We start from the raw sequence: 71,610 nt of genomic DNA, 5'->3' as shown, positions 1-71,610 counted from the left end.
TGTGGCCTTGTGGAAATGGCCACAGTTTTCTCTGAACTCTCTGAACTGCCATGGCAACCGATCAATGCAATTGCATTTTCCTCTGTTTGTCACATGGATTGCTTAATGTGGCCACAACCCAAAGAACCCCTTGAGTGGGCAGTTTTTCCTTCCAACTACATCCCCTGCAGACATTGCAGGTTCTTCTCTGAAGGCACCCTCAGCTTCAAAGTGTGGTTCTTGAGGAGCCCCAAGGGGCTACAGGAGAAATGGGAAACCAAAAATAATCCTAGCATTCCTGGACATTTCCACATGGAAATCTTTGACACCCCAACCCCGATACATTATGGCTATTTAACTAATCAGCAGAAGAGGACTCTGTGATGTCTCACAAGTCTCTTCATTAGTGGTGGTGCCATCAAGTCACAGCTTACTCATGGAGACTTGATCCTCCTTGATCTCAGATTGCAAATGCCTTAGCAGACCAGGTGCTCAGGAGCAGCAGGAGCAGCAGAAGGTCATTGTTTTCTCATCCTGCACATGAGCTCCCAAAGGCACCTGGTGGGCCACTGCGAGTAGCAGAGTGCTGGACTAGAGTGCTGGAGCAGCAGTGGCGTAGGAGGTTAAGAGCCACTGAAGACAAGGACAGCTTCAGAAGATAGAAATTATGGAGTTTGGATTTATATCCCCCCCTTACTCTCCTGCAGGAGACTCAAAGGGGCTTACAATCTCCTTGCCCTTCACCCCTCACAACAAACACCCTGTGAGGTAGGTGGGGCTGAGAGAGCTCCGAGCAGCTGTGACTAGCCCAAGATCACCCAGCTGGCATGTGCGGGAGTGTGCAGGCTAATCTGAATTCCCCAGAGAAGCCTCCACAGCTCAGGCGGCAGAGCTGGGAATCAATCCCGGTTCCTCCAGATTAGATACATGAGCTCTTCACCTCCTATGCCACTGAAGACAAGGACAGCTTCAGAAGATAGAAATTATGGCATCAACTCCCTCTCTTCCACAAACCTCTCTCCCGAATGTTCCTTCCCAAATTGGGCAACCCTACTCGGCACCCCTTGACCCCACCCTTGTATTGTGAGATTCCACCGCTAGTCAGAAGTCTGTGAGACTAGAAAGTGGGTCAACCACCAGGAACCTGTTCCCCATGAAGAGGAGGATAAAAATGGAATCAGCAACTAGAGACGGCGGATGATAGAAGAATCTGGGAGAGGAGCAAAAAAAGAAATCAGGCTGATGGATAGTCTTGTGTGAGTGGCAAATCTTCATTCTTTTCCTCAGTAGAGTAGACTTGTCCAAATTCCCCCCTTTGCCAGCCTGAATTATAGATTTCCCCCCAAGTATGATAATACCACCTTGTCACAGAGAGGAAATTTAGCATTGTAATAACACTCCGTAATAAAACTGTTCTTTGGTCGGCGTCGGCTCCCCCCCACAGCCGTTTCGTGTTCACTGGAGGCAATTTCTGACAGGTACGGACTGAGGACTTCCAGTTGCTCAAAAGGACGTCTCCTGCCACCGTCGTACATGGCTTATTAGGTTTTATAAAGATGATTAGTGAGTGATTTGTGAGCCAGACGTATTTTACGGCTTGTGCCGATGATCGAGAAGCCACCTTCCTTCCTTTTCCCTTCCTCGTCCCTTCCCTCCCTACAAACTCAAGCAGTAAATTCAATTCCACTCAAGCAACAAAAATATTACTTAATAATTCTTTTATTATCCCGCAGCTTCTCAAAGATAATGGGGAGTGTGTTGTTTCCTTAGGGCTGATGCCAAAGTTCTAGACACAAGAACTGTCATCACCATTGAGGGAGACAGCAAACGGAGGCAAAAAGAAATGTATACAAACAGGATGTTGTTGAACCCCCCACTAAAGGTGGTTAAAATAATCGTATACTTCTCATTATGCAATTGTTATTCGCGTTCTGCCTATTGAGCTTTTATACCAATTTCCTTCTATTTGATAGCGTTAAGAAACTGGTTGTTTGTGGATATTCCCTAGGATCACCTGACCTTTGTAAGTTCTGGAAGAAGCCTTGGAGACTGCAGTACAAGATGGGTGAGCAAATTAAGAACATAAGCACATAAGAACAAGCCAGCTGGATCAGACCAGAGTCCATCTAGTCCAGCTCTCTGCTACTCGCAGTGGCCCACCAGGTGCCTTTGGGAGCTCACAGGCAGGATGTGAAAGCAATGGCCTTCTGCAGCTGTTGCTCCCGAGCACCTGGACTGTTAAGGCATTTGCAGTCTCAGATCAAAGAGGATCAAGATTGGTAGCCATAAATCGACTTCTCCTCCATAAATCTGTCCAAGCCCCTTTTAAAGCTATCCAGGTGAGTGGCCATCACCACCTCCTGTGGCAGCATATTCCAAACACCAATCACACATTGTGTGAAGAAGTGTTTCCTTTTATTAGTCCTAATTCTCTCCCCCCCCCCCAGCATTTTCAATGTATGCCCCCTGGTTCTAGTATTGTGAGAAAGGGATAAACATTTCTCTCTGTCAACATTTTCTACCCCATGCATAATTTTATAGACTTCAATCATATCCCCCCTCAGATGTCTCCTCTCCAAACTAAAGAGTCCCAAACGCTGCAGCCTCTCCTCATAAGGAAGGTGCTCTAGTCCCTCAATCATCCTCGTTCCCCTTCTCTGCACTTTTTCTATCTCTTCAATATCCTTTTTGAGATGTGGTGACCAGAACTGAACACAGGACTCCAAGTGCGGTCGCACCACGGCTTTATATAAGGGCTGAAAATCTTTGCAGTTTTATTCTCAATTCCTTTCCTAATTATCCCCAGCATAGAGTTTGCCTTTTTCACAGCTGCCATGCATTTAACCATCTTGAGCAATTCCTCATTCTGGTAATATCTATATGTGGAACAAGAAATACTAACCTCTCAAGAGTTTCATCTAACAGTGACAGCGTGAAGCTGCTGATCACATGGTAATGACACTTCAAGAGAGACTTTAAATTAATTCATTTTTATTTATTGTTCAAACACATTATTATACCGCCCGCCCCTTAAGGGCTCTGGGCGGTGTACAGCTCAATATCTCAGATAAAACATCATAAAATCCTAAAACCATTACAAACACCTACATTTAAAACCAGTTTCAATATGGCAACTCTATATAGACCCCTTCAATATAGATAATGGCACCCACATCAGCAGTTGAAACTGTAGCATAGAGTAAGGTGACCAGATAGTCACCTTTGCAAACTGGGACAGGTGGGTGGGTGGCCGTGCACAGCCTTCTGGGGTGCTCTGAAACGGCAGCGTCCCAGAAGGCCGTGCGCTCCTGTGGCCGCGCGGGAGGCTGCCGCACTGCCTTGTGCCCCAGAAGGCAGTGCGGCAGCCTTCCAAAACCCGGGACATTTGAAAAAACCCGCGGGACAAGTTGTTTCAAGGCGGGACTGTCTGGTCAGCCTAGCATAGAGTTTTAGAAGAATGCTAGAATGTCACTCAGTGCAATGCCACTTCCAGGTTACACTGGAACTGACAGAATGGTGTCAGCATGATGCGGAGTGACTGTCTAGGGAATTGTATCTATGTAATTGAGATCCATTCCTATCTCAATGCAGAGGCGTAGCTAGAGAAAATGGAGCCTGGGGCAGACTCCAAGTTTTCCATCCCCTGCCCCATGGGCCCCCATACTGCCCCCTGTGCCCACCTCCCCACCATCCCCATGCTTGGCCCCCTGTGCCCCCCACGCTTCACTTACCTGGCATTTTGCTTGGAGGACCAGGAGGGGAGGAGAGGAGAAGAGATTTGCTCTTTTTCGTGCCACTCCCCACCCCACCCCCTTATAGCTACGCTGGGGCAGGGACGGCAATGGTCTCTGCGGGGCCTGGTGGGGTGGGGTGAGGGGGAAGGGGAGGGGGAGGGGTCTGGGAGTCATTTTCTGCCCCCACGTGACCCACCAGCGCCTGCCCCCTTATAGCTATGTGTCTGCCTCAATGTAATTGCTTAAAGCTACAATTCAGTGCTGCTAAAAGATATATGTAACCAGCCTGCTTTATGCTACCACTGCCATCTGGGGCATTCCTTCCTTGATCTTTACTTTATGGTTTCACACGCTTTGTAGATAATTAGGCTTCCCTGACACCCTAGTCCCATGAGAGACAGAGGTATGTCTGTTATCTCGTGGGGTCAGGAACCCAGGTGGCTTTCTCTCACTATCTGTCACCGACCTTGGGGCGCCTCGGCTCTGGGGACTGTTTTTCATAAATTCTTGGGAAAGCAGGAGGGGGGACTTGCGATGGGATAAAGAGGGTGGCAAAAGCCAGGTTTGTCAGAACAGGCTCTGCCAAGCTTTGGTGCTCCGATGCCTCATCAATAAACGCTACTGATCAGCAACACAGAGTCCGTTTATTGGCTTAAGGTTTGAGATGTAACGCTGACTCTCCGACTCCCTTCATGCTTCCTCCACCAGCCAGCTGAGTGGTTGTGATAAAATCATTTCATTCTATGTTATGCTGTGTAATTCTTTACCACACGAAGAAGAGAGGTGCTCTGGGGAAGAGGTAAATGGGTGCCATGAAATCCATTGTTCGGCCCCACATCACTAAGGAGTTGTATCTGCACTGGCAACTACAGTGGGTGAGGGCCACTGGGCTATTTGTTTTCCTGGCCTATTTAGTTTCCTAAAATAGTAAGACTTTCCATTACATTACTTTGCTAGTTCTAGAATTCATGCAGTGCAGACCAAATATATATATATAGGAGCAACAGTGGCATAGGAGGTTAAGAGCTCGTGTATCTAATTTGGAGGAACCGAGTTTGATTCTCCGCTCTGCTGCCTGAGCTGTGGAGGCTTATCTGGGGAATTCAGATTAGCCTGTACACTCCCCCACACGCCAGCTGGGTGACCTTGGGCTAGTCACAGCTTCTCGGAACTCTCTCAGCCCCACCTACCTCACAGGGTGTTTGTTGTGAGGGGGAAAGGGCAAGGAGATTGTCAGCCCCTTTGAGTCTCCTGCAGGAGAGAAAGGGGGGATATAAATCCAAACTCTTCTCTCTCTCTCTCTCTCTCTCTCTCTCTCTCTATATATATATATATATATATATATATATATATATATATATATATATATATATATATATATATATATATGTCTGTGTGTGTGTGTGTGTGTGTGTAATAGGTGTGTATATATTATATATATATAATAGGTTGCTCTAAAGAAGGTTATTTGGGAGATTTGCCAAGATTGTAGTGTTGTGAAATAAAAATAGATAAATAATAAATTGAGACTGCATTCCAAACGGTGAGATGATCCAACGTTTTCTGGTTTTAAAAGTTTTATGGTGCGAATTTTGAATGTTTTTTTAATGCTTTGAAATATACCGCCACATAAAAATGTAATGGTTGACTTAACCTACAAAAAGTTTTCCAATCACTTAGTTCCTGGTGGTAGGTAGAATTTGTCTCTCAGTAGAAGATTAATTTAGGTTTTTTCCCCTTCCCCTTTTATTTTTCAAAGTCCAGGGTGCTTTGACATTATGGGATATGTTTCTAGAGCTTTGCGCAGAACAGATACCAAGGCTAAATAAACAGAGATGTTGATTTATGTCTGTGTATCTTCTGGACTGTATTTGGATAACTCGGCTAGTGTACCTGGACACAGATGCAAAGAGAAATGCTGTAGAATGGCTGTCTTTTTAACATCTTTTGCTCTGGCACATGGAAATGGATACAATCATTCACAGTCCTGTCCTATGTAGAGATACACCAGTCAAAGACCATTGAGTTCAAGGGTACCCTCTATTTAGGATGGGACTGTGAATGTGAGATTTGTTGTCCCCTTGCATATGATGTTTGGAGAACTGAAAAGAATGTGAGACCAATGTATTGTTGAAGGTGTTTATGGCCAGATTTCTTCTCTCATTTCCATTTTACTGTGCACTTTTTCCCTGGGAAAACCAACCGGTTAGTGGATGCCCTTTCCTGCCTGCCAAACGGGGCGGAAACCTCTTTATGCGTCATGCCACGCACTGTTTTATCTCCAACGCAGTTAGGATTGGCGGTCACCAGGTCTCAAAGCTGACTCAACTCCGCCTTCGACCCAGCTGCTTGCTACACCCTCTGCCCACCTTGACGTTGTTACACCTTTTTTGCAAGAGCTCCATGACGCAGGGTGTAGTCCCGTCCCAGAGGAGGATGCTGATCCGCTGTTGGTTGTGAAGGAGGGGGTGTGGTGGAGAGGGGACTGTTGGTATGTTCCGCCCTCTTTGCATAAGAGAGTGCTGCTCGCAGGCCATGATGCTAAGCAAGCGGGGCATTTTTTATTTTTAAAAACCTTGCATTTACTACGCCGCCAATTTTGGTGGCATTCCATGCGCAAAGACATTGAGGGATATGTGAAAGGGTGTCCTACGTGTGCAGAAGCCAAATCCAATTCTGGCAAGCCCCATGGTTTATTGCAACCTATCCCTCCTGCTTCCTACCCATGGCAGGTTATCTCCATGGACTTTATCACGGACTTACCCGAGAGTCATGGCAATACGGTACTATGGGTGGTGGTGGATCTGTTTCCCAAGCAAGCCCATTTTATATCCTGTTCCACCATTCCTTTGGCTCCCAAGTTGGCAAAGCTGTTCATTCAGCATGTCTATCATTTGCATTCCGCCCCCACCAAGATAATTTCGGACCGCGGCCCTCAATTCATCTTTAAGTTTTGGAAGGCATTTTTGGGTCTATTGGGGGTTGAACCCGTGGTGGCTGCTCTGTACCACGTGCAGACCGACGGTCAGTTGGAACATATCAACCGAACCTTGGAGCAGTACCTGCGTTGTTATACTAACTACCATCAGAATAATTGGACTGAATTATTGCCTTTTGCAGAGTATGCATACAATAATATCCATCCTGTTTTCCATTCTAGCTTACTCAAGTGGGCTCCAGATTTTGATGCTTGGCACGGCCCTCTGGAATGCCCTCCACCAGTTATGATTGATGGACACAAACATTACGAGATTGATGCTATTCTGGATTCTCATATGCATCAACAACGCCTGCAGTATCTTGTGTCATGGGTGGGGTTTCCTTCGGGCCACAATCAATGGATCAATGCTTTGGATGTACATGCTCCTATCTCTGAACTGCATTTCATAAGGCTTTTCCTTTCAAACTGGGGGGGAGGTGTTTCTTAGGAGAGGCGGAATGTAAGGTTGTGGTGTGTGTGTATGTGTTGTCTGACCTTGAAAAGGTTCCCGCCGGAGGTTTTTGGCTCAATGCCTGGGAAGGGGAATTTCGCTGTTTTGGTTATCTTTCACTTGCTTGCTTGTCTGTGGGAAACCCTGTGTGAAATCCTGCCTTGTTTATACTCTTTCGGCGGGAGCCTGTTTGTTACCCTGTAAAAGCTGTTGATCAAGATCTGGGTTTCAGTTCTCGCATTGCCTGTTTCCGACTAAGAATGCCAGCTTAATAAAGAACTCTTAATGGTTGCTTTTGCCTGGACTTTACTAGTTCGTTACAGTTCTGAGAGACCTGTGACTGGCCCATGGTCACCCAGCAGGCATAATGCGGAGGAATGGGAAAACAAATCCAGTTAATCAGATTAAAGTCCGCCACTCTTAACCACTACACCACACTGGTTCTAAATGGGTTGGCCCTGGTGAGTGCTTGGGTGGGACACCACCATGGTTGCTACACAGAGGAAGGCACTAGCCAATCATATCTGTTCGTATGTTGCCTTGAAAACCTCTACAGGTCTCCATGAGTAAGCTGTGACTTAATGGCACCACCACTAATGAAGAGACTGGTGAGACATCCCAGAGACCTCTTCTGCTGATTTTTCAGAATTAGTTAAATAGCCATAATTTATTGGGGTTGGGGTGTCAAAGATGTCCCTGTGTAAATGTCCAGGAGTGCTAGGATTTTTTTGTCTCCCATTTCTGCTGTAGCCTATTGGGTCTCCTCAAGAACAATTCTTTGAAGTTGGGGGTGCCTTCAGAGAAGAGCCTGCAGTGTCTCCAGAGGATGCAGTTGGAAGGGAAAACTGCCCACTTATGAGGTTCTCTGCATTGGGTTGTGGCCATGTTTAGCAATCCATGTGACAAACAGAAGAAAATGCAATCGCATTGCACGGTTGCCATGGCAAACCATCCAACAGTATTTTCTCTTGTAGAAGAGAGGAGATTTGTGTAGCATATCTTTACAAGGAAGCACGCACACACACACACACACACACACACACACACACACACACACACACACACACACACACACACACACACACACACACACACACACACACACACACACACACACACACAAAGAAGTGAGCAATTTCCAATGAACAGGGTTTCTTTATGGGCAAAATGGCTCATTCAAAAGAAGAGTGAGAAAGCTGCAGACACGTTTGACAGAATAGTTCAACCACTCATGGCCTCCTTCCTGTCAAAACGCCAGCCAGCCCTGTTTCCAACTGCTTAAGCGACACGAACAGATTGGGGGTGTGTCTGTCGCACTGATACTCACAATCCCCCTTGCCAGAAACACAGTGGCTGTCCACCAAACAGCTCGGCTATTTCCTCTCATGATGGCATAAATGTGAATAAAGCTGCTTCACGAAGATGGCGGGAAAAGCATAAGCATTTATTGTCATTGTGCACGCACAACGAAAATTTACAGCAGCATTTTTCGATGCACACAATTTCAGACTCATACCCCATCCTCCCTTTCCCCTTCCTCCACCCATCCCTACACAGCCCAAACACATCAACATGAAGCCGCAGAGTTTAGCATAGCCACAGCTCTAGAGTAGAAGCTGTCTCTAAGCCTCTTTGTCCTAGTTTTGATAGACCTGTATCGTCTGCCGGATGGTAACAGTTCAAAAAGAGAGTGTGCTGGATGAGACGGGTCTCTCAGAATATTTTGGGCCTTCTTTAGGCTTCGGGAGTTATAGAGTTCTTCCAAGGAGGGGAGAGGGCAGCCGATAATCCTCTGTGCAGTAGTGATCACCCTTTGGAGCGCCTTCCTATCCGCCACTGTGCAACTGGAGAACCATACACAGATGCAGTAAGTTAGGAGGGTGCATACGCACAATTGGATGGAAAGCTCATTCCAGGGCCTTTTCTGCATACACAGTTGACCATAGATTTTTCCAGTGGTCAAACCTTGTGCCTTAGAAACGTTTTCTGTGAAATCATTGGGAATACCTCTGTTTTCCTATTGTTTTGGTTTCCCCACCCCCTTGTGTCTTTGTAGGATGCAAAAAAACCCCTTCCCCTTTTTTTCCCTTTCTCCACAGATGTTCTAAAGTTACTGTGCTGATAATCTGGAGAACCGGGCTTGATTCCCCACTCCTCCACCTGAGTGACAGAGGCTTATCCGGTGAAGCAGATGTGTTTCTGCACTCCTACATTCCTCCTGGGTGACCTTGGGATAGTCGCAGTTCTTCAGAGCTCTCTCCACCCCACCTACCTCACAAGATGTCTGTTGTGGGGAGAGGAAGGGAAAGGAGCTTGAGTTTCCTTACATGAGAGAAAGGTGAGGTATAAATCCAAACCTCTTCTTCCATATTTTGAAGTGGCAATTTAAAAATGTCTCTGCCTCCATTTCGACTATTGAGAACTACCAACCCAAACTGGAAGCCCAAACAACTCCTGGAACAGGAACCAATACCTGAAGAAACGTGTAGTCCACCTCCATGAAGAACCACATTTTTCTGCCAATTTGATCTGCAGTAACACACTATTATTATTATTATTATTATTATTATTATTATTATTATTATTATTATTATTATTATTATTATTATTATTATTATTATTATATTTATAAACCGCCCTCCCTTGAAAGGCGAAGGGCGGTGAACAAAACATAGAAATAGAGCACACAATAAAATCAATAATATCAAATTAAATTAATAAACATTAAACAGTGGCTCTATATATGTTAAAACTACCCCATTAAAAGCAGCGTTCAATCAAATAAATAGATGGCGTCCTACTAACAGATCCCCAAAAAGAAAAGGGGAGGAGGGACAGTAGGGTCCACAAATGTTCTGGAAGGGGAAAGGGGGGGGGGTGCTCTCAGCGGCCGGCCTCCCCAAAGGCCCAGTGGAACAGCTCAGTTTTGCAGGCCCTGCAGAACTCGTTAAGGTCCCGCAGGGCCCGCGTAGCTGGAGACAGAGCGTTCCACCAGGCAGGGGCCAGAGCTGTAAAAGCTCTGGCCCGAGTGGAGGCCAGCCGCATCATTGAGGGGCCAGGGATCACCAGCAGATTGGCCTCTGCTGACCACAGAGGTCGATTTGGGACATATGGGGCAAGACGGTCCCGTAGGTATGGAGTGTCTGATTACATGCAGTAACTACTTCTAATACTCTTTTCAGTTTATTTATTTTATTTATTTTATTTATTTATTCGATTTGGTAAACCGCCCTACCCCCAAAGGGCTCAGGGCGGTGCCCTCAGCCTCACAATCACTCTCTGACATAATGTTAGATCAGTAGTTCAATATGAAATTGACAACGCTGATCCAATCAACCATATTAGTTTGTATCTCTGCCTGAGCATTAAGATCACAGGGTTCTATGTGAAATTGGCAAACCTGATCCACTTGGCCATGCTATTTTGTTTCTCTGCCTCACTGTTAAGATCACAGGGTTCTATGTAAAATTGACAACAATGGTCCAATCGGCATGCTAGTTTATGTCTCTGCCTCAATGTTACACAGTCAATTTAATATGACAAAGAGAGAAAAATTCTTTTTGAAAATTGAGGGGGAGGGGAAGGAGAAAATGTCTGAAGGGGAGTTGTGCTACTAAGTAGTGTGTGGATAAGGGCCAGGAGTTTGCACAAAATGGAAGCAAAAAAAAATCTACTAGAGGTTAGAGAATATGTGCATGGTCAACAATGACTATTTCTTTCTTGTCTGCTCACTTTGTGGAAGCTCCCCAGAGTGAAGAGAAGGAAACACACTGCCCTTCAGCTACTGACAAGGATAACAGGAAGCTTAATGGCCTTAACACATCATTTTGCTCCTCTATAGTTTAACACAAGAAGCTCACCGCAGCCAAGAAAACGTGTTCCCCCCTGTATTTTTCTCTCCCATTTGAACAGGGCCACTTGGCTCACTACCTGTATTGCTTAATAAACCCCGTTCAAAGGATAGCCATAATGCTCACCAGGTTTAATGTTATGCCTTCTGCCTTGTTGCATGGCAGATTTAATAAGCAAGAAAAGGCTAAAAGATTGTGCCCATGTAACGACGGCTCAGTTGAATCTCTGGCCCACCAATTACTACACTGTGTCAGATTCAAGGAAATCAGATCCAAGTGTGTGAATCTTACTCCTTTACATTTACCCCATCTCCCCGATTTAATTAGATTACACTACTTGTTGGACAATCCTGATCCTTCTCTCTGTATGATAGTGGCAGACTTTCTTCTGGAAATTACCAAATGCCAGTAGATTTCCTTCGACCTAACATTTATTTCCTGCATTGTATATGCTTTTTAATCTGTTTTTATTATTGTTGTACTGTTGTCTATGCCAATAAAGGCTTGTGTAACCCCTATGTTCAGAATGGGTTGACCCAGAAAGGGGTGGAGACTCAAAGCAGCAGAAGGCTGCAAAAACTGGTGAAGTTGGAGGAAGCGAGGCTACCAGGCTGGGACCTTGATTTAATTCTTTATAAGCTCTTAACACCTTGTTTAAGGTAACTGCAAAGTTGTTGGGAACTAGTGGGAAGGGGAGTTGTTCATTTTGCTATATTTGTAAAATGTTAGAATTTATTGTTTCAGGGCTTACTATGTATGTAATTGATGGGAGTTCATTTAGGGGACCTTCATCATCTTGGATCCCATTCCTGCCAAGCCTCTGAAGTCTTCATAAGCCAACCACCAGCAGGAAGAATTGGACTTGGCATTTATCAGTAGATTGTCAAGATAAGGACTTGAAATGCAACCTAGAAGGACTGTAAATTGTTAAAAGTTAAATGTTAATGTTAAAAGTGTTATTTGTTAAGGAAGTAAACCATTTTGTTTTAAAATTTAGTTCTTTGCAACTCCTTCCAAGTTCTGCCCCACAGAACCCACAGTAAGAGGTTACACAAGCACAGACTCATCCCTTCCTGCCGTCCCTATCTTGATCTGTCTACGTTTGCAGAATCAGCCTTGCCTTCAGATGTCCCATCTACCAGCCTCAGCCCTAGATGAAAAGAGTTGGAAGCCCAAACTATTTTGCTTTAATTTCCAAAACTATTTTGCTTTAATTTCAACCCACTGTCAAAGCTGTGCGAAGATATCACAGTGAAAGGAGCAGCGAGGTAGGGAGAGAGAACCCGGAATCATAGTAAGAGTTTATTGTGTTTAGACAAAAGCCATTACAAGACAAAACAAAGCATAAAACAAGGAAATAAAACGCTCTAAGTAGATCAAAATCCATTGCAAAGTAAAATTTGGCTAGCCACTCTTAACTGAAGTTTCCTTTGCAAGCCCTTTGGCTCTAATCTCCCCAGCCAAAAAGTCACACAGAGCCACGCTATACAATGGAAAGGTTGAGGACACCTGTGTGTCCTTAGGTCTCTCAGCTGATTTGCAAGGGCTTTTACCATGCTCTTCTGTCTGCATGGTGTTTACTGTCATTCATATGCAGGGGCATACCACCTATGGGGACATGGGGTAACCCATACCCAGAGGTGGGATCCAGCAGGTTCTCACAGGTTCCAGTGTAGGGTTATGGTAATTATTTGTATTATTGCTGAGAGTGGGTTAACTCAAAATGGTGAGTGATTTTGCCACGTGATTTTTTTTTTGCCCTTAGATTAAGCCTCACTCTCAGCAGTAGCTAGCAAGTAGAACTTGGAAGCAGTCTAGCAGGAGGTGCACCGGCGTGCGTGGCAGCCTAAGCCTCTCGCTGCATTACGTTTCCCGCCCATGGGACCCGAGCAGTGGCTGCGTCCTTGCCACAGCCCCTCAGGAACAGCCCGCCCGCTATAGGAAATGACCAGCCACACCCATTATTGTTCCGCACCAACCCCATTGGCGCTACGTCAGTTTGAAACCCACCACCATGGGAAACCTGTTACTAACATTTTTGGATCCCACCACTGCCCATATCCCCAGATGCACATAGACCTGGGTGCCAGCACCAGCTCCAGGCGGTAGACCTGGACGCTGGTGTCGGCTCTGAGCAGTAGACCTGGATGCCGGCGCAAGCTCCAGGCAGTAGACCTGAACTCTGGGCGGTAGACCTGGGCACCTGGGCGGTACGGACAATTCAGATTTTGTCCCCCGGGTTCCATTTTTCCTAGATATGCCTCTGTTCATATGCACCTAAACCTAGGTGCAGTCAGTTCATGATAACATGTTAAACTGTCAGTCAGTTTGTGATAACATGTTAAACTGTGTATGGTACTGGAAACAGGATGTCACGTCACAACCGCAAGTTGAGGACATTGATTACAGGGGCATGTTACCCAAACTTGAGATCAAAGCTGGACAATACCCATCGTGGTTGACACAGAATGCAGCAATTCTATCCATTAACCTTTCTTAGGTGTGATGTGCTTTGCGCTGGAAAATAGAAAGCCTGTTCGGTTTTAGATCAAGGGGCCAACCACCACTTCAGTGGGGCCTGACCAGTACTTGGTGTCTCTGTGAGCACAAAAGGCACGTGGCTGTTTCCTTGTGTGCTGAATTTGTGCATGTTAATTGGTCCCTCGCAAAGGTCTGTATGCAGAGCAGGAATTGGTTCTTCCTCATTCTTTCTATTGTGGTACAAGCTAGGCAGGGTTTGAACTGTATACATGTAATGGAAGGGGGCAGAAGTCAACCTGTTGCACCAAAACATAAACAGGCTAACCGGAAAAAAGGGGAGGTTCACGTTCAAAGGCAGTGTGCCTCTCGGGGAGGCGAGGGCGTGGAGATGGAAAAGCGGACCCAATTAGTAACCCCCTCTGGGCACGCACAAATAATTAGTAACCCACTCTCGGGAACTGGTGAGAACCTGCTGGATCCCACCTCTGGGTTGGATCCAGATTACATTTTCCAACAGCGGAATAAAGTTTTCCCCCCTCCTGCTGCCCCCTGATCTCCACAAAATGTTGGAACACGTGTGTGCTTGTCTGCGCCAGGAAGGAGAATCGGTGGGCCGACCTATTCAGTCCTGGATGCGCACCGATGGAGCTTTCTTAATACTGGACAGCCCGAAAGTCCTCAGAACAAAGGGAAAGCATCCAGATGACATCACGCCCAATCTGTGCACACTTGGTTCATTGTGGCAGTGTTACTGATGGGAAAATAAACAGAATATTTTCCTGAAGTCAGGTTGCCTGGCTACACTGGCTCCCCCCCCCGTGCCAGGATACAGAGAACCTGTGTGGTTCAGAAGCCTTCATAAGGTCTCACAAAGAATGTATATGCATGATTGTGCCAATGCTATATGTGATTTCCCTCTTGTCTATGCCTTTCTAGGATGTAATAAAAGCCCCTTTAGAATTGAATGTATGATTTGCCCGCTGCTTAGGATTTTAGTTTAACTAGGTTCCCCAGTTAGCTTAAGGTTTTGTTACTGTTAATTTAGGAGATTCTTATGTGTCTGTATTGTACTATGTTTCCTAAATGTTTAAGTTTAAAATGTTATTTTTAAGATTTGTGTTTGTCAGCAAAAGCAGTAGCTTGTAGAGACTGATATTAAGTGACAAGGAAGTTGACTCTGGAATGCTGCTTAGAATAGCATCAGTGACCCTTTGATAAGAACAAAAGGACCACTCTTTGGACTTTACTATGTCCGAATCTGTTGCCAGCACCCAAGGGGGTCACGCAATAGCCTTGGAAGATGTCACCCTGTTTTCCTATTGGACTGTTTGAAGTTTTACTCTCAGGATCCAGAAGCTCATTGGACTGTTCACATCCTTACTTTCAGGATTCAAGAATTCATTGGATCATTTAAACTTGTCTTTGTCTAACACTCCCAAGGAACCACCTCAGGCAAGAAGGTGTAAGCTTTTCTTCTGGGCTTTGATGTCATCAGCATGTGCAAAGGATTGTTTTTACTCCCTTTGGTGTTCTAGGATATTTTTTCTCTGTATTAGATGGAAGGAGACCACCCCCCCCCTTCCTGGGTTTTGCACCTGTGGGGTGGGACTGGCTCCCACACCCTCTTTCTGGGTTTACTGGGAAATGTATAAAAAGGGGCAATGATGCACAGCCATGTGGGTTCCTTTTGCTGAGCTGTGCCAAGAAATCACTTGCAATAAAATCCTTCCTGCTTTGAAGAAACACCGGCTTCCTGCGCCTCATTAAGTTGCTGAGCTGAAATCACTTATTGTTACCTGGCAATTCGTGGTAACAGCAGGACTGCGTGTTTCGTGGTAAAGCTTTACCACCGGGGACTGAAGTCAGCTGAGTAACAGTCTAGGCTCCCTGGATCCTGTTGCACACAGACACCTGCACATACAGGTACACACCAGATTCTCAAGTCAGTTCTGCAACATAGGGCAAGGAAGCGGCTAACAGTAGCTCTCCTTTCTTGTGGCTTCCCAGAGTGTAAGGGCCTCCAGTCAATAACTGAGACTCGGAATGGTTCAAGAGCTTTACTGAACTGTGTCAAGACTTTAGCTGCAAAAAGCCAGAGCTGGTGCTGAAACTTTTGCAGCAAGTATGTATCTTCAGACATTGCCCATTTAGGGGTTCCCCCCTCCTACCAGTCCCCACAATGGCCTGCATAAGAAAAGGATAGTGTGAAGACAGTATGGTTATGTGTTTGCCCCCAGGCCTGACACAGAGCCAGCTTCCCAGGGCTGTTTGTCCACTTTTAGCTTCCAGCAGCAACTCCTGGCCTTAGGTAAGTGGGTTCCATCAGATTTCATCCCCCTCATAACCTGCCTCCCTCCCGCCTCCCTCCTCCTTTAGTCTGGAGAAAATATAAACCTCAGATTTTGGAAAGTAGGCAGTCACCACGACTAGTCCTTGGAGGGAAGACTACCAAGGAAGTCCAGGGCCGCTACTCAGAGGCAAGCAGTGGCAAACTACCTCTGAATGTCTCTTGCTCTGAATACCCCATCGGGGTCACCATAGGTCAGATATGACTTGACAGGAAACCGCTGGTTTAATATCGAAGCAACCACTAGAGGGGGCAAAACAAATTGTGGAACAAAAGACAACCCCCCCCCCATTAAACAGGAAGTTACAAACAAAGAAAACAATAACGTTCCTTCGCCATCTTTTATAGACTTCCTACAAACCTGGGAAGTGGCCATCTTGCCTACAGCCATGTCACACCATGTCTTGGTCTGGTCGCCTTTAATTCTGGTGGGGCCAGTCATGTTGTGGAGTCACCTCATGGCCTCTCCCCCTCCTGCGTCACATTTTATTGTTTGAAAATTACACACAGCCTAAAGGGTGTTAAGTGAAGTAGCTATAGGGGAAGTGTTAGCGTATCCAATAGCTCAAGAGTGGGCATGTCTTTCTAAGAAAGCACCTGATCAGAAAATTTCTCAGGCACAGTTAAAAAGTTGAAGTGGGCAGTGTCAGAGGAGGAGATTTCATATCTAGGGACAGCAGTATACTCCCCTACTGTACACCTATGTCACTACTGTGACATGTACTTTTAATGTAATCCATTGGATGGACTTGATTATGTAAAATGAGTACTGAACTATAAATAGAGTCATTGTTGTATATTTTAATGGATGTTATTTTTTAAAAAAACAAATTCCACATGAAAAAAGGGTGAATTCTACAACCTGTATAAATTGGAATTTGCTAAATTGGCATGATTTTTCTGCAGCATGTACAGTTTTGCTCAATCTGTTGGTTTTGCTAGTCATGAAAAGGGGGAAGGAGTTATTGAAGGGACTTAAAAGCTGTACACCCACCCACCAGAAATCATAGTAAGCCCTTCCTTTCATGTTGACTCTTTCAGCAAGGACTGTCTGCACTCTTTTGGGCATCTCTTCACAGCTGTAAGAACCAGAAACCAGCCTGATTATTTTAAGACTGAAAGCACAGACTCTCTAAAAACTGAGGCCCCTTCCGCACACGCAAAATAATGCGTTTTCAAACCACTTTCACAACTGTTTGCAAGTGGATTTTGCCATTCCGCACAGCTTCAAAGAGCACTGAAAGCAGTTTGAAAGTGCATTATTCTGCATGTGCGGAATGAGCCTGAATTCTCCACCCAGTAGCACATTTTTCTATACTCATACAGAAAAGCAGCACACGCAGCCCTGAGCGCAGGATTTCAAATACATGACTGGGGCCTTTTTAGCACAGACTGTTTGTTGCAGATCTAACATGTGAGGTCGTTACTGTTTCACACATTTTTTTGCACACACTTGAGCCGAATGTGTCCCGAATTCCCCCATCTGGGTGTACCCTCATTTCAGCTGTTGTTCCCACATTTTCCTGTCGCTCAGCCATAACTTGTGCAACTTTCTAGGGAAAAACCGGTTTCCCCCACAATCACAATGGTGGCTAAGGTCTTGCTTGAAAACAAAACTGGAGTAAATGACAGTCAGGGGTGACACACCCACCGGTGTGGCCGATTTGATCCAGCCAATGGGAATCGCGATTAGTTTGGAGCTTGTTAAGTTCTGCTGCGCACCCCATTGTTCAGCTTTGAAAGTCTCACTTTCGACTCTCCACTCCTCCTCACAGCGTTTGGTTGTGTGATGCGCCTGATAGTTCTCGAAAGCTACCGGAAGGTTCCCATGGCACCATTGGCGATACATTTGCAGCACGGTGATTTCGTTCAGTCGTTTAAGCCCCCCCCCATTAACACGGTAGCTCAACAGCCCATCCACGGAAACGGGATGGTAGACAATTTGGAAGCCCGAAAATCATCAGCTGCCATTTCAGGAAAGGCTCCAGGTAGAAGTGTCATGGCGACCCCCCTGTGGGATGGTAGCGTAACAGCTAATCAGAGTCGCTAGTTGCGTTGCACTGCGATTCACTGGGCGTGCATGCAAAACCGGGGAGTTGCGGAAGCAAGCAGAAGATCGTGATTGACAACCTAGCCATGTGTGAATGCTATCAAGCGACGAAACAGCATCAAAAAGGTCAAGATGTCGATGCGGATTGCTTTAATTCTAGAATAAACCGTGTGTGCGAAAAAGGCCTATGTCCAGCTGTATGCAGGATTGGAGCCAGATTTATTGTTCCATTGTTCCAATCTACAACAGATTTATTGTACTCATTGTTCCAATCTACAACAGGACTGTCTACAAATTCCAGCTAAATGGAAAAACTTTCCGTATCTTACTCTTTGTATAGAGCAGGCTGCAAAATGGAGTTTTCCCCTGGATAGTTCCAAATGTTGACTATCATAATTTACAACAGTGCCATGATGTGCCACACAACACCAAAGGGTCAATGTGCATTTCGGTTGCAGAAAGGTTTGGAAACAACTATGTAACAGGCATAAAGAAATACTTGAAAGCACCGAAGTGAGCATTATGAAGATGAACAAGATTTCTAAACCATTAAACTCTTTTGATAATCGTATAGCCAAAGCCAGACAATTTACTGCTGAGTTGTACTCAGTGGAAAATCTGAACATATTAAAGAATAATCTTAGGCCTACAACATTTTAATGGAAGTGTTCTAACATCTTAAGAGGACCATACAAAAATTCAAAGTGCTACAAAACATTTTGCATGTTATTCCACATGTTTTACTTAGGAAACTTGCTTTCTGGCTCCTCTGTACCGGTTCCGCCCAGAAAGACATCTCTGTCAAACGTGGTCAAAAGCTGCTGTTGTAGTATGTTCCCAGGACCTTCAAGCATGAGATTCCATTCAATTTCACTTTGTATGAAAGGTCAGCTTGCTCTCATCCAGTCCGCAGCTTTGCTTTTCATTGGCTGTTTCAAAAGCCCTTCCTCCCCTCTCCCCTCCCGATTCCTGACAAAGTTATTTCTTTGGTGGAAGAACATTTTGCTCATAGTGACCAGGATTTACAATATTGCCAGCAGGTACATATCTTGCCACCACGAGCTGATAGTCAGGCCATTAAGCCATTGCTGCCTGCCTTTCCGGCCTTCCATCTTCTTTGTGTTCTTTTCCAAACCTTCATTTGCTGTAGAATGTGTCCTAAAAGGAAAACCCAAAACACATCCTATTAGTTTGGGATGAGGTTTGCAAGCTAGACTGAGTGAGTAAAACCAAAAAGGTGCCAAATGGTTTCATTTTCAGCTGTGGGAACTCAAGCAAGGCTAACCTGGAATGCAACCTTCCTACGCAGTGGCGTGGGAGGTTAAGAGCTCATTTATCTAATCGGGAGAACTGGGTTTGATTCCCAGCTCTGCCCCCTGAGCTGTGGAGGCTTATCTGGGGTATTCAGATTAGCCTGTGCACTCCCACACCCGCCAGCTGGGTGACCTTGGGCTAGTCACAGTTCTTCGGAGCTCTCTCAGCCCCACCTACCTCACAGGGTGTTTGTTGTGAGGGGGGAAGGGCAAGGAGATCATAAGCCCCTTTGAGTCTCCTGCAGGAGAGAAAGGGGGGATATAAATTCAAACTACTCCTCCTCCTCCTTCCCTCCCCCACTCCCCCAGACTATCACTTTTTAAAAAATTACTTTCTGAATAATATAAAGGGTTGAGGAATGATTTATTAACTTCAGTTTTAAACCAGCCCATGTGGTTAGAGTGCAAGGCTAAGATCTGGGAGACCCGGGTTTGGAACCCCACTTGCAGTAGAAGTTTGGGCCAGTGATGCCCCCTCAGCCTAATGTAGCTCACAAGGTTGCTTCAAGGATAGAATGGAAAACAGGAGAATGATGGAAACTCCTTTGAATCCCCATTGGGGAAAAAGGTGGGGTATAAATGAAGTAAGCTAGAGTCCTCTCCCACATGTGCAGAATAATGCACTTTCGATCCACTTTCAATCCACTTTGAAGCTGGATTTTACTGGGCGGAATAGCAAAATCCACTTTCAAACAATTGTGGATCGAATGTGCATTATTCTGTATGTGCGGAAGGGGACAGAAAGACAGGCCAAAAGGCCATAACAGAACTGAATATACATAGGAGCAGAACTCAACACAAATGGGGCAAGTCATGACAAACATCAATGGTTAAAAACCACAGATATCCTTGCATAAGCTTTCTGTTGCAGGGCTGGTTCCTCACTATCAGTATATGGGGTCTGCAACCTGCGGCTCTCCAGATGTTCATGGACTACAAATCCCATCAGCCCCAATTGGCCATGCTGGCAGGGGCTGATGGGAATTGAAGTCCATGAACATCTGGAGAGCCGCAGGTTGCAGACCCCTATATGAGACCAGGAGGTAGAAGGGCAGCCCATTGCAGCCAGAGATGTGCACAGTCAAGTTACTCCAAGAACACCAAGCTTCGCTGCGTGTTCTCAGCATTTGCCCAGCTGAGATTGTTTATTACTCACAGCACTTTTAACAAATGTGATTTGTCCTTACAACCCTAATAGGAAACCAAGGCCTACATCACATGTGCATCATGATCGGTGCTCGATTATTTAGTGTGTGTTTTTTTTGCACATTCATTTTTCTTATTGGTTAATAAACATAAATAACAGCATCAGCAGAAAGTATATGATTAGTTACATAATCTGGTTGACATCTAAATAAGTACAGAAAATTGATGCATTCATTGAATAAGTTCATTCTAATATCTAACTATATAAAGGTCGACTTCTCCTTCAAAAGATATCATTTATTTAATAAATATTGTAACATTTCTAGATAATTATTATCCTCTGAACCCATTGTTCAGTTTTTATGTTCAGTCAAACGATCTAATACTGGGGAAAAAAAATTATAAACTAATTCCTTGATAATTCTATTATTAATGTTAAAGATCAGTGACGGCGAACCTTTTCGAGACCGAGTGCCCAAATTGCAACCCAAAACCCACTTATTTATTGCAAAGTGCCAACGCGGCAATTTAACCTGAATAACCCTCTCGAGCAGGGGCCAGCCTGCTGTAGCCTCCAGCAAGTCCCACATGCGCCACTCTGTGCCTCTCTAGCATCTCTGCCACCTCTGCCCACCGCCCCGGGCAGCAGCCACCTGGAGCACAGGCACCAGGCCCGCCAGCCGAGTCCTCCCTGCTCACTGAGGTGCATGCACATCAAGTCCAGGAACCCAGGCCAGCCTAGATGTGTGTATGAGGGGGCAATTCCCCCCCCCACATGACAAACTCTGTGCGCGCGTGCCCACAGAGAGGGCTCTGAGTGCCACCTCTGGCACCCGTGCCATAGGTTCACCACCACTGTTAAAGATAAACCACTTTTCATTAGTAATCAATTGGACAAAAAACAACTTCAATCTTTTCCTTCAAATGTGATATCCAAGGCTGCCAGATCTCTAAGTATGATTCCACTGGGAGAAACCTTGATTGGTGAGAACCCTTGTCTAAAATAAAGAGTTGTTGTACTTTGTTATACCAGTCTTCCACGGAAGGTACCATATCTGTACGCCATAATTTGGCCAAAATTAGACGTGCTACAAGAATGAGATGAAACAGTTTGATTGATGTCCCACTGCTGAATGCGTGAACAAACTTCACTGTGTTCCAAGGGCATGCAAAGCAGCATGTACAAAATCGTGAGCTATACTGGAGGCGTGTAAGAGTCGACCCGAGGTATAAGAATTCCCGAGGCACCCTGGATTTTCCACAAAAAACTGGGAAAACTTTTATTGACTTCGTGGTATAGAATTCGAGGGTGTGGAAATGCAGCAGCCAGCGGACACCAAGGAGCAGACGCCCGCCATATGCGTCCCCTTCTGCCCCAGGGAGAAGGCAGCCAGCCCTCTTTTCCTGCTGGGGCAGAGGAAGGGATTCCTACTCTGTGCCGCTGGCTCCCTAATGGCGTGAGAGCGGCACAAGAGCAGGCGCCCGCCCGCCATTCCCCCCTCTGCCCCAAGGAGGAGAAGGCAGCCGGGCCTTTTCCCTGGGGCAGAGGGAGTTCCCGTTTGGTGCCCGCGTCTGCCCCAAGCGGCGCCTCCCAGACTTACTTTAACAAATGGAGCAGGCGTCAGAAGAGGAGCCTGCTGCCTGTGTTCCTCTTCCAGGCTTCAAAAGCGACTTGATGGGAACCACATTCTGTCCAGGGTCTCCCTGGGAAAAGAGTAGTTCCCAGCAGGTCCGTTTCAACTTGGAAAGGAACGACAGGCAGCAGGCCTCTTCTGAAACCTGCCCATTCGATAAAGTGAAGATGTGCATGAAGTCGTCAGTGGCTGGAATCACTGGACTTCAGCAGTATAAATTCGAGGGGGAGCATTTTTCAGCCCTTAAAAAGGGCTGAAAACTCGAATTCGATCTTATCATGGTATATCACGGGTACTTTTGGTGGTTTCTTTCCCCACTGAGAGCTACACACTGGCTCTTAATTTACAAGGAAATGAGTTATCAAATGGCAACAGGCTATCATGGTGTGGTGGTGAGTGAGTTGGAGTAGGACTGGAGAGACCAGATTCAAACTCCCGCTTAGCCATGAAGGTCACTGGGTCACAAGACCAGTCGCTCTCTCTACTTCACAGGGTGGTTGTGAAGATAAAACGAAAGAGGAGAGACCTAGGTATGCTAGCTGCAGCTTCTTCAAGGAAAAGGTAGAATAAGCATACAACCAACAGGCATATGACTGACAACATTAACTTAAGCAACCTGCTATTTCCTGAGAAATCAAGCTGTTCACAAATCAACCCTTTTAGAAGTTACAGTGTGGAAAGAGGAAGATTTTAAAATTGCATGCTTCCTCCTGCTCCAGTGAGTCACAAGTTCAGCCACCCACCTTCAATTTCCTGTCAGAGTTTCAGCAGCATGGATTCCTTCCTCTGTCCCACCACCATGAAATGCGTAATTAAATGCTTGACTGTGGAAGGATGACGGGAAAATAAACGTTCCTTTCTGTGCTGTCAGTCAGCGAGTAAGCAATCCCGGGCCACACTCACCTGTGTTAGAGGAAAATCCTGGACTCTGAAAGTTGTAATTTTTAATTTCGCTATACCATCTGTCAGCTACTTCTGTTCCTGCAAGATAAAATTGAACACGGGTGTGGAGTTACTAGTGAACTTTGCAGGACACAGGATCTGAGGATCTGAAGTTTCAAAATCTGAATTACAAACAAAACAAAAAGCAAGTTTTGACCATAAAAATTAGAAGAAGGAGGAGGAGGAGGAGGAGGAGGAGGAGGAGGAGGAGGAGGTGTGTGTGGGAGTGTACAGGCTAATATGAATTCCCCAGATAAGTCTCCACAGGCGGCAGAGCTGGGAATCAAACAAGGTTCCTCCAGATTAGATACACGATCTCTTAACCTCCAACGCCACTGCTGCTCCCTAGCTTACCTGACTGATCATAAGAAGCCCACGCTAAATTTTCTCCGAATCTTCCGCTACTAGATTCAGAACTGTGCTTGAGGATCCTCGTGCTGGCAAGTGCTTCTGAATACCTACATTAAAACAATAACAACTCCATTGGGGAACAATAAGCAGAACAGAAAGACCAGACAGCCCTGTGATTCTGCAAAAACACTTTGGAAGAAGATTCTGTCCAGGTGGGCAGTTTATAGCAGGGTGCAGCCTTCCGTAGAAGGGAGAAAAGGAGAGGACCCTTCAATCCAAGAGTGTCACACTGGAGTTCTCCACCATTTTGCATTTGCACAAAGAATGAGAGCAACCACATGCAGTATTTCAACACCAAAGTTTATCTGTCAAGGTTCCTCAAATGCTTCCCAATTTTACAATGTGAGGGAACAACTTCACCAATAGTGTGGCACCCCGTAACTCATCCACAGGTCTCACTTTTTTATATACATAAATCCTCTGAAGTGCTTTTCCAAGATGACCTACACAAAAGGAATAAAGTTACAATATCACCATTCAAGCCATTTCAAAAGACTGGGCTGGATCCAACTGGGTTTTCTACGAGCGTAAAAGGGGTCTAAAACGGTTCTGCTGAGAATCGCAGCGCCCTGCATGATCAAAAGCCATCTAGGATGGGGGCTGTAATATGGAGGGAAATGGCTGAGATGTTGTGAAAAGGCTACTTGGATCCAATCCACTGGCCTCTGCAGCAGCATTGGCTATAGGCCTGGCATTCTTCTTGATAGTCAGTCCTTAAATGGAAGTTGGAACATTCTTAGGGTGACCAGCCGTCCCGATTTTTAGCGGGACACTCTGCAAGCTTATCGCTGATGTGTCCAGCGTCCCTTCCGAGCTTTGACATTGTCCCGGTTGGGAATGTGTTCTCCTCGCGGCGTGTGCGGCCGCCTTGAGGAGCACTACTACCTTTTATGGTGGCGCTCCCGTCAGGAAACAGGGGAAGCACCCCAGAAGGCAGTGCAGCAGCATGCAGGAGGGAGCTGCCTCCCGCGCTGCCGCGGGTGCCTTCTGGAAGCCTCCCTGTTTCCTGACCAGCACCCGCCACATAAAGGCAGTGATGCTCATAAGTGGGCACGCTACTCAGCAGCCCGGAGCACCGATAGTAAAAATCTGGTCACCTTAAACATTCTCCATGCTACAATTACAAAGCCCCCCCCCCCATTTTTCAGCAACAATATGCTCCTTCGAAGTTGGTTTTGTCATTCTCCGTATTAGTTTTTCTAAACCACTTAAGCAAGCACAAGCCTAAACTTAGGGGGACTGTACCCTAGCGTTCTGCTCCACAGTGAGCATGTGGTTCCTGCAGGGCAGAGATTCTGGTACTGATGCCGTAAGAGTTGCATCCCTGGAGATCCTGGGCACCTGGTGGTTTGCGAGAGCGGGGAAACCACAAGGTTTCCCTTTTGCTGCGTGGTCTCCTTCTTTCTGGGTTGCTGCAGTCAAAAGGCAAGACGAAGGTTGCCTGTTTTATTTCTTTAAAGCCCCCCCCCCCTTACGCACTTATTTTACCATCTTATTTCTGTTTCCATCTATGTTACCCTCCTAGGGAGGAGTCTGGCCGTTCCCTCCTTTTGGGGAGGTTTTTAATAAATTGGGTTATGGGACGCCTGTTATTTTTGTACCGACCGCCGTTTTAATGGATTTTAGTACATGTAATGATTGTTATGTGGTCACTATTGTGAACCTCTATGATATATTGTAGACATGTTGATATTGTTGTGCACCGCCCAGAGCCCTCGGGGATGGGGCGGTCTACAAATCCAAACAATCAATCAATCAATCAATCAATAAAGGTAATATTGCTATTGTTTCTATTGTTATTGTTGAGGCTGCTTTTCATTGCTTTTGCATTTGGGGGGGAAAGCCGGCCGTGGATCCCTGAGAGGAGTGGAGGGATCCACACCTGGATTTTCCCTCGAAAATGCAAAAGCAATGAAAAACAGCTTCAGCAATATAGATATATCAATATAATACTGGTATTGCCTTTAAAGGGTAATATCTTGTCTTTTGAGTGGGGGCAGGCACCTGTAATTGTGGCTGTGGGGCAGACAGTGGGGCTCCCCACTGTTAAGGGACATGGGGCTGGGAGCACCACAGAAAGCGCTCCATGCATAAGGGACCTTAGACAAAGACAGCTGTGAATCACCCACTGGCTGCGGTTGCCTCTGGGGGTGGGATGGGTGGAGCCAAGGTGACCGCTTCCGCTTAACTGAGGGCAGAAGCGAAGCCCGGGCCATGTTGGGCAAGGGCTGACGTCACCAGGAGGGGAGGGCGGATTGACCCTTTAAAGGAAAAAGCCCTCCTTTGTTCTGGCCATGTGCTTCGGCCAGCCGGCGATTTGCCCACCCACCTCTCCCTGGGTTTATTCGGTTGTTGCTTGTTTCTGTCATAGCCGTTCGGGCGGTGGCGCATGGGTAATGATCTGGAAGTGCGGCGACGCTGCAAGAGACAACCGGCAAATGGGGATCACCTCTTGGCAGGAGGGTCCGCCCGGCAGAGCCCTTCAGCGGAGCGAAGTCCAATACAGGGCATCCGCCCGTTGGAGCTTCGCTATGAAGCAGACAGGCCAGATCAAGACCCATGCTACGCCTCACGCTTCTGTTTTTGGTTGGCTAATAAAATGACTATGGCCAAAATGTTTATCCCAGCAAAGAGTCCAGTGTGGTTATTAGAGAGGATTCACCCTGGTGGTTCCCACCCTCAGAAGGCAAACCCAAGGCAGGTTGGATGCCCAGCCCCAGTGACTCTCTCAGCCTAATTTACATCACAGGGTTTTTGTGAGAATAAAATAGAGAAGGGAGGGTCATGATGTACCTGAGCTCTCTGGAGGAAGGGCAGGATGAAAATACGAGATCAGCAGAGATCAGCCATCCTCCACTGAGAAATGATCCAGCAAGAAATGGACTTTTGTAATTCTGCTGTTCGTGTAGATTAAACAAGAACCAAGGAACAAGGTTGGCCTAACCCCCAAAAACTTGCCACACAACAAGATTGCACAAGGAAGTGTTAATACCAAACAATGACTAAAGTGCATATACGCAATATTCACAAAATAACATAATCAGGAATGATTGCATGAGTCCATAAAGTTCTCCCGACCGTAATACTATAAATATTTCGTTCACAGTCCAATGGAAAACAGTGCATATGTACAGTATTAGTACTTATTTCCATCATTCAAATTCGTTATATGTTAATAAATTATAGTTTACCAGAACATTCACTAGGTGTTCTTTCTAGGATTCTTAGTAACGTTACTAGGAATCCTAGAAAGAACACCTAGTGAATGATTTGCAACATATGCACTGAAGAGGACGCACATGCACTAAAGAAGATTAGCTTAAAACGCACTTCAAGGCCAAGCAGGCTTTGCTGCCAGTTTTTTTTTCCTTTGAACCCTTGCTGCTCCTTTAGAACTTGTGGCCAATTTTACGACAGGGTTGCTGTTGCTTCGAACCGGTGCTCCTTCCATGTCTTTCCATTTGGACTGTGAGATGAAATATTTATAGTACACGGTCGGAGAGCTTTTGAAGTGGACTCGTAAGCAATCATTCCTGATTATGTTATTTTGTGAATACTGCATATATGCACTTTAGTCATTTTTGGTATTAACACTTCCTTGTGCAATATTGTTGTGTGGCAAGTTTTTGGGGGGTTTGGCCAGCCTTGTTCCTTGGTTCTTGTTTTAGTCTTGCCCTCATTCTTCCTTTCCATGTTCATGTAGATTACCAGAAAGTATGAGGGAGTACTAAAACGTCACTATGAACCTTTAATATCATTTTCTCCTTCTACCCCAAAAATTTTTAAATAAAAAAAAATACAATAAAGCCGTGGTGGCGAACCTTTGGCACTCCAGATGTTATGGACTACAATTCCCATCAGCCCCTGCCAGCATGGCCAATTGGCCATACTGGCAGGGACTGATGGGAATTGTTGTCCATAACATCTGGAGTGCCAAAGGTTCGCCACCACTGCTATAAAGAATGACATTGTGGTATGCTACACGTCTTGTTCCTGAAGATGGCACCAGAAGGCTATTAGGTCGTGGCTCTGAAATATCATCCTATGAGAAGTGTTGTGAAGACCTTAAGTACTAAGAGTACCCAACCTAAATGTACGCAAATAATGGCACATTCCTAAAGAAACAAGGAAAAGTTGTACTTACTGCTGTGCTTCCCTGTTTAATTTTTTGCACAGTTTTAGAGGAGGCACGCCATGCTTCTTTCGGTAGTCATTGTGACCTTTTAAGACTTCGTCTGCAAATTGTTTGGAAGCTAAAACAGCATAAGAAAAGGATAGTATTGAAATGCTGCCAGTTTCTGTTGCAGACACAACTGTTGTAGCGGCCATTTAAAAAATCTATATTCTATTGCAGTCTTGAAAAGAGAAAAACCCATTTTACAAGCTCTTCAGAACAAACACCCCAGTTACACAAACAGAAAGGAGGGGAAGACATTTTAATGTTCAATACCACAATACCATCTTCATCTTCTGAAGATGAGACGCGTCAGAAAAGATGGTTCGTTAGCATTTCTAACTGCGTAGAGCGAATTTCTTAACAGGAAAAACATACTCCGCTCATGATTTTGGCTTCCTTTTATTGCTTTGATACAGATGACATTCCAGCTGGGGCAAGCTGGTCTTCTCCTGCTGGCCGTCATCCTAGGAGAGACAGGGTGCAATCTTCAAATGGACTGTGGGCCTCTGGCTGAAGGTAGAGGCTAGAGCAGGGGTCTGCAACCTGTGGCTCTCCAGATGTTCATGGACTACAATTCCCATCAGCCCCTGCCAGCATGGTCAAGGCTGATGGAAATTGTAGTCCATGAACATCTGGAGAGCCACAGGTTGCAGACCCCTGGGCTAGAGTGTCCTTCCTGTACTTCTAGTGTCCATTCCATCAGACAGTGAGTCTCCCAATGGTTCAGGACTTTCAGTACGCAAAACAAGAGGTAGCTTTGCATCCCATAGCACCTTATTAGAGACCAACAAAATTTTCAGGGTATAAGCTTTTGAGAGCCCAAGCTCCCTTTGTCAGGCTGTTGAATGCTTACACTGTGAATACAGAACTTTGGGAAGATAAAATTAGACAATGTGCTCTAATGACTGAACAAACCTCATAAACAGATGGCCAAAACATAAATTTGATGAGAAATAGGAACTTTATTTCTTATTTGAGGCTGAATCAACTATGTAAAAACAATAACAGGAAGAATATTAATTTGATAACGATCAAGATACAAGAGATTGTCTGGTAACGATGCTGTAGAGCACAGGTGTCAAACTCGTGGCCCTCCAGATGTTATAGACTACAGTTCCCATCATCCCCTGCCAGCATCATGCTGGCAGGGGATGATGGGAACTGTAGTCCATAACATCTGGAGGGCCACGAGTTTGATACCTATGCTGTAGAACCATTGGACAGAAGGTAGTTAATTTTAAGACTGCGTAACGTCCTCTCTGATAATATTAATTTCGTAATTTCAAGATCGAATGTGTTAGAGATAATATTCATACAGTTTTTTTCGGTAGTTGTATTATCTTTTTCTGACTTGCCTTTGTTTGACTTTCTCTTTTTTGTTTAATTGATCACTCTCTTTAATTGATAACTATATTGAGAAAATTAATAAAAATATTATTTTAAAAAAGAAAGCTTAAACTGGAAATACTGTTGGCTTTTAAAGTACTCCTGGACCCAAATCTCGTTTTTCTACTGCAGACCAAAACTCAGCTGACACCATGCAAAACACATACACTACAGGGGATTTCCAATACAGTATGAGTTGCCAAACATTACTACTGATCTTTAAGTACTTCTTCTGATCCAGAAAGCACATTTTAACTACTATAAATCCTGCACATCTTTGGTTTCACCCTGTCAGATCCAAACAATCTCACACCAGACCTTTGACATCTGAAAGCTACTAACAGTGCATCTGCCAATAAACTGCATTTTTAACGCATGTGAAGGAACATACAGTGTACACGTGAAGGAATGTGAAATTCTAAATCTGTTTCCACTGGTATAAAAACATATGAGACAGTGGTGATCACTCTCTCCCCGATCCGCCACCCAAGACACGGGGAGACCCTTCCAACACATGGAAACCATCAGCTTCATAAGACTAGACTGAATCACCAGGTCAACAGTCAAGCGATCCTGACATTTCCGAAAGGCTGCAATTGCCACAGTGCTAGGCAACATGAACTCTCTGTTGCTAACAATAAGAGACAAATTCACTTCCTGTCTCTGCCCCCTCTGGAGGCTGAAAACCATCTCAGCACAGAGGCTGCTTTGTCAGTTTGGTACTGTTAGCATGATGGATTTCTCAGGGTCCAGGAGGAAAAGAAAAGAAAACAGCTGGACTTGGACGCAGCAGAAGTGTTTAAGAACATAAGCTCTGCAGGACAAATGTTATGGGAATTTGAGCTACCTTGGCTAACATGCCTTAAAATGATTTCATTATACTTTTTAAGAAGGTAACCCTAATAACATATTTACTTAGGTGCACATCCCTCCCATTTACCTTTCAAGCAATTAGTTCCAGAACATGTAAAGTGCCTTGAGTTCCTGTGAAATGCAACCTAAGTATTACTAGGTCCCATTAAGTCCACAAGTATCTCGTTTATAAGCCCTGCTACTGAGCTTTGACAGCAAGCAGCTAAAAAAGAAGAAGAAGAAGAAGAAGAAGAGGAGGAGGAGGAGGAGGAGGAGGAGGAGGAGAAGGAGGAGGAGTTTGGATTTATATCTCCCCTTTCTCTCCTATAGGAGACTCAAAGGGGCTTACAATCTCCTTGCCCTTCCCCCCTCACAACAAACACCCTGTGAGGTGGGTGGGGCTGAGAGTCTCGAGAAGCTGTGTGACTAGCCCAAGGTCACCCAGCTGGCGTGTGAACCTGCGGCTCTCCAGATGTTCAGGAACTACAATTCCCATCAGCCTCTGTCAGCATGGCCAATTGGCCATGCTGGTAGGGGCTGATGGGAATTGTAGTTCCTGAACATCTGGAGAGCCGCAGGTTCCCTACCCCTGATCTAGAACAATAATGTGGCCTTCATTACATTCACATAAGCCTAAGGCAATTTTCCAGGAAGAGGGGAATGCATTGTTCGTTCTCCAGGAACATTATGGAAAGAAAAGAATGTACAAACTTTCAGCTAGGTTTTTTGCTTTCCTGCCAATGACTGATCATCTCACTCTCTGGTTCTCTGCTGATGGATTAGATGAAGGACAACTGGTATTAGGGATGTCTGTGTGGTTATCTCTGCAGATTAACTTCACTAATTCTGTACAGACATGATTAGCTATAGCATGCAAAGCCCTCTTAAGCAGGATATGCTTGGTCCAAATAGGGTATTTTCTTTCCAATTAATGAACACGTGCCTCATCGCCATTTCCTTTTGTCCAAAGAGACCTTCCTCCCTGCTGATCGTTTCAAGGTCAGAACAGTGCTTGCTCCTGATCCAGCCTCTGTAAGGAACCAGTAAAGTCCAGGCCAAAAGTAACTTTTCAAGTTCTTTATTGAGCTGACATTCTAAGTCGATCACAAGCAATGCGGGAACTGGCCCCCTCAACATTCAAACAGCTGCTTTTACAAGCTCCCCACCAGTTCCCACCAAAGTTAGACAAACACCTTTAGTTCCCATCCGAAAACCTCCTTGAAACAGTTTCACACAGACAGGCAAAAGAAACAGAAGATACAGATACTAGAAACTGCAGACACTAGAAACACTCCCCAATCCAGGCGTCCCGCCAACCTTGTCAGACGAAAACCTTCCAAGGTTAAGCAGCAACTTTACAGCCCCATTCCATCACTAGTTTAATGGGTCTACTGAGATGTAAGTCCCACTTTATTTAAAGGGGCTTACTCCCAGGAAACTTGTTCTTCGGATTAAATATACGTTACCGGAATTAAAACCAGCGTATCTTGAAAAAGCTGACTTACCACGTATTGCTTTCTCATGCTCTTTCTCTGTTCCTTCTTGAGTCAGGGGCAAGCAGCAATGTATCAAAGGGTTGTGGAGAAATACTGAAAAAAACCCGGTGACTTTTGTGGGTTTTCTGGGCTGTGTAGCCAGGCAGTGTGGCATATCACAGTACGATGTGTTTATCTCCGTGATACCCTAAAGATGCCAGCTGTGGATGCAGGCAAAACATTGGGAGTTTGGATCTGCAGAACCATGGCAATCAATGACATAGGTAAGGGGGGGGCTTTTTCCCAGGTTCACCCCCCATTACATGTCCGAAGCTCCGCCCCCGTTTGTGGGTTTTTTGTATTTTAGTGCTTTTCCAGTTTTGGGGATGTAGGGGCACATCTTTTAGGCTAGCAGCATCCAAAGTTCAGGGATTTTTTGGGAGACTCTCCTGATGATACCACCCAAGTTTGGTGAGGTTTGGTTCAGGGGGTCCAAAGTTATGGGCTCCCAAAGGGGGTGCCCTATCCTCCATTGTTTCCCCCTAAACCAAACTTCACCAAACCTGGGTGGTATCATCAGGAGAGTCTCCTAAAGATACCCAGACATTTTGGTTCTGCTAGCTTAACAATTGCACCCCTGAAAGCAGGCACCGCCCAAATTTCCCCAGATTCTCCTTTTAACTCCACACCCTTCTGCATGGATTTAAAGGGAGAATCTGAGGTCCCCAGTTTAAACATTGAGAGTGATGCTGTTTCAGGGTGGGGGATAATCCGCCCCCAAACAGCATCACTTTCAATTTTGTTTTAACTGGGGACCTCAGATTCTCCCTTTACGGTGGATTTAAAAGAAGAATCTGGGCTCCCTAGTTTAAACACCATTGAAAGTGATGCTGTTTGGGGGTGGATTCCAGGATCACAGCGGGCGCCCATGGGGGGGCGCAAAACTCAGATTTTGCACCAAGCTTCATTTTCCCTAGCTGCTCCTTCCCGGAGGGGAGAGCAGAAGGGACTGCCGACTGCTGGCTAGATGTAAGGTTGCAGTTCAACCTTGAAGAGGCTCCTGCTGTAATTCCTGGCGGGGCACCCAGAATAGTTATCAGTTGCTGCTTGCTTGTCTGTGTGAAACTGTCTGTGTGAGTTTCTGTGTGAGAACCTGAATTGTTTATGCTTTATCTGTTCTTGGTGGGAACTTGTCTGAAGCCCATAAAAGAGACTGCTTGAGTCCTGGGGAGTTAGTTTCCGCATTGCCTGTCTCTGATTAAGAATGCCAGCTCAATAAAGAACTTAGTTGCTTTTGACTGGACTTTACTGGTTCGTTACACTAGGAGCCCAGCCGGAGGGGAGGGGGACGGGGCAGGGGAGTCTGCGGTTCCTGGCCTCAGAGAGCAGGTTTTATGAGCACTGAATCTGGGGGCGGGGCTTGGGGAGGTGTGGCCACACCCCCAGGGGCAGGTGGATGCATGGCCCCACCCCTGAGCCCACCGCATAAAAATATATACCTACCTCACTGATGCAATGAAGCAGATAGGCCACTATTCCGTTCTCTTCCTAAAATTAGCAAAAGCTTGAAATACCTTTCTACATATTGACGCCTTAAAATCTGAAATATGTCTCTGCAGGTTGACATCTTAAAGATTATTGAGCTCAGGCAAATGCAAGCCCGAGGCATTTGTGGGCTCTTTGTTCCTGTTTGTAGTTCCTGTTGATAAACCAAGTAAACATCATTTCTTTGGGGGTGGGGGGGTATTGATCAACGACAGCCTTGCAATATTGCTGCAGTCTTTTTAGGCTAATTGCACGGCTTGCAACTCCCTTTGGTATAAAAACTCTCACAATTATCAGGGAACTAATCTTGAAGTAAATTATTACTCTGGAGTCATTACCTTGTCTTTTTAAATGAGAGGAGATATTTTTTTCTACGAGGGGAAACTCTTTGCCCTGATTATCTGCTTTAAAACTACATTAACATTTAATGCAAATGAGTGGGTTTGAGAGAGGTCCCTATGGAGTGAGGATTTTTTACAATCATTATTTCCCAGGGGGTTGTAGGATTCTTCCTCCCTGGGCTGGTTTTCTGGGGTCCATATGCCCTTCAGGACTTCTATTTTTTTGGGGGGGGGCTCAGGGGGAGCCTCAGGATTTGGGTTGCCAGCAGGGGGTGGGGACCAGAGGTTGCCAGATGCAGATTTGGGAGTGGAGCCAGGGGAGGATGGGGCCCTCCATGGGGTACAAATCCATACAGTTCATCCTCCAAAGCAGCCATTTTATTCAGGGGAACAGATCTCTGTAGTCCATTCATGAGCTGCAGTTTTAAAGATCCCAAGGTCCCTGATTGGAGGCAGAATATGAAGCGGGGGGGTGTCACATTGTGGGACAGGCCTGAAAATTGTGTTTGATATTAAAGACTATAAGGGGCCAGTATAGCCCTATGACCACAGATTCAAGGTGGTTTTCTATCAGTGTAGGTGTAACCTCAGCTTGTGGGTTCTGTGGGGCAGAACGTGGAATGAGTTTGCAACAACAATTTTTAAAAACAAAATGGCTTACTTTCTTAACATATAACATCAACATTTAACATCACACTTCAAGGTCCTGTTCAGGGTGTGTCTGCTGTGTGCTCGCCGTGGTGGGGAGGGAGAAACTCCGATGAAGAGGACACAGTTTCACAACGAACAGGTTTGGATCTGCATGCAAATTTCAAGTGGGGATTCGATCCTTGTGAAACATCCCTAGAGAAGTGTACAACAATAAATCAGACACTTAAAATCAACAACATAAAATGCCCATATGATGGCACCCATCTATATCACCTAAAATCTAAATTCTAAACTACTGTCCGGGGGCGGGGGTAGCTTCGACCCCCTCCCCGGCCTTCCTCCCCGCTCCATGGGTGGGGGCCGACTCCCCACCGGCGGCGGACGACTCCCCAACGATGCGGGAGCCCGCCGGACAAGGGGAACCCCGCCGCAGCACCGACCGCGCGGGGGTTCGCCCCGCTCTTTCCCCGACCGGCAGGACGCGCGGAGGCTCTGCCGGCGGGGATTGCCGCTTTGGTCAGCCGGCCGGGGGCGGAGCAATGGCGAGCCCTGCCCCAACGCAGCTGACGAAGAGCCCCGCCGCGGCGCGGCCGACAAGGAGCCCTCCCGCCACAGCTGCGGCGCGAGGGACGCGCCGGGACCACGAAGACAGCTGAGCCCACTTGGGCTGATGACGGACAGTGCCTGGGAGCGCAGTGGTGGAGGGGAGGGGTTTTCAACCCCGGGAACAGAAGACAAGGAGATAAAAGGGAGGAAATCGGGCATACAGGGGCCGGACGGGAAGGAGGGAAGGAGTGGGAGCTTGTGCTGGTGGGGAGAGGCAGAAAGAGTGGGGAAAGGAGAGGGGAGAAGCCTGGAGGAGGACACTCTAGAGGGGGAAAAGGAGCAGAGGCCAGAGGGAAAGGACAGGGGAACGAGGAGGAGTGGCAGGCAGACAGAACAGCCCAAAGCCAGGGCGGAGAGAATGGCTGCCAAGGCAGGGGCTGGCAGGGAGGCTTCCCTGCTCGTCTTGCCTAGCGTTCTGCGGACCCTGGGTCACCCGTGGGTGGCAGGGGCATCCTGTGGCTAAGACGGCTGTCTCAGTTAGTCCACTCCCCGGAGAATGGGAGTGAGGCCGGTGATTCCAGCAGCCGGGCAGGGGAAGGAGGGTTGGCAACTGGGGTCCCGGAGGGGACCCTGCCCCGGGCGCAGGACAAAGACCAAGAAGGTGAGAAACAGAGGAGAGGCCAACCAGGTTGGAATCCTACTGCTGCCCTCAACCATAGGCGTGGTGGAACAGCTCTGTCTAACAGGTCCTACAGAACTGATAGATCCTGCAGGGCCCTGGTCTCATTGGACTGCACATTCTACCAGGTTGAGGATGACCGGACAGTTTTTGGGCCAGGGATCTCCAGAAAACTGTACCATCTGCACTGGCTGCTGATCGAGTACTGGATCATGTTTAAAGTGTTGATTTTGACCTTTAAAGCCATTCACGGCCTTGGACCTGCATACCTGAGGGGCCGCCTCTCCCCATATTGCCCCATTTGGCCCTTCTGCTCCTCAGAGGAGGACCTATTGGTGATCCCTGGCCCAAAAGCGATCAGGGTGGCCTGTACAAGGGCCAGGGCCTTTACAGCCCTGGCCCCCACCTGGTGGAACAGGCTCCCAAAGGAGATCAGGGCACTGTGGGACTTGTGGAGCTTCCTCAGGGCCTGCAAGATGGACCTGTTCCGCCAGGCATTTGGCCAGCCTGGTTAAGTACATCTACCATTCCACCTGGCCTCCCGTGGGCGCAAGGGTGGGGAGGGGAGAGAAAAACGCCATCGGTATTATATGGTTCTGGTTTTATTGAGTATATATTGAATTGATTTTATACCGTGTTTATAAAATATGTTTTAAAATTGTTGTTCACTGCCCTGAGCCCCTAGGGCAGTGGTGGCGAACCTTTGGCACTCCAGATGTTATGGACTACAATTCCCATCAGCCCCTGCCAGCGCCAATTGGCCGTGCTGGCAGGGGCTGATGGGGATTGTAGTCCATAACATCTGGAGTGCCAAAGGTTCGCCACCACTGCCCTAGGGGGATGGCGGTTGATAAATCCAATAGATAAATAAATAAATTTACAAAAATAAATGTAAATTTGGGTATTACTAGCATCGTACACAATTTCGGTCCTTTCCACACAAACCTTTTCAAATGTTTTGAGGCAGCAAATAAAAGTAATGTAATGGAAGCCATGAATCATTTCAAGGGAGTGAGTGTGGACATACATTGTTGTTAGGGGAGGGGGATTGAAAACATTTCAGAAACGTTTTAGGTGATTTGTAAAGAAAGGGCCATAGATTCACAGCAGTGTAGAAATGTGCTCAGGATAGCTACAGGCCTCCAGGCCATTTTCATTTCCAGAAACAGAAACCACGGGATGGTCATCCCACCTCTGATATAAATTGATCCTTGCGAAAGAACCAATTACAGCTGTCGTTCTTAGGCCCCTTCCGCACATGTAGAATAATGCACTTTCAATCCACTTTCAGTAAAAGTGGATTCCACACCGTAAAATCCAGCTGCAAAGTGCACTGAAAGTCGATTGAAAGTCGATGGAAATGCCTTAGCAGACCAGGTGCTCGGGAGCAACAGCCGCAGAAGGCCATTGCTTTCACATCCTGCACGTGAGCTCCCAAAGGCACCTGATGGGCCACTGCGAGTAGCAGAGAGCTGGACTAGATGGACTCTGGTCTGATCCAGCTGGCTTGTTCTTATGTTCTTATGGGAAGATATGGCCCATTGGGCCACCAGCTCAGATAATTAAGGTCCCCCTAGGCAGAGCAAAACCAAGTTATTCTGGCGTCGCAGAACAGGGCTGCTCCGATCTGCTGCTCCGATTCTGCATGTGTGGAAGGGGCCTTAGGCAACAGAGTTATGTCTTTGACTGGGAGACTCCAGTCAGTACCATCAACCTGTGTGTTATCACAGTCTGTGTGGAACAGAGAGAAAAATGGCAGCAATCCAGGCCACCGCAATGAGGAAAAGCAGCAGCAGTATCCACCGTGGCGTGAGAGCCAGCGGGGGACTCGCAACGGCTTTTAAACCTTCTGCAGGGTATAAGTGATGGGCACTAAAATACTGGAAACTCACTCAGGAGTGCTAAAATATTACTTGGTCATTAGCATAGTAATTATAGCTGAGCTGTTCCCGCCTGGTGCAGTAATTTAAAAAGTTTCAGCATCTCCATTTATAATCAGCTGCTGATAGATACAGGGGTACAACAGGTATTTTAAAAAGTACACAAGGAAAAAGATAGAGAATGACAGCCTCTCGTGGATTGCGGACTGATTTAGCTGAATTGGCACCCTCAAACCTGGCCCTAGGTCCAAGTAGATGTTTTTAAAAAATGTGTTTAATATTTACTTATAACAACATGCACAAAAGTTAAAAATTATTTTCAAATCATGTAACAAATGACACATTGTCGAAGGCTTTCATGGCTGGACTCAAATGGTTCTGGTGGGTTTTCCGGGCCGTGTGGCCGTGGTCTGGTGGATCTTGCTCCTAACGTTTCACCTGCATCTGTGGCTGGCATCTTCAGAGGTGTATCACAGAGAGAAGTTTGTTGTTGTGGGTTTTCCGGGCTGTGTGGCCGTGGTCTGGTGGATCTTGCTCCTAACGTTTCGCCTGCATCTGTGGCCGGCATCTTCAGAGGTGTATCACAGAGAGAAGTCTGTTGTTGTGGGTTTTCCGGGCTGTGTGGCCGTGGTCTGGTGGATCTTGTTCCTAATGTTTTGCCTGCATCTGTGGCCAGCATCTTCAGAGGTGTATCACAGAGAGAAGTCTGTTGTTGTGGGTTTTCTGGGCTGTGTGGCCATGGTCTGGTGGATCATGTTCCTAACGTTTCGCCTGCAAAAGGTTGGGTCAGAAAATGATCGTCAGGAATTATTTCAAGGGGGAGAGTTCAGTGGCGTAGCACCAAGGGAATGGGGGCGTAATGCACCGGGCACGTACCAGTGCAGGGGCGTGGTGTGGCATGGCAGGGCAAGGTGGGGCACAGGGCGCACATTTGCCCCAGGCACAGTTACCCCTCCCTTCAGTTCTGGGTGAGTTTTAGGGGATTTGTGCAGATAGGGCCAATGTCCACATTAAAATTTCCATCAACGTTGAAAGCAAATCTGTCAGGAGAAACTGCTGGCCAATTCTGTTGCCCTCTGCTGCTCTGAGCAGCTGCAGGAGAAAAATTGAAAAGCAACACCAGCAGCCTCACTTGAGGGTAGAACCCAGAAGTGACAGTGTAGCTCTAGGAATTGTCAGAAAGTTGATGGTTTCACCATCAAGTTTCCATCAATTCCTAGAGCTACCCCTTGTCACTTCCAGGTTGCACTCTGCCTGGCCACTGTAAGTCCAGCTGTCTTCTTGACACATTTGCTATGTAATTGTGAGGAGTTCGCTCACTCCATGTCACCTGAAAAGAGTGTTGTACTACACGATTCTTCTGCCTGTGTAGATGGGCGATTCCGCACTGTCTAGCTTCCAACTGAGTTCAACCTAGGTTCAGGGAAAAAGCTGTACCTCAGAACTGGAATCAGAAATTCCAGTTCTGAGGGGGGCAGAACTGAGGGCATTTTCCCACTTACCTTTTGCTGTGCGCTAGTAGCGCGGGGTGCCCCGCACCTCCCCACTACAGGGGCGGCGACAACGCAGCTGCCCTCAGCACGCATCATTGCAGGCACTCTTTGCAACAGTGCCTTTTGATGACGCAGGGTCGTGGGGAAGCCGAAGCACGCTCCACAAATGACGCGTGCTGAGAGAAGAGCGCAGCAAGGCGGAGGCGAGGTAAGTGGAAAAAAGTCCTGAAACGAACCCAGGTCGAACTCAGCGGCAGTGGGGAGTTGCTGGGATGAACCTAGGACGAACCTAGGTCGACTCTGCCAGTGGGGAATTGCCCTTAGACAGCTTCTGTTTATTCACCCAAGAACTTAAAAGTGAGGCCATTCAAAGTGAGCGAGACAATCTGCGCTTCAAAGCAACCACCGAACTCTTAAATAAGACCCCCGTATGCAACAGAGCAACAACTTCAGCGACGAAAAGGGATTCATTTAGCAGCTCCCACATTAGCTAATTTTCTTTCAAATTTCGTTTCCAACCTTCCCGGCATTATGAACGGGGGGAGGGGAAGTACGTGTCAACAGAGCCAAATTTTAAAAGGTGACACACTGTGAAGAATTAAAACTTCTAATTTTACAGATGAGCAACTGCAAATAACAAAATCTCAGACAAACACAATTTTAATGAAAGGTGACACACTGGAGATAGTTCTGTTCCTCCCCCGCCCCCTCCCTTCATCAGGTAACAATGAATTAGTTTTGGAAGCTGTACCATAATGCTGTGATTGGAAGCAACAATTCATCTCTGGCGCCGTTCACTCTGCTTTGTTGTTTGCTTTCCAGAACTTCAGATGACACTTCTTTTGCAAGCGTATATTTTCTTCACACCAGATGTGTCGGAGTTTGCTCCTGTCTCGGCTTGCTCTCGTTTCTCATTATGATTATGCACAAATCTTTCCTCTCTTCCACAGAGGATTTAATCATTTCCACCTGTTGGAAAAGACGAGGGGGGGGGGGGCTGAAGCAACTATGAGCAGAAGATCCAGACAGGTTTATATGGGAGGAGTACACAGCATGGCGTAACTGTTAAGAACAACTGTATCTACTCTGGAGAATCGAATGTGATTCCCCACTCCTTCACTTCAGCGTCCGACTCCAATTTGGAGGACCGAGTTGATTTTTTTCCAGCAGTGGCGTAGGAGGTTAAGAGCTCGTGTATCTAATCTGGAGGAACCGGGTTTGATTCCCAGCTCTGCCGCCTGAGCTGTGGAGGCTTCTCTGGGGAATTCAGATTAGCCTGCACACTCCCACACACGCCAGTTGGGTGCCCTTGGGCTAGTCACAGCTTCTCCAAGCTCTCTCAGCCCCACCCACCTCACAGGGTGTTTGTTATGAGGGGGGAAGGAAAAGGAGATTGTAAGCCCCTTTGGGTCTCCTGCAGGAGAGAAAGGGGGGATATAAATCCAAACTCTTCTTCTTCTTCTTCTTCCTCCATAAGAGTGCTGAACTCTAATTTATAGACCCAGATTTGATTCCACCCTCCACGTGAGTGGCAGACTTTTATCTAGTGAACTGGATTTGTCTCCCCACCCCACCATATGAAGCCTGCTGAGTGACCTTGGGGCAGTCACAGTTCTTTCAGAACTCTCTCAGCCCCATCTACCTTCTCCCCACAACAGGTGTTTTTTTGTGGGGAGAAGAAGGGAAGGAGTTTGTAAGCAGGAGAGAAAATCAGGGTATAAAAACTGATCTCTTCTGCACACAAATGCTGAAAATATGTTGGAGGTTGCCTCTACTGCTGAACAATATTTGCCTTTCTCAGACATTCAGTTTTGGGAAACAAATCCGATTCACTGGATAAGAGTCCACTGCTCACATGGAGGAGTGGGGAATCAAACCTAGTTCACCAGATTCGAGTCCACTGACGTTAACCACTCCACCACACCGGCAACCAATAGCAGCCTTCTCGGTTCTTGCAAACTGAAGGCCATAGCAGCAGTGGCATAGGAGCAGCAGTGGCGTAGGAGGTTAAGAGCTCGTGTATCTAATCTGGAGGAACCAGGTTTGATTCCCAGCTCTGCCGCCTGAGCTGTGGAGGCTTATCTGGGGAATTCAGATTAGCCTGTGCACTCCCACACATGCCAGCTGGGTGACCTTGGGCTAGTCACAGCTTCTCAGAGCTCTCTCAGCCCCACCCACCTCACAGGGTGTTTGTTGTGAGGGGGGAAGGGCAAGGAGATTGTCAGCTTCTTTGAGTCTCCTGCAGGAGAGAAGGGGGGGGGGGATATAAATCCAAACTCTTCTTCTTCTTCTGTGGAATGAACCCATCTCATGATAAGTCTTCCTCTTTTCATTCTGTCTTCAATTTTTCCTAGCATTATTGCCTTTTCCAGTGAATGTCAGAATTTTACAGGTGCCTATGGACTCAAAAAGGAAAACTTCTATATAGTTCGGGGGCAAAGCCCAGAAAAGTCCAGAGGCTGCTGAATTTCACGATTTCCCCTCATCCGAGGCATGGCATATATATCCCTGGCAGTTATTTATACAACCAACAGTCAGGCAGGTATAGGGAGATTTTACAAAGAGGGCTCTTTGAAATGTTTATGTGTGGCCCAGTCTCCATGCTCTGACCTGGATGGCCCAGGCTAGTTCAATCTCACTGGATCTCAGAAGCTAAGGTCAGCCCTGGTTAGTACTTGGATGGGAAACCTTCAGGGAAGTCAAGGGTTGCTATACAGAAGTAGTAGTAGTAAATGCATTGTCTTGGCTGTTGGCCTTCACAATCTCCTCAAACACGGCATAAAAAGATTAAACACACACAAAAGCACCCCATCAACCAATAAAACTGAACAAACTAATTAGCACTAATACAAAAAATCCCTGTCAAATAATAAGATGCATCATCACGACACCTTAAGAAGTCTGATTCTTCTTGATGCATGAGCAGAACGTAATGCAGAATGTCCTCATCTGCCTTGCTGCCACCGTTACCGGCGCATTACTATATAGTGCTCTATACGCTGCCGTTGGTGTAGCCTGGAATCTCAGGTTAGTAAGTGCCATTCTAAAAATATAAGTTGACAAGTTCTCTAACTATGACAACCTAACATGGTCCTGAAGAAGAAGAAGAAGAAGAAGAAGAAGAAGAAGAAGAAGAAGAAGAAGAAGAAGAAGAAGAAGAAGAAGAAGAAGAAGAAGAAGAAGAAGAAGAAGAAGAAGAAGAAGAAGAAGAAGAAGAAGAAGAAGAAGAAGAAAAGAGGAGTTTGGATTTATATCCCCCCTTTCTCTCCTGCAGGAAACTCAAAGGGCCTGACAATCTCCTTGCCCTTCCCCCGTCACAACAAACACCCTGTGAGGTAGGTGGGGCTGAGAGAGCTCCGGGAAGCTGTGACTAGCCCAAGGTCACCCAGCTGGCGTGTGTGGGAGTGTGCAGGCTAATCTGAATTCCCCAGATAAGCCTCCATAGCTCAGGTGGCAGAGCTGGGAATCAAACCCGGTTCCTCCAGATTAGATACACGAGCTCTTAACCTCCTACGCCACTGCTGCTTAACAAGTTTAACGAAGGGGGCAACTTTGGACTGACTAATTCGATCTCTATCTATTAATGCATCCGTCTGCAAGATCCAGTCCCTCAGACCCGTTCCCCGCCTGCCGCTATCGAGAACATCATCTGGTATAGAATAGCTTGTTCGAATTAAAGTAAGTTATTCTGAACGAGATTTCTCTTGAACCAGATTCAACATCAGATTCTGATGACACAAAGAGTTTGGATCACTGTTTCCTCCAATATTTTTAAAATGTGTGTGTCAGCACGCGCTCTGCAGAGACAGGCAATGGAAAACAACCTCTGCTCGCCTCCTGCCTTGAAGTCAAGATGGTCACCAGAATTCAGTTGCCTTCTGAGGGTGGGAACCACCAGGGTGAATCCTCTCCAATAACCACACTGGACTCTTTGCTGGGATAAACATTTTGGCCATAGCCATTTTATTAGCCAACCAAAACAGAAGCGTGAGGCATAGCATGGGTCTTGATCTGGCCTGTCTGCTTCATAGCGAAGCTCCAACAGGCGGATGCCCTGTATTGGACTTCGCTCCGCTGAACGGCTCTGCTGGGCGGATGCTCCTGGCAAGAGGTGATCCCCATTTGCCGGTTTGGCAGGGCGGTTGCCTCTTGCCACCGTCGGCACTTCCAGATGCGCCACCCATGCGCCACCGCCGAACGGCTATGACAGAAACATGCAACAACTGAATGAACCCAGGGAGAGGTGGGTGGGCAAATCGCCGGCTGGCCGAAGCACATGGCCAGAACAAAGGAGGGCTTTCCCCTTTAAAGGGTCAATCCGCCCTCCCCTCCTGGTGACGTCAGCCCTTGCCCAACATGGCCCCGGCTTCGCTTCCGCCCTCAGTTAAGCGGAAGCGATCACCTTGGCTCCACCCATTCCCACCCCCAGAGGCAACCTGATTCACGGCTGTCTTTGTGATTTTGACAGAACTTTCTACCACCACAGACTCCAGGGATGTTTTCCTTCATAGACATGCCATGTACATGTCCACATTGACACACGAGCACTCGCCCTTGCTGCAGACAATATGCCCACTAAGTGGGTTTTCTAGTTTGAGCACAGGGTTCATAGGTGTGGCACGAGAGGCTTCCAAAAGCAGAGCATCTGCAAGGAGAGTGTGAAAGGAATCTAAATCATGCATGTTTTCCTGACGCGAATGCAGCTTTTGCAAGATTTAAGTCTGCATCCATGCCGATTGCCTGAGCAACCTTGCATTGATTTTAGGTCTCCAGCATGCCCGAGGCTCCGTTCCCTCTCACAGTATGGTCTCGTTCACATGGATGCTTTGAAGATAAAATGCTACACGCAAGAGCCATGAATTATAAATGCCGTACAAACTCGTTGCCCTGGAACATTTAACACATGACAATCTTTGTTCTTCGTGTTGTTACCGACCCTATTATGTAAGGCTTAGGGAATGTAATAGCGCTCATAAATAATCCAGCATAACGAAAATATGCCACTAAGTTCACCCTATATGCATATTGAAGGATTAAACAGTTGTGCCCATCATAGAATGGCACCTCACCTCAGGAAGGCAAACTCTATGCTGGGGATGATTAGGAAAGGAATTGAGAAAAAAACTGCAAAGATTGTCATGCCCTAATATAAAGCAGCGGTGCGATCGCACTTGGAGTACTGTGTTCAGTTCTGGTCGCCACATCTCAAAAAGGATATTGAAGAGATAGAAAAAGTGCAGAGAAGGGCAACAAGGATGATTGAGGGACTGGACCACCTTCCCTATGAGGAGAGGCTGCAGCGTTTGGGACTCTTTTGTTTGGAGAGGAGGCGTCTGAGGGGGGATAGGATTGAAGTCTATAAAATTATGCCTGGGGTAGAAAATGTTGACAGAGAGAAATTTTTCTCTCTTTCTCACAATACTAAAACCAGGGGGCATACATTGAAAATGCTGGGGGGAAGAAAAGGAAACACTTCTTCACACAACATGTGATTGGTGTTTGGAATATGCTGCCACAGGAGGTGGTGATGGCCACTAACCTGGATAGCTTTAAAAAGGGCTTGGACAGATTTATGGAGGAGAAGTCGATCTATGGCTACCAATCTTGATCCTCCTTGATCTGAGATTGCAAAATGCCTTAACAGTCCAGGTGCTTGGGAGCAGCAGCAGCAGAAGGCCATTGCTTTCACATCCTGCACGTGAGCTCCCAAAGGCACCTGGTGGGCCACTGCGAGTAGCAGAGAGCTGGACTAGATGGACTCTGGTCTGATCCAGCAGGCTAGTTCTTGTGTTCTTAAGGTGTTTCATCATGGGAGCACGCAGTGCATGGGAGAAGCTATTGGAAATAGGATGGCTAACAGCTGCTCGAGCAGAAGTAGCCCTAGCTGACCGGCACAAACATTTGACCCAGTGAAGAGGCTAAAATAGAATACATTTTGAATCTTTAACACTGGTATTTTAGAGAGAGAGAAGGAATCATTTCTGCATTCTTCAAGGGGTTTCCTTTGGCATAGCACTGATTTCATGCCACATGATGGTCCAGAATTCCAGAGCTGGTTGGTACTTCAGAGGCTAGCTAGACAAACTTTCTGCTGAGTGCAGGAAATCAGAACTTCCCATCAGATGGCTGTCCAGAGCAGACCCCATCTTGAAGACCTCCGGTGAGGGAATGCCCCACGCATCTGCTCACCCCCCAACTGGAGTTGCTAATCTCCAGGTAGGTAAGACTTGGGCCCTTTCCCCATTTACCTTTGTCCGGGGGTTGCTGCACGCAATTCCCAGTGCGCGCAATTCCTGGCGCGCGCCCCGGCTTCCCCACGCAATTCCTGGCGTGCGCCCCGGCTTCCCCACGCAGAGCGCGGGGTCATCAAAAGGCGCCATTTCAAAAGGCTCCAGGAATTACGCGCGCTGAGGGTACGCGACCGCGGCAGCGTCAGGGCGGCTGTGTTCTTGCCGCCCCTGAAGTGGGGAGTGCAGCTGGACCCCGCACTACTTGAGGAGAGTAGCGCGGGGCTTAAGGTAAGTGGGAAAAGGGCCAAACACTAGAAAATTGGAGTTGCGCAACTTGCGAGCTGCTAAGTATGCTGAAGTTGTGAAAAAAGGCTCCTAAATAGAATTGTCTCATAAATTACCTTCACGCATGTGTGTTTTGTTTCTTGATAATTTTCTTATAATTAAATCCTAGCATAATCTCTAATCAATAGTCTACAAGCATACAGATATATCTTAAAATAAGATTTGCTTTCAATTTCTTGAGTCATATTGGTGTAGCACTCGTGGGTCCCAATGTAAGCCGGTTTCTCGGGCATTTCGCCTAAAGGAATCTTGGCAACGGAAGACTTATGTTTCAAACTCACTGATTCCCAAATGAGAAAGAAATAATATTCAGAATACAAGCATCTTTTACTTTATTGAAACCAATGGGTAACGTTTGAACAGCCAGATTCCAAGATATTGTGGTAGAATATTAAGGTTATCTGTCAGATGGTCCCTTGAATAAACCTCCGAGTGAAACGCTGAAGTAACTGGCTTGCATCGGGACCCAGGAGTACTACACCAAGACTCAAGAAACTGAAAGCAAACCTTGGGCCTTTCCCCACTCACCATAACCTCTTGAAAAGACACGGGGATCCTCGACGTTCCCCACCGCACCAGCGGCCCAGCGCAGCTGCCCCGAATCTGCTGCTCTCCCACCTCCTTGGCGTGCATCAAATTAGCTCCTCTTTGAACAGCAACATTTTCAAAAATGCCGCGCTTGCCGCGGGGTGGTGGGAAACCTTGGCTGTTTGCACGTGGTTGATTCACTGTGACACACAGCCTTCCGGCCAATCAGGCAACAGGCTCCTCCGTTTTGTTTAGGGATGGTGTCCCCGTCAGAAATTACGCGACAGGAAGCTATGTGTTGATGTAGACACGAGGCAACATTTCTTTTACAATGCAGAAACCGCGACAATTGAGACGTGTGCACAAGGCAACGTCCCAACATTGCTCCCTTTGCTCGAGCTCCACAGCTTTGCAGCTTTGCAGCACCCATTCACGGCAAAGTGCCGCTGAGTGCACGGGGTTGCGGGGAACATAGGCAGTGGAAAACAAAACTGATTTTCGCTTTCACTTTTCAGTCCAATCAGGTCACAGCGGGGAGGTGCACGAACTTTCTTTTCTATTTCAGCCAATCAGAAGGCTCGATTGCCGCGGGACACTTGCTCTGGGACCCCACGTTATTTTGTGAATGGCAAATGAGTGGGGAACAAGTTCTCCATGCTCAAAAGCTGCGGAGGCTTTTCTACGCGGGGTAGCTGCGGGGTGGCACACAAAAAGAGGTAAGTGGGGAAAGGCCCCTTATCTTAAGATAATGCCTGTAGAGTACTGATTAGAAATCTCAAGGCAGAAACACTAGGCACTAGGAAAAGGCCAACTCAAAACTGGCATCCAGGAAATGTTGGGGTAAAAATGGCTTCAAAAAGGTGGACAAAAACTGGGGGCTGGAAGAGAAAATTAGAGGCACAAAAATGCATGTAAAAATCAGAGAATAAATCAAAGCAGTATAGAGCCAAAGCCCCCCCCCCCCCGAAAAAAAACAAAAAATTCAGAAAAGCCCTTTTTAAACACAAGGTTAAAACATCTCTATTCACCCAGCCATTTAATTAAAGGTTTGGTTTGTGTAGCACTAGTTTAGTCTGCAAACTTACTTTGAGCTGTCTGTGATCTGTTTTTTAAATTCCGGGGTTATGGGGACTATTTTCCCTTAATGCTGAGATTTAATTAATATCTTTTGATGTGTTGTTTGGAGCCAGAAGACAGCACATTATAGCTCAGTTTTGTCAGATCTCAGACTTTAAACAAGGTCGGGTACTTGCAACAGAGACTTCCTGTCCTGAGGAAGGCCACCAACCACCTCTGCTTCTCAACGGCCTTGAAAGTCCGATGCGAGGGTTGCCAGAAGTTGTTTGTGACTTGACAGTACGTATGTAATGTTTTGTTTTTATTATTTTTATGTTCTAAGTCACCTCTAGATTGGACTGCTGCAACTTGCGCCATGCAGGGCTGCCGTTGAGCCCCCTCTGGAAACTCCAACTGGTGCAAAATGCGGCAAAGCAGGTCTTTACTAGGACTCTTTGGCAGGAGGACATACAGTTTGTGCTCCGCCAGCTGCACTGGCTCCAGGCAGAGAACCAAATCAGATGTAAGGTTTTGGTACTTACCTTTAAAGCCCTAAATCAGTGATGGCGAACCTTTTCGAGACCGAGTGCCCAAATTGCAACCCAAAACCCACTTATGTATTGCAAAGTGTCAACACGGCAATTTAACCTGAATACTGAGGTTTTAGCTTAGAAAAACGGTTGGCTCCGAGGCATGCATTACTTGGGAGTAAGCTTGGTGGTAGTTGGTGGCTTTGCTTTAAAACAACCATGCAACTCTTCCAACAGGTGAATCATGACCCCTAGGAGGGTTTACTCAGGATGTTTGCTCTGTAAGCAAAGCCCCGCTTCGCTGCTAAACCGAAGCTTACTCCCGTGTAAAGGATTATGCCTTTTAGTTCCTCGTGATGAAAATCAGTGGGGTTTAACAGCACTTTGTTTGCTTGTGCCCACAGAGAGGGCTCTGAGTGCCACCTCTGGCACCCGTGCCATAGGTTCGCCATCACTGCCCTAAATGGTCTGGGGCCATCATATTTGCAACACCTCCTCTCCCAATATGTCCCTTGATGGATGCTGTGACCAGCAAGTAACAATCTACTGGTGGTCCCTGGCCTAAAATATGTCTGACTGGCCTTGACCACACCCAGGGCATTTTTGGTCCCAACTCTAATCTGGTGGAACCAGTGGCGTAGCTGCCAGGGGACAGGGTGGGGTGTCTTGCCCTGGGTGCGTGCCATGTGTGGGCACAGTGGGGGCATTCAGGGGGCATTCAGGGGCATGGCAAAGGCAGGCAGGAGTGGGCGGGGTGTGGCTAGGGCACAGGGCACACATGTGCCCCAGGCGCAGTTCCCCCTCGCTACGCCCCTGGGTGGAATGCTCTGTCCAGTGAGACCCGGGTCCTGCAGAACTTAATGCAATCTTGCAAGGTGTGTAAGACAGAACTGTTCTCCAGGCATATGGTTGAGGCAGCTGAGGTTTCTGTAAGGGGAAGGGAGTGATACAAGTTTAATAAATCAACTAGAAGAAGAAGAAGAAGAGTTTGGATTTATATCCCCCCCTTTCTCTCCTGTAGGAGACTCAGAAAAGCTTACAATCTCCTTGCCCTTCCCCCCTCACAACAAACACCCTGTGAGGTAGGTGGGGCTGAGAGAGCTCCGAGAAGCTGTGACTAGCCCAAGGTTACCCAGCTGGCATGTGTGGGAGTGTACAGGCTAATCTGAATTCCCCAGATAAGCCTCCACAGCTCAGGCGGCAGAGTGGGGAATCAAACCCGGTTCCTCCAGATTAGATACCTGCGCTCTTAACCTCCTACACCACTGCTGCTCCTAAATTAAATAAACTAAATTAAATAGACTAAATAAATTAGACAGTTCTGCAAAACTTGAGCATACGGGGCAAATATTTGGAGGAACATAAATGGGAACTGACCATGGGAGAATATCACATACATTTGATTCCTTAAGGCAAAGCAAAGATTTGAGCATGAAAACTACTCCCTTTCTGCAGAGGAGGAAATATCAGGCCTGCGCCATTCCAGGCCTGGCAGTCTGCACGTCCACAGCCCAGCTGCAGATGCCCGGCCATTATCATCGCTCAAGGTTACGGGGCCTCCCTCTTTTGCTCGCAGTACCTAGTTCAATAGAGTTTAACCGTTTCTCCTTATCTGTATTCTCGGAGGAGTAAACTGTCAGTACCAAACAATGCTGTTATTCTCACTGTCCTTTCACATGCTGATATTATGGGAATGCGAGGGTGGGGGTGAACTAAACTGCAAAGTATATACCAGGGGTCAGGGAGCCAATCCCCTCAGTTTCAGCTACTGGAACCTGGGTTGACACAGGGCCTTTCCCCACTTTTCCCTCGGCAGCCGTCGCTGCATGCAATTCCCAGCGCGCGCCCTCCCTGGCGTGCGCCCGGGTGTCCCCACGACCCCTTGCTCTGCGTGGGGTCATCAAAAGGCGCCCTTTGCAAGAGCGCCAGGGATGCCTCACACTGAGGGGGCGCGACAGCGACAGCGTCGGGGAGGCTGCGCTGTCGCCGCCCCTCTCGTGGGTAGTGCCGGGGGACCCCGCGCTACTCTCCTCAAGTAGCGTGGGGCTTAAGGTTAGTGGGGAAAGGCCCACAGTTCCAAATAAAGCTCTTGAAATCTTCCTGAGTCTTGTTGACGACTGGAGTAACAGACCCTTACAGAAAGAGGTTTTAAAAAAGCACAAAAGGCTGAACACATCCCATTCGCTTTGATAGCTGCATCGGCATTGCAGCTGTTCATTTGCTCTCGAGAACAGCCTCAGTTCCTGGATGCCCTACAGGTGAGCGAAGGGACGGCGGGGGAATCAAAATACCTGAAGCTGTGCCAGCTCGGCTCTCAAGCTGCCTTTTGCATGCGCCTCCAAACACCCAGCAGCTATTGTCCATTAGGTGTAATGGGAAGCAATGCTCAGTTCACACCGAGCATGCCATCCCCTAATTTGTCACATTGCATGCCATTGGCGCAGGCTCACATTGTGAAAATTTCCCCATGTTTCCTCCACCTCCATGTTCACCACAGGTGCCACATTACAATCAGACGGCAGATGCCTTCAATCATTTGTAAGACCGGGGAGGAATCCGAACGGATACGGAAAGCTTCCATTAGTCTTCCGCTTGACATAAAGTAGTCGGAAATTCACTGAACGCCTTGGTGTGCTGTAGCATGCCATCAGACAATTGAACGAGGCACTTAGGAAGGCTCGCTGGAATAATATTCCTGTTAACGTATTGCAAAATTGCTGTCTCGGAGTAGAAAAAAGAAGCCATCGAGAAAAAAACCTTGTTAGCAGGGATGGATGAAGAGTGTGCTAAAGGGGGACTATGGGTGGATATACGCAAGTCACCGGATGGTTCCCTAATCGGGTACGTGAAAAGGCTGGATTTAGACACAGTAAAAGCAATAATCAGAAGGTGACCGGTTGTACCAGACTGCAGGGGGAAATTCGCTGTCTAAAATCTCATGCTGAGCATCGCTAGTGGCAAACAACATTATCCTTACTGGGAAAAAACTTACGAACGTTAACAAAATGGCTAAATAAAAAAGAACCCAAGTTTTCAGTTCCTCTGCCTTTTTCTTTCCAGTTACTGGAGTTAGTAAACAATTGTTCTGTGGCTCGTAATGGTCGGTGGTAATTACTTTGAGTACCATCTCTCTGAAGAAATTCTTTTTCAGCTTGGAGTGTTCTGGGAGATTGTACACGTGCTTGTTTGGGAGAGCACAAACAGTTGCTTTGTGTTGGAGATACGTGATAAGTTCTGTTTGAGCCAGCATGTTGTAGTGGACTCTGATCTGGAGAACCAAATTTGATTCCCCACCAGAGCCGTAGTGAGGGGGAACTGCACCCCTGCCACGCTGCTGCCTGATCCCACCACGCCCCAGAACACCCCCGCATCGTCCCTGCACGGTGTGCGCCTGGTGCAAGGTGCCCCTTGCCATCTGGGTGCTATGCCACTGTTCCCCTCTCTTACACATGAGTGACGGACTCTTAACTGGTGGACTGGATTTGTTTCCCCACCCCTGCACATGGACAGTGGACTATAAAACCAAACTCTTCTCTCCTTCGCCAGATTTGTTCAATGTTCACCTCCTAACCCGCACAAGCTTTTTATGTGACATCTTCTCTGTTTGGATTAATCGGTGTATGTGTGTATATGTGTGTGTGGCAAATGCACCGCAGGCATTTTACTGAAAGCTGTGCTGGCGCGGGCTGGTGCAGAATTTGGGAGTGGCTAAGGTGGAGCTGGCCTGAAGGGCTTCCACTGTCCACCCAGGCCCCACATGCTGACAGAACTGGCCTCAGATATGTCACTTTTGCAGACTTTCTTTGTTATCCCTATAGGGAATGCAGTGCTGGCTGTTTTCTGGTTTTAGTTTAGTTTAAGTTTGTTTGCTTTAAGGCCTTGGTGCTTGCAGGACACAGGCGATACAGAGTGGCACTGGAAGTCTCCAACCCTACTCCCATCTGGGAGCTATACACCACTTCAGCCAGTTGGGGTTCCCAAAGCACAGGCATTCAGTGCAAAGCGTGTGATATTTAAACCAGCGAAATGTCAATGACTTTGAAAATCTAAACAGGGCTATGTCCTGTTCTGGGACAATGGGCATTGGGCTTGAGAGTTCCTTTTCTCTCGGCTTAGCACTTGGTGCTTTGGCTCTGAGTCTGGCCCTTGGGAATCCACACATAGAGCCTCACCCTAACCTTTTCTTGTAATGAAACAGAAATGAGACCTTTAATATACATTCAAGCACTTGTTTAGAGAAGTAAGCATGTCCTATTTAAACCCGCTGAACTGAATTGCTATTTGAGGAACTTATCACAAACGCATGAAAAAATGAAATTCCAGCAGTGCTGATCCAGAGTGGCAGTAGAGTTGCTGTCCAACAGGAACAGAGCCTGCAGTGATCATCTGCTGTGTTGCCCAACCAACGGCAGAGGATTGGAGGAGATTCTCTCCTACCAGCCTCCTGAGGAGAGGGACAACCATGGAGAACAGGTGAACAGTTTCAAAGACCAAGGCCACAGCTGCAGTCTCTATCAATAAATGAAATATTGACAGTAGGAGTGAACTATGATCTAGATGTTATGCGGACTGTTTCATCAGCCTCGCCAGCGGTCCACTGGCCACTGATGGCAGGGCATGGAATTGTAGTCCATAACATCTGAAGTGCCAAAGGTTCGCCACCACTGCTCTATTGTATCGTCTAGTAGAGGGGAGAACGTTGCATCTGGCCAAGGTAACAGCACGTCTCAGATTGGGATCGTGGATTATTGCAGCAGCCTTCCAGATAGCACTGTTGTTCTCCATAATCCCCCGCTGTTAAGATGCTGGCGGTGGTTTGCGGGAACCGTAGTCCATAACATCTGGAGGGTCGCGAATTTGACAACCTTACGGTGTAGGACAGGGTATAGGGAACCCGCGCTCTTCCGCCCTTTCACTGGTGGCTCCATCGCAGCCGAAGCCGCCACGCCCCATCTCTTTGGCCTTCCACGCCTCCTGCAGGCAGCAGGGCGGAAGCACCAACGCCTACGCGGTCGTACCAGCCACAGGCCTCCTCCTCTTGCCCGCCTTCGGAGCGGGCGGTATTTCAGCAGTCAGCGGAGGCCGGTCAGCCGCTATCCTTGCCCACCCTGCAGGCAGGGCGGGCGATCCATGCGCTTCTCTGTAGTCGAGCGAGTAAAGGTTAAAAAACCCCATATATATAGTGTTATCTTTATTTTAAATGTCAAAAATTATTTGCGGCTCCAAGTGTTTTCTTTTCCCGTGGAAAACGGGTCCAAATGGCTCTTTGAGTGTTAAAGGTTCCCTACCCCTGGTGTAGGAGATGTAAATAGTTAGCTGGAATGGAGAAGCAAGGCAAAATGTTCAGATGGATGGGAAAACAATCTTTATTTTCCTGTGTCATCAATTGTTGAGATTCCTGTTCAAGGAGTCTTTGCTTTATAAGCCGGTATATTTCAGCAAGTAGTCAGAGAAAGTAGATCACCCAGCACAGTGCTAGATCTCCTTTCTGTATAGTCTCTGTCTCTTTACGTGGGGTCGAATGTACCAATTATATCAAACTGCTTGGCGCCTTTTTGCCAGAATCGTCTTTCCTTTGTTCTCTGAAGCCTGTCCATAAAATCCTTGAAAACTGTCCAGTGGTTTGCTGTCCGGGCGTTGACGCAGAACCGTCGGCTGGATCGTGCGAGGTGTGGATCCAAGAGAAAACAGCCACGCTGCGCCAGGCAAGTTTGATTTGCAAATATTTAATTTGCAGAATGAATTATACACTTCTCGTAATGTCACTCGGCTTGGCATAAGGGACTTAAGCTGCATTTCTCCTTCCAGCCAGTACAGCTCAGAGATGAGATGACACCATTAGAAGCAATGCTGAGCAGAGTTTTTCCAGCATAAGTCGGTTGAGGTCAATGGTTTTAGACTCACTTAATGCCGCACAGGACTGCATGGTTCGCACGCCTAAATAGTTCAGCTTTTTTTTAATCTTAAAAAAAAAGTTCACACTCAACCTGAGAGCCCTCAAGTCACATGACTGGCTGCTTTCTTTCATATCACTATTCCCACTTCTACCTTGCTGCCTGAATTTCTCCCATGCCTCCAGCTAAAAGGCTGTTGGGATTTCAGAGCTGTAGATACTTCCACACAAGAGATCAGTCATTTCATGCCGCCAGTGGGCCTCTTTGCTATTCCAATAGAGAACCGATTGCACACTATGACTAATAGCATTGACTGTGTGAAAGAATTATTTAGATAAAGATGGGTACGCTCTCCTTTGGATTTTGGGGCCAAGATGCGCTGGTTTGGAGAAAAAAGTTTGTTTAAACATAATTAAGGGGCCCAGACGAGAGACAGACATAGAGTCAAATTCAAAACGGTTGTAAGATATTCACTTTTGAGCTACTGGCATAAAACTGGGCAATGGAAGAGAATTATTTTTGATTATAGTGTGATGAGATTGGGTAAGTTTTAGAGTTTACATATTTTTTAGGAATGCATCGATTTGCTTTTCCCAATTTTTGATTGGGCAAATTTTTGATAGCAAGTAATTATCGCGAGCTTCCTGAAATAAGACAGTGTCTTATATTACCCTTTGCTCCCAAAGATGCTTGCGTCTTATTTTCAGGATCTTATTTTTTCTGGTAGTTCTGTTCGGACGGGCATGCTTCCAAACAAAAACTTTGCTACTTCCTACTTTTGGGGGATGCCTTATATTTCGCACTTCAGCAAAACCTCTGCTACGTCTTATTCTCAGGGGATGTCTTATATTCGGGGAAACAGGGTAGCTATACTGAAGTGGTTGAATTGTGAATGCATTTTCCCTCAAAGTGAGTGTGAAATTTTTCATTGTAACTTCGCTCTTCAACTTAATCATGAACGTTGACAAATGAGGTCATTTGGAATAAGTTCAATCAAACCATGAGCTCATGCTACTATTTGCCACGTGATATCGCTTTAGCAAAAACAGGTCAGGTGGTCGCACACAGCCAATCGAATATAACACATAATGACATACTGGCCTTGAATGTCCAGGGTAGCCATATTGAAGTCTTTCAGATTACGCAGAATAATGCACTTTCAAACCACTTTCGCAATTGTTTGCAAGTGGATTTTGCTATTTTGCACAGTAAAATCCAGCTGCAAAGTGGATTGAAAGTGGATTGAAAGTGCATTATTCTGCATGTGTAGAAGGGGCCAAGGAGATGCTGAGTAATGCCGAATTTAATTTTAAGGCTTAATAAGGCACGCCAATAGAGGGAGGCGAGCTCCCAGTCCTGCTCCTGGGAGCCCAGTGGGGATTTCTCCTCCCCTGACACTCCAGGCCACTGTACAGAGTGGGCGGAAGCTACTTCACAGGCACTGGGTGCAGGGCTGCTTCCAGTGCCCGCTTGCTAGGGGCTTGCTCAATCACCGCTGTAGGAGGATGTTTTGGTGCCCCCCCACGCGACTAATCGATGTGCTCCTCGGAACAAGGGCACTTTGTCCCTAGGCAAGTACGCCAGTGCTCCCATCCAAATACTACACAGGGTTGACCCTGCTGAGCTTCCATGATAGGGCAAAGACTGGGTTAGGCTGGGCCAGCCAGACTGTTTATAATACTGGAGATGCATTCTAGTTCATACACAAGATGAAGAGTCTGGAGAAGCCACGCTGGTTGGAATGCCTCGTGTCAAGGAAAGCCCATGAGCGCAATCTTGTCCTGGCTCCTTTTCCCTCCACTTGACAAATCCCTCTTTTTTACCAGCTCCATTCAGATAGAAAGAGGTTGCAGGTAACTGCCGTTCCTGGGCATGTAATTCATTCTCTCCTCCCTACAACTAATTTCATCAGCCCAACTCTCATCTCAGGACTTTAACCAGCATTCGTCATTTAAAATTTTCACAGGATTTCATTTCCAGCTAACGAGTCTGCGCCCGAACAGCCTTGGCGAAACTTCATGCAAAAAAGACTCGCAGAATGGAGGGAAAAGCTTTGAGAGAGGAAACAATAGATTAATGCATAAAAGAAAAACAAACACGGATACCGCTTTTGGGAATTACGTTTTCATAAGCTGTGCCTACACTTGTGATTTGGGGGCATAAACATTCATGTCATAATCAAAACATTATTAGGACTGTATCATCACACTACGGCGACTATTCCATATCCTGGCAAATCAGCTGTCTAAATTTTGAGGTCCTAGACTCCAGAATTTAAGGATAGGGTGTAACCCCCATGCTCAGAATGGGTTGACCCAGAGAGGGGTGGAGACTCGGAGCAGCAGAAGGCTGCAGAGCTCATAGTTAGGAGACAAGGCAACCAGACTCGGACCTTGGTTGTATAAGCCCTTAACATCTTGTTAAGGTAACTGCAATATTGTTGGGAACTACTGGGAAGGTAGTTGTTTATTTTGCTATGTTGTAAAATGTTGGAGTTTACTGTTTCAGGTTTCTTTTTTTTGTGGTTGTAATGGGTGAGAGTTCTCCTGGAAACCTTCACATCATGTTTAACCTGTTCATCAAGCCCTTGAGTCTTCTGGTAGGAGCCAACCCACTTGCAAAGAAGAATTGGACTTGGCAATATCAGTAGACTGTAAATATAAGGACTTGAAAATGCAACCTGAACAGGACCTTGAAGTGTGATGCTAAATGTTGATGTTATTTGTTAAGAAAGTAAACCATTTTGTTTTTTTTAAATTTGTTGTTGCAAACTCATTCCAAGTTCTGCCCCACAGAACCCACAAGCTGAGGTTACAAGGGCACTAGCCAAGTAACACACAACAAGATGGCTGGGAAGTAAGGATTGGAGGGCATCAGCTTCTCAAAGCTCTGAGGAAAACATCAGAGTTTGTCTGTGATGTTTCTGCATACTCAGGAAAGAACATGAGATCCAGGCATGCCCAGTTCCAGAGCTGCCTCAGTGTCAGGAGTGAGCCTGCCAGTGCCAAATGGCAGGTAGGGCAGGGGGAGACGGCATACCATCCTATGATGTGGGGCGAAAGCCCGGCGTCTTCCCCTTGACGCCCCAGGGTATCCCGGACACAGTTTTTGTCAAAGGAAGGTGTGAACTGTTCCCAGGCTTGCAATGCTTTGTAGTGAATACTTTGTAGTTTGTAGAGGGGAGTAGGAGCCGTTTGGCTCGGTGGCAGGGGACAACGGGATATAGGTAAGGGGTTTGCACGGGAATCGACATATTCCTCTTTTACGATGTTACCTACACTCTGAATTAAAGGCTTTAGAACAAACCTACAGTTTCCGTGATTTCCAGACCCAGAACCATGGAGAGGATATTCTTCACACCTGCTTTGGTAGCCCATTCAAGAGGGCTGGAAGGCTGACTTCCCAAGCTTATGGTATGGTTGCAATTCACACAAAAAGAGGGATGTTGCTCACAGAGGGGTGAGAGGTCTGTGGATCTCTCCTCATGAAGGGCTTTGACAAGACCACTTAACCTGAACCCAGAAACAAGCAGGCAACCAGTTAAGATGTTTTAGAACAGGCATAATAAGTTCATATTGGCTTGCTCCAGTGATGAGGTAGATCACTGCAGTTTCTACTAGCTTCCTATGCAGCCCTTTGTCTGGAGTTAGGTCAAAACTCCTTGGAATCAGCCCCTTGGCTGAGGACTTTTAGATTCTGGCTGCGAATTCATTTTCTCTCGGACTGTAACTCCCTGGTCCACGGTCTGCTCTCTGACACCCATTCCAACCCCTGGTTTTCCATAATTGAAGAAAAAATGGCCTCTATTGGACTGTCGGTGGATTCACTTTGCCCTTTGTCCTATTCAGAAGCTTATAGGAAATTAAAAGGTCAACTATTGGATAGAGAGTTCTCCACCCTAATCACCCCAGCCAAGGAAACGTGCTCTCCCCTGTATTTTTCTCTCCCATTTGAACGGGGCCACTTAGCACACTACCTGTTGATAGTATTGTATTGCATAGGGCACACAATTTGGGAGTCCAGTTATCTTGTGAAAAAATTTGGATTGAAGAGAATTCAAGGAGTGGTTAATAGCTTGAATCCAAATGGGGACTCCGTAAAGCAATCTCGAGGCGACTTTGGCATTGAAAAATTTGAGGGCAGGAGGGATAAAGGAGTGGCCACTGCTGTAAAAGAAACGTAGTAGTGCTGACATACTATTAGATGTAGCCTATTCAGAAGCTTATAGGAAATTAAAAGGTCAACTATTGGATAGAGAGTTCTCTACCCTAATCGCCGCAGCCAAGAAAACATGCTCCCCCCTGTATTTTTCTCTCCCATTTGAACGGGGCCACTTGGCACACTACCTGCATTGCTTAATAAACCCTGCTCAGCCATAATGCTCGCCAGGTTTAATGTTATGCCTTCTGCCTTGTTACATGGCAGATTTAATAAGCAAGAAAAGGCTAAAAGATTGTGCCCATGTAATGATGGCTCAGTTGAATCTCTGGGCCCACCATTACTTCACTGTCTCAGATTCAAGGAAATCAGATCCAAGTATGTGAATCTCACTCCTTTACATTTACCCGATCTCCCAATTTATTTAGATTACACTACTTGTTGGACAACCCTGATCCTTCTCTCTGTATGATAGTGGCAGACTTTCTCCTGGAAATTACTAAATGCCAGTAGATTTCCTTCGTCCTAACATGTATATCCTGTATTGTATATGCTTTTTAATCTGTTTTTATTATTGTTGTACAGCTGTCTATGCCAATAAAGGCTTGCTTGCTTGCTTACTAGCTTCCTATTTGTCTTATGTATAACATTTTACAGGAGTCAAGATATGTATTCCTATTTGTCTTATGTATAACATTTTACAGGAGTCAAGACTTCAGATTACAGTAACATGGATCTACACTGCTGTGATTTTCTAGTATTTTGACCTAGAGAGACAGTGGCATAGCCTAATAGTAAGTCCTTAGACTTTTTGGAATATTTATTTCAATGAATGTTCAACTGGAAAACAAAACAACATCTGTCCCATTGACTATGCATCTTTTCCCCCTATTACGGAGATCGACAAGAAAGACATGAGACAGGCTGTGAACAAAATGTGGAATAAATCTTTGAATTGCAGGATTAATTTAAACCTTCAACTGTTACTAATATGTGTTTTTCTTTCAATTTAGATCGTAGCTGTATCAATTGTACATACCATTTACCCATTCAATTTGGTTCTACAATCGCACTGTTTAAATGCATTTGTTTATGTACCAACAATGACTCTAGCTTGAGACAGCAATCAGTCACCTATGCGAGCAGCCCCACATAAACTCTATCCATGAATTCTGCACAAAATGCCCTCTTTTTAGAATAATATCTAATTAATTTTCTCAAACGTTGTTTAAAACAGAAAAGAAAATATAGAAAAGAAAAGGGTCTAACAGGATGGACCTTAGAATTACAGCACTAATATCATTCAGAGCAAACATTACATAGTTTTAAAATTCATTACCTTGTAACCTTTAGTTCCAAAACAACAATGAGTATCTAGTAAGCAGTTATTTATATCTTAATCATACACAAAATGCCTTCTGTTTCCCTCCTATAACATTAGTGTTGGTTGCAGTTCTGACATATTCTGACTTTTGCCTTCCGTCCGTCACTTTTCTCTTCTATTTCATGCCAAAATGGTCAATGGTCTCTTCATGGGCCCCTGTAAAAGATTTAAAGACCAGCAGCTGCATTTCACCAATTAGCAAAAAACCACAAAAGTAACTCTCTACAATATTTCATATGGAAACCGAACTACGCTTGATGTGACTTCTCCCAGCGAAATATCTTTAACATTTAATTTGACAGCCATATCATGGATCTTCTTCCCACTTTATTTCTTCTGTTTTGCTTTACTTAGCTTTGAAATTAGTTCAAAATCGCCTAAGCCTCGGATCCAACCCAACAGCAAACTTGCCCTCTCCTTGAATTTGTCTTTCACGCTGTTTCTCTTTAAAAACACAAGAGAGAGAAAGAGAGAGAATGAGAGAGATAGATTGAGAGAGAATGAGAGAGAGAGAATGAGAGAGAGAATGAGAGAGAGAATGAAAGAGAGAGAGAGAATGAGAGAGAGAGAGAGAATGAATGAGAGAGAATGAGAGAGAGAGAGAATGAGAGAGAGAGAGAGAGAGAGAATGAGAGAGAGAGAATGAGAGAGAGGGGGGGGTTGATGAGGATGGTCCGTGGGCAGCTCAACCTTTAAATTACATTTTTTTTCCACCGATGCACCAAGTTAAAGATCTCAAAGCTAATTGATCATTCCAGGATTTGTATACCAGAAACAACAAAACTAAGTCATATCTACAAACCAATAACAATTTGCCACGTTGCTTAGGGCAGTTCTGTTGCACCACACAAGTATGTTACAATTGCTTAAGTGGCACAGTCTAAGCTTTCTGATTCCCACGACAATGCCCGCTTCCCCACTTCAGAATTAAAGTGGAGGCAGACCGGGCTCGTAAGAACCGGGTGTTCTTGAGTGCTGGTTAATGTTCCCCACTCCAGTTTGTCCCTTAAGGGAACTCACCTTTCTGCTGCGGTTTTTTAGATGCAGCGGTTCCCACGATCCTGCTGTATGCAGCAATCGGCAGGGCAGGTCTCTGTTACGATTGGTTGGAGTCCCGTTTTGGAGGCTGAACCTTTATTTATTTATTTTTATTTTTCCTTCCTGGAATCAATGTTGAAACGTCCCCACATGCACACGTCATCACAAAGCTGCCCAATCTGAGTTACCTGCTTTGGTGTTGGCTTTGATTATTGCCAGCGTTAAAATCTGCTGAACTTCCTGGTTGTTCGCCAGGCTTCATGATGACGCTAGACAGAAACTGTGGGGATTCATTGTCCTGGACCGTGTTTCAGAATCACGCTGCTTTCAGCCCAAACAGAAAAAAATTGTCCGGGTCAAAAATCAGCCCCAATTCCTTCATAGACGCTTTTCTTCTTTTAAAAAGAATTAGTCGTCCATGGCGGGACTAGAACTAGCAACCTTTCACAGTGCATCAACAAGCAGACAGAATGCTGCATTAGCTAGTTAAGCTATGGAAACTACTGGCAGGTATGGCTAAATACTAGGCTATCAGTGAGTGCTCCCTTGCATTGCTATGTAATTGACCCTACATTGCAATGTAAGTCAAATACACGCGATCTCCTGTTCTCCTGTTCGTTGGGCAAAGGACTACACGTCACTGCCAGGGGTGGGAAACTCAAACCCGGAGTCCCCCCCGGGCTTTCTCACTGCCCCGTGCTCTGTGCGGGATTTTCCAAAAGGCGCTGTTCTGTCCAGGAACAGATATGACGCGTGCTGAGGGGGTGGGAGAGCGGTGGATTCGGAGCCACTTCGTTGTTGCCGCTGCTGTAGTGGGGAGTGCGGCTGGACCCTGCGTTACTTGCCATGAGTAGCGCGCGTCAAAAGGTGAGTGGGGAAACGACCCTGTGTGGAATAAATGTGTGGAGTTGTGCAGTTCATGGTTGATGTGGAAGTCGTGCCTCAGAGAAAAAGAGATATCTTATTAGACAAATACAAGTCCTTGCTTGCAAAGCCAACCCTTTGATTGGCCTGAAGAAGAGTTGACAGAAGAGTCAGGATTTATACTCCACTTTCTCAACCATATGGAGTCTCCAAGCGGCTTACAGCTTCCTCCCCTTCCTCCCCCCTCAAAAGGAATCTTGTGAGATTGAGGGGTTCAGAAAATTTGGGAAGAACTGTGATTAACCCAAGGTCTCCCATCAGGCTTAATATAGAGGAATTGGGAATCAAACTGAGTTCTCCAGATTAGAGGCCCCCACTCTTAACCACGACACCCCGCTGGCTGTCCTGGTGGTCCCATTCTGTTCAACAAAGGCTTTGTTCAGCTGAACGAGAGTTTCTTCAACTTATGCAGCTCTTACAATTGAGTTCCTCAAGCCCAGTTCTAGTAGTAAGTTCCAATACAACACCTTCCACACTTTCTACAGAAAATACATTCTCATGAGTTTAAATGGATAGGAAGCCCTTAAAAGGCAGGCTTAGGTGAAGTCGTTATGGGCGACGCAAGGAATAGGCGAGACGCAGCGATATCATCCGGTGGAGAGAAGCCAGTGGCGATATACCGTGATCCGTGGATCTGGCTACTCTGCCGAACTGGTGTCCCTGGCACCTTTTATTAGGGTTTTTGGGAAGGCGGGAGAGTGGGAGAATGTTGCACAATACATGAATCATAGGGGCTGCGTACGTGCGGGAGGAAACGTTCCTGTCTGGGCCTAATCCATACCTGGGGGTATGCACCTTTTGTCCCTTTGTCCAGGACATCTTGTGACCCGTGAGTCATGGGGGTCTTGTGACAGGTGAGTGTGCTCGCCCAGAGGGCAACAGATGGCGCAGGCATTCCTGTGCTCTGTCTGAAGCTCTGCTGGGTTCGCTGGCTCACCCCTACACTTAGGAAATAAATCTCATTAATCTGCAGAATGTAAAGATCAACAGTATTCACTGGACTGTGTCCCAGGTCTTTTTGATTTGGCATTCTTTTTGAGTCCATCCAGTAAACAGCTGGTCTAGCTGCAACATTTGCCATGGTGGTCAGTATTTCCTGAAGTTAAAAAAAACCACTCCCACATATCTCATTTATCTATTTATTTATTTAAAACATTTTATGCCACCTTTCCACCTGACCGGAGTCTTCACAGTAGGGCGCATCGAAACATTAAAACATTTAAGCAATTAAAAACAATATTCAAAATTTTAACATAATTCAATGAAAGCACAAAAAGAAACAATACCGGATCCAGGGAAGAGGTCTGATCATAATCACGATTATCGGAGGTATGCCCACATACTTGCAACAGCTGTCTGCAACAGCATTAAACCCAGAATTTTAAAGTTTCACAAATTCAGTGCTGCAGTCAGGAAAACCTGTCCCCCACTAGATTTGAGATTTTGCCATCTCCTGATTATCCGGCATAACTACATTCAACCCAGAATAAAATCAATCCAATAACACCACAATAATATAAGCAAATGTTTTACCTTCAGCCATACTCTTTGGAAGATTCCAGAAAACCCCTTTTATAGACTGACTGGGCCCCTAAAGACAACACTGTGTAGAAACTATATCACATTTTAAAAATATATTGTCCTTTCTATACTGATATTGAGGACAAATTTCTTAATACATCTTTAATAAAATGGAAGGGATTCGCTGATGAGAATAAGGTATGGTTTTTTCTCTCTCTGCTATAATGGACAAGGTAGCAAAGTTCTTTCAGATGGCCTTAAGATTGCGAGAATCTAAATTCTGATGTTGTGTTACCCCTGGACCCTGTGTTTCCATATGCCATTAAAGATTGTGTGATCTGTACGCCAACAAAACAAAAGTCTTCAGCTGCTGGTGCAAGACACCGATGGAGGGAGACAATGTCCCTGAGGAGGAAGTTCCAAAGCTTTGGTGTGACAAATAAGAACGCCCGTCTTTGGGTTTCCAACCAAATAGCCTCAGAAGGTGGGACATCCGAAGCAGGATAGCTAAAGATGAGCTGAATGTGTTTCTATGGGAGTAGACAGTCCCAGAGGCGTATGGTGGGAAAATGGCGCCCGGAGACAGCCGTGCTCTGGATGCCCTTCCGCTATGCCAGCCCTGCCCCCGAGCCCCGCCCCATGTTTATAAAAGCAAAGGAGCTGAGGACGGAGCCTTTTGGTTGCTTCTGCTCTCCCCAGAGGGGAGGGTAGAAGAGACTGCCAGCTGCCGGCTGGGAGCCAGGAGGGGGGCAAGGCCTGGGGGCAGTGTCCTTGGGCTTCCTTGGCCCCGTATACGTCGATGATGACATGGGTGTAAATGAGGGAGCCCGAAGATCTACTCCAGGCAGCAGGACTTTCTGCTGCTTTGCCATTTTTCTGGTCACGTGGGGGGCCTATTTTGTGCCCCCCATGTGACCAGATTGGTCATGCCCAGGGACAGAGAATACCACCCATTCCTAGGCAGATATGCCACTGGACAGTCCTATTTGAATTTGCTGCTTGGGCTATCATATAACGTTTGCTAGCCCACCCTTGACCCACACCAATGGGGGTTGCTTATGGGGATTCAGACACAACAGTCCAGACGTTGTGCCTGGGGGGAAGGAGGTATGCCTGGGGGGAAGGAGGGTGATAGACGGTATGCCTGGGGGGAAGGAGGGTGAGGGCAGGAAGCATGCCCGACGGTGCTGATTGTTGCTGTGTAACATCTCTCTTGTTCTCGAGCCCTAGATATTACATAAAGCAATGGACTATCAACAACTGCAGAGCTTGGCAAATAAATCTCGTTCACCAACAAATATGTCAAATCCTTTCACGCAGGGATACCCAGCCTATTATATTACAGCGCTCACAAATCATACACAGGAGAGCCTATAGGCTGGCTAGATTTAACATCATGCTATCTTCGCTACATAGAGGAAGACTTAAAGGTCTTCCAAGTGATAAGAGGTTCTGTACCTGTAGCATAGGACAGCTGGATTCCATCCCACACATTCTCCTGAACTGCTTATTATACCAAGAACTCCGATCCAGCCTGTTATCCCAAGCCATAGACTCTATGATTGATTATACTGAATCAGATAAAGTAGTTGTGCTTTTAAATTGTCAGGATTTTCATTGTTGCCTTATAGTGGCAAAGTTTTTGTCAGAAGCTTGTAAACTGAATGTATGACAAACGCGAAGTTTTCTACTATTCGCTTTTTAACTGGAACTGTATTTTTATACTATCGTGTATATGCCAATAAAGGCTTTTTGAAATCGAATAAAGCAAATACTTGGAGGGAACGCTTGTTAAGTCTTTGCTGCCCCCTTCTTCTTGGCTGTGGAAAATTATCACTTATTTCGCACACAACCACAATTGAACACATACATTTAAGCTCATCCCTCATTTATCTGGAGATGAAATAAGCAAGCAAACGGGACACAGCAGTGTTTTATTGAGTGTGCCACGCCTAATATATGCTGAAAGAAAAAGGGAAGGAAGCATTTATTGATAGAGAATGATTAAAGAACATGTCCCCCTTGAACAAGCTCATCCCCAAACCAAGGCCCTTCCGCACACGCAAAATAATGCGTTTTCAAACCACTTTCACAACTGTTTGCAAGCGGATTTTGCTATTCCACACAGCTTTAAAGAGCACTGAAAGCAGTTTGAAAGTGCATTATTCTGCATGTGCGGAAAGGGCCCAAGACTTGAGCAATCCTCAGCAACTTGTGCAGTTGGAGGCAGGAAACAAGGAGGCCTATGAGCTTTTTGTGCCAGCTTGATTCCCACTTTCAGGATAGCAGTTTTATTTCCTGCTCAAAACCCTTGTCCTGGTCACCTGGCACAGTTGTAACCAACCCTTCCTCCAAGGATCTCAGGACAGCGCACAAGGTTCCCCTCCCCATTGAATCTTCACAGTAGCCATCAGTGGTAGATTAGGTTGAGAGACGACGACGGGCCCAAGGTCACCCAGCCAGCTGGACAGGGGCTGTGGAGGTGGCTCAGTAATAGACTATCTGCTTGGCATGCAGAAGTCCCCAGGTTCGATTCCTGACATCTTCAAAAGGACCTGGGAGCAGGTGTTGGGAAAGACCTCTGACTGGGAGAACTGCTGTCAGTCCAAGCAGGCAATACTGACCTTGTGGACCAAGGGTCTGAACCATGTAGATTGGTAGGAGAATCCTTTACAGCCTTGATTCATACGAGTCAATTCCTGCCAGCATGGCCAATTGGCCATGCTGGCAGGGGCTGATGGGAATTGTAGTCCAGAACATCTGGAGTGCCAAAGGTTCGCCACCACAAATGTAGGATGTATGATGGAGCAGGGTTGGAACATGTTGAGAACAATCCTAAGCAAATCAACTCCAACAGATGTGTAACTTGGCTTAAAACTACACCGACAGTCAACTCGGATGTTACTCTGAGACTGTAAGCACTACATCACTTCAACTATATTTTCACATTACTGTCAATTCTAGTTTCCCCCTCGTACCTCCTCCTGACCTTGCGGCAGGTTTCTCTGAGTGTCTTTTATATCTCTCATCGGCCACTGGCCTTCCCTTAATTTCCTTCTGTTGACAGTAGCCATGCCGGCCATTAGACCTTTGGTTCACTGAAGCCCAGTTGCTGAAGCTCCAGGGGACTCCATATTGATTTTCCACCACGGGAACGATAGTTGCTCCCTCCTCTTGCTGATGCATCGCGTAGAGTTTGTTGGTGCAACTTCTTTAATGGCTCTGCTGAATTTTGCACTTGTTCAGGTCGTTTCAGATCTGGTGGAGAAATCACAATTATCTGACACGAGTCCCAGTCCATGAGATGAATATTTTTGATGTTCTCAAAGACTTCTATGTAGTGTCTGCTGTAGGAATCCATGAAGAGAAATGCAGCTGGCCAAAATTACAATGTGAGGAGATGGATGGAAGCTGCATTTCTCACCAAGCACGGTGGTAATGCTTCTGATGGCCTTGTCTATCTGGGCAGGGGCTCTGACTCAGTGGTAGAGCATCTCCATGGTGTGCAGAAGGTCCCAGTTTCAATCCTTGGGATCTCCAGTTGAAGGGATGGGGGATCTACCCCATAATCTACCTCAGGAATCTACCTCAGGATCTACCTCAGGAATCTACCTCAGGATCTACCTCAGGAAAAGGGAGGGGTTTTTTGAGAGGGGGCCTCAGCTTCTCCTTGGCTTGTAGAAGGTCCCAAATTCAATCCACAGCATCTCCAGTAAAAGGGACCAGGCAGTAGGTCACGTGAAAGACTTCAGCCAGATACCTTGGAGAGCTGCTGCCAGTCTTACTGGAGAATATTGACTGAGATGGACCAAGGATCTAATTCAGAATGAGGCAACTTCATGTGTACATTAACATTCCAGGGTCAGAAACAAGGGGACAGTAGGAACATTGGCACTCCAGATGTTGTGGGATTCGAGCCCCATCAGCCTCTGCCATACATGGCCACAGGGGCTGATGGGAATTGTAGTCCATAACATCTGGAGTGCCAAAGGTTCACCACCACAGGTATAACATTTTGTGTGTGTATGATCAGCAAAGAATGCCTTTGTATATCCGGACTGGCATTGGCACAACTTCATCAAAGCACATCTAATCCATCAATTCATTGATTTTGTACCAAGTTCCAAACTGGGTGATTTATTCTCCACCTTTTACAATAGTCTCAGGGTGGGTTACAATAAAAAGCATGGTAAAAAACCCCATTCAGTAACCAGTATGATAATAACCTTAAAATCATAGAACATTCCAAGTTCTGAAACACCCACTCCAATCTCCCCCAAAGGTGGGCGGAGTGCCCTGGACACAGCATCATGCTGGCAGGGGATGATGGGAACTGTAGTCCATAACATCTGGAGGGCCGGGAGTTTGACACCTGTGCCTCAAGGTCACTCCCCTTCCCAGTAGGGGGAATCAGCCAAAGTCCAGGTGAAGAGGCTGGCCTTCACCAGGCACTGAAGCTCCAGAAGAGTAGGCACCTGATTGGCTTCTAGTGGGAGGGCATTCCATTGTGCAAATACTGTGGAAGGCCCACGCCCCAAACCCCCCCTACCCTTGAAGGCAGGCCGGTGATGCCCCAAACCCCAGCTCCTGCAGTGTAGCCCAGGACATTTTTTCCTGCCTGCCCCAGCCTCCTTCAATCCCTGCGCATTTCTTAAGACTCTTCATCCTCAACCAAAGCTAAAATACCAAAAATTAGAAATGGATTTTTAAAAAACCGGGGGCCTGCTCGTGGGAAATAAAAATTAGCAGGGGGGAAGAAAACAAAAACAGCATTACCTTTGATGGGCTCTCAGTTTCCAAAAAACAACACTGCTTTAAACAGGATGGAATTCAGACATTAGACATTTTTTGTGTCGTGCGCAAGATCTTTGCTTAAGATGGTATTATCCCTGCTTCGATTGAGGATTTTTTAAATGATCCTGCAACAATTGTGTGTGTGTGTGGTCCAGAGGACTGACTCTTCCTGCAGTAAAAAAAACCCCCTGCCCATTAATTATTTACACGACGCCTCCAATCAGCCTGGCACCTGCCATCCTCGCCAGCCGAAATGAAAATTCACTATGTAAAGGTGCCAAGGGAGTACGGCAACCTCCCACTGCGATTTTATAGACAGAACTAAGTCAGCACACATTACGTGTCAGAGCCGACATCAGAAAGAATCCAATCCTTTGATCTCAGCCCTCCACAGGAAGCTTAGATTCAGACAAATTAGATAAAATGAATTTATAGCAGATAATGCGATCCTATGCATGCATGAACGCTGTATTTTGAAACAAGTATCAAACATATGTCCGGCTTCCTTTTCTTGCGCCTTCTGCTGTTCTGTGATAAATATTAATTAAAATCAGAAGACGGTATTCGAACGGGAGATCTGTAAGCAACAAGTTTGGGATTGGGAAATATCCTGGAATTCTTGACTGGCGGGGCAACTGAGGCCTGCCCTTTCTTAAGGTAGGTACAACCTTCCTGTGTCCTCTAGACTAGTCAGCATCAAGGTGGCGAAATAAGAACCAAAGTCTTGAGGTGGTTAGTATGAGACCCTTAATCAGTTGCGTTCCTGGGGCAAAATACTTGCGTGCTGAGTATCTTTTGAGCAGAAAAAGGCCGCTTTCTAAAGGCAAAAAGAATTTTTAAAAAAGAATGGGAATTGGGCAGGAGAACAGATTAAAATTGTGGGTTTTGATCTGTGTGCCGCATAGTTGGGCCTAAAATAAAGCGGACTGATGATGATCAAAGGATCTTTGGGTCTGCACCCGACTTGCTGGTTACAAATTCAGGGCAAAAACTAATTTCACTTTGATTTCCAGAAACACAGATGATCGCGGAAGGAGGAATTGGTTAGAGCTGGGTTATGGTCTCCCGGCATTTTCCTGTTATCATAGCCTTGTTCTGAGACGTGGAAAAGCTTGGGGAGAAATCAGAAGAACGCTCACAGATTAGGGAGGATCAATTGATGTGCTCACTCCCCTAATACAAAGTGAAGTTGGAGATCAGAAGAAATCAGTTTCTGATCTCCCCAACGCAAAAGGAAGGAGAGAGATTGTTTCTCTCCTTTTCTCTGAAGCCCAATCCAAGAAAGAATAGAAGCAATGTGTTTCTCCTCCATCTGCCCCCTACTGATAACTTCATTCTAGAGAAGAGGGTGGTGATCTCTTCCTTTTATTTGCAGCCCAAGGCTGGGCTTCCTTTCCTTCCCTAGCCCTCCCCACCTTTGCTCCATCTCAACATGTTTGGGCTGCAGCAAAGTTTCCAGGATGGGAGAATAGAAAACCTGACTTCCAGCTGATCCCACAATCAGCTGGGAATCAGCTCCTGATTTCCCCCTACCTCCAAAGCTTCACAGATCAATGATGAACAGGATGTCAGCTGAACAGGCAGCTGTTTGAACATCTAGACCCATGGTGGTGAACCCTTGGCACTCCAGATGTTATGGACTACACTTCATCAGTTCCCAGCATGGCCAATCACAGCTGATGGGAACTGTAGTCCATATCTGGAGTCACCATGGATCTAGACCACCACTATTGCTCTGTGCCCACTGGCCAAATCCAGAACAATTCAGAAAATGATAAGGTGATTTTAATGCAGAAAAGTGCAAAGTACAGCACCAACAAAGAAGAACAGCATGCACAGCAGAACAAAACAAGCACTTGAGAGACAATCATCTATTCCTATGAGCAATATCTAATATTACTTCTTTCTTGTATATTTGTCTATTGTCCATTTGAAGCTCCAAACATTGAGATAAAGGAGGTCAGCTCACAGGCCAAGTTCAGAGCTTCCTCTTGGCGGTCGATTCCTATGGGATGACTTCCGACTGTCCTGCGATAAGATGAATGACTTGGGATCTCTCCCATTCAAAACTCCCATCTCATGGGGGCGTAATGACTATTGGGCAAGGTGGGCAGCTGCCCAGGGCACCACCTTGTGGGGGGCATCAAAATGCAGGGGTCATTTTTGGGTATTTTTTGTGGTTTTCCATTTTTGGCCTGCAGGGGGCGCAGTTTTTAGGCTAGCAACACCTAAATTTCAGCGTATCACCAGGAGACTGTTCGTATGCTACCCACCAGGTTTGGTGAGGTTTGGTTCAGGGAGTCCGAAGTTATGGACTTTCAAAGGGGGTGCCCCATCCCACATTGTTTCCAATGGGAGCTAATAGGAGATGGGGGCTACAGTTTTGAGGGTCCATAACTTTGGCCCCCCTGCACCAAACTGCACCAAACCTGGGGGGTATCATTAGGGAAGTCTCCTGATGAGACCATGAATGTTTTGAGACTGTGCCTTCAGAAATGTGCCCCCCCAGCCTGCTCCCCCGCCCCCATTGACAGCAATGCAGAAAACTCAATGCAGAACAAAGATTCTTGGGCAAATTTCTGGGATGTTCCTGCAGGGGGTGCATTTTTGGACGTATCAGCACCAAAATTTCAGGGTATCCTCTGGGACTGTCATGATGGCACCCCCCAAGTTGCTGTCAATGGGGGGGGGGCATCCAACTCAGGTTTTGCCCAGGGCTACAGTTTGCCTCGTTACACCCCTGTGGGCAACTTTTCTTCTGGACATCCGTAGCTGAGCCCGAGCCACGAGATCCAAATGGCCAGCCCAACAACGTGGCTGACGACTGGCATTCGATTAAGAACGCTCACCTGTCAAGACTCACCCTCTCTCTTAGCAGAGATGTCGTGTTTATTTTTCCCCCCAAAGCGATGTGAGTTGGTACGAGATTTTTGATGATCCATCTGGATCTGGGAGAATTTCCTATTCTTCAAAGTTTGCTTCGTCGATTTTTTTTCTACAAGACATAAAGAATGACTTGATTAGACTAGCCAAATAAGCTTTTATGACTTTCACAACTGATTTTTACAGACATTTCAGTACACATTTAATTTCAAAAGTACCTGACATTTCAGTGTATTGATTTTTGGCAAGTAATAAAATTTGGTTTTCCAGAGTTGAGGATTTTACTTTTTCACTTTTGATCACTCTGAAGAGCAGCAGTGGCGTAGGAGGTTAAGAGCTCGTGTATCTAATCTGGAGGAACCGGGTTTGATTCCCCGCTCTGCCGCCTGAGCTGTGGAATTGTGATTAGTCATACTAATGCTAGCTGGGTGACCTTGGGCTAGTCACAGCTTCGAGTTGTTTCACTCTGAGTCTCACAGGGTGTTTGTTGTGAGGGGGGAAGGGCAAGGAGATTGTCAGCCCCTTTGAGTCTCCTACAGGAGAGAAAGGGGGGATATAAATCCAAACCCTTCTTCTTCTTCTTCTTCTTCTTCTTCTTCTTCAAGTCAAGTTTCATTCTTCAGGTCCAGTGTTTCAGACAGACATTCAAGATAACATTGAGTTTAGTATGGGGAATTTGAACTCCAGTTGCAAAGCAAAATTTAAGTCTGATTTGTGTGGAGACAAACAGCCTGCATCAAAAGCTGCCGCAAACTCACTAAACTTATCTGAAATACGATCATCAATTAATTCAGTGTCCTGGTCCAGAAAAAAAGGAGGAGGAGGAGTAGTATGGATTTATACCCTGCTTTTCTCAACCATAAGACATCTCAAAGTGGTTTACAAATGCCTTCCCTTCTTCTCCCCGCAACAAACACCTTGTGAGGTAGGTGGGGCTGAGAACTGTGATTGAGCCAAGGTCACCCAGCAGACTTCATGTGGAGGAGTAGGGAAACAAATCCAGTTCATCAGATAAGAGTTCACCACTCGTGTGGAGGAGCAGGGGATTGAACCATGTTCTCCAGATGATAGTCTACCACTCTAGCAGAGGAGTGGGGAATCGAACTCAGTTCTCCAAATTAGAGTCCACCCGCTTCTAATCACTATGCCATGCGAGAAAGTATTCACATGGCTTTTCACTGGGTCTGTCACTTCTGTGGCTCAGCGGTAGAGCATCTCCTTAGCACAGAAGATCCTATAGAATCATAGAATCATAGAGTTGGAAAAGACCTCAAGGGTCATCAAATCAACCCCCTGCCATGCAGGAACACACAATCAAAGCACTCCTGACATATGTTCATCCAGCCTCTGTTTAAAAACCTCCAAAGAAGGAGACTTCACCACTCTCAGAGGCAGTGAATTACGCTGTCCAACAGCCCTGACTGTCAGGAGTCTGCCCCCTGCCATGCACCTGCCCACCACGCAACATCCTGGAACACCCCCGCCATGCTCACGCACTGACGCATGTCTGGTGCGTCAACCCCCCCCCCCCCCGCTCCCTTGTTGCTACACCACTGGAATGGCACTGGCAATCTAAAAATATAATATTGACCATTCTAAACCAATGGTCAGAGTCAGTAAAAGGAAGCTTCATGTGTTCTTGACTGCCTACCTAGCATGGAATTTCAGTCAATCCTTCATCCCATTAGCTCTTATGCTTAAACCATTGAGGAAAAAACCATAGATTTCTACAGACTGACCCAGAAACCCGATTGCAGAGAAGCCACGCAGCGCCACTGCAAGCAATGTTGCCAGGGATACCACTGGAACTGAGGAAGCCGTAAAAACCTCCGCCCTTCCAAAAAGACATTTTCCAGGTCCAAATTTCATTCAAATATTGCTACTTACTGTTTCTTTTGTTTTTCTTAAGCCAACAGAGAACCACAGATCCCAAAACGACGGCTGAAGCAGCGGAACCCAAGGCGGCAGTAAAAACTATTGC

At 46.4% G+C, this 71,610-nt stretch overlaps 2 protein-coding genes across 2 annotated transcripts in view; both read right to left on the bottom strand.

Moving 5' to 3' along the window:
- Nucleotides 1-18,071: 18,071 nt before the first annotated feature.
- Nucleotides 18,072-29,572, bottom strand: LOC125425877 (Golgi-associated plant pathogenesis-related protein 1-like). Its single transcript, XM_048483613.1, has 5 exons — nt 29,395-29,572; nt 27,464-27,572; nt 23,263-23,366; nt 22,870-22,947; nt 18,072-19,031 (listed from the first exon to the last, which is right to left on the bottom strand). The coding sequence occupies exons 1-5, from the start codon at nt 29,570-29,572 to the stop codon at nt 18,943-18,945; spliced, it is 558 nt and encodes a 185-aa protein (XP_048339570.1). The 3' UTR covers nt 18,072-18,942.
- A 35,220-nt stretch (nt 29,573-64,792) lies between these two features.
- LOC125425876 overlaps nt 64,793-71,610 on the bottom strand; it is a 117,342-nt gene continuing 110,524 nt past the window's right edge. The window contains exons 7-9 of the mRNA XM_048483611.1: nt 71,517-71,610; nt 69,610-69,741; nt 64,793-65,210 (exon numbers count right to left, since the gene is read on the bottom strand). The exon at nt 71,517-71,610 is cut by the window's right edge and continues 65 nt beyond it. Coding sequence (XP_048339568.1) covers nt 65,035-65,210; nt 69,610-69,741; nt 71,517-71,610 — 402 coding nt within the window. The 3' untranslated portion in view covers nt 64,793-65,034. The remainder of the gene's footprint in view (nt 65,211-69,609; nt 69,742-71,516) is intronic.

This window comes from Sphaerodactylus townsendi, linkage group LG02 (assembly GCF_021028975.2).
Source record: "Sphaerodactylus townsendi isolate TG3544 linkage group LG02, MPM_Stown_v2.3, whole genome shotgun sequence".
Lineage (NCBI taxonomy): Eukaryota > Metazoa > Chordata > Lepidosauria > Squamata > Sphaerodactylidae > Sphaerodactylus > Sphaerodactylus townsendi.
The sequence above is the reverse complement of the archived record's forward strand: the minus strand, read 5'-3'. Positions and strand labels throughout refer to the sequence as shown.

Coding starts and splice junctions, on each gene's coding strand:
- LOC125425877 (XM_048483613.1), bottom strand. CDS start 29,572: ATGGTTTTCAGCCTCCAGAGGGGGCAGAGACAGGAAGTGAATTTGTCT. Junction 27,573..29,394: donor GAAGCTGATGGTTTCCATGT/GTTGGAAGGGTC, acceptor ATGCTGTTTTAG/CTTCCAAACAATTTGCAGAC. Junction 22,948..23,262: donor GGCTTCTTATGATCAGTCAG/GTAAGCTAGGGA, acceptor TTTATCTTGCAG/GAACAGAAGTAGCTGACAGA.